Raw genomic sequence first — 72,089 nt, forward strand, 5'->3', positions numbered from 1 at the left:
TGTCTCAAGCTCAAAGGAGTTAAGCACTTGGCTCTCAAGCCACCAATCAAGCATTTTCATGCATGATGGCCAATGAACTAAGCTCATACAAGCTTAATGAATGCACAAATAAGACTCAAAGGGCCACCACCCTATCATGCATGATCAAGGGTGATGACGACCAAGAAACGTGACACGTTTCATCACTTTGAGTATGAAACGCCCCACATTTCTTGTGTTTGGATTAACGTCTGATCCAAACACATGCAATGCAAACATAACATGCTTACCTTGGTCATGTTTTACTTGTCCAATTTTATTTACACATTTTAGCATTACCAAGTCATTCTTTAACCGGTTAAGTCCAAGGTGATTGTCCTCTGATGAGAGAGGGGTCAACCGAAGGATGGTTTAAGACAAGAGAGAGATCTGCCTTTCAGTTAGGAGGAACCCTCAAAAGTGAGTTAAAGCCCTTGAGCAGAAGCTCTAGCTCAAGCTTAAACACAATCATAAGATAAGCCACCCTCAAAACAAATAGAAAAGTAAAGAAATGAGGGAGGTTGTAGACTTTTTTAGTGTTGAAATGGCATGCAAAATAGACACTAAAACATGCAAGCAACACATGCGCAACATGTTAAAAGCCCAAAGCATCAAAGCTAGTGAAGAACACTACCCTAGAGGCATGCAATACTAAGTTCAAATGACCAAACCAGATCAAAAAACAGCTAAATCATGCCAAAACAGTGGCTAAAACATGCTAAAATTTAGGCACAAAAGGTAAGAAAATCATGCGCACATGTTGACTCGCAAGCAAGACACAAAGCACAACTCTCAAAAGTAATGAAAGAGTGATAGAAGTGAGAGTGTGACAGAGATATATGCACTGAAATCACATGTCAAATGATGCTATATCATGCAAACAACTCATGCAAAACATGTTAGAGGCCTCAAAACGCAAAGCTAGTGAAGACCATTTGCACTATAGCTATACAAAGCATGAGTCCTATGATCAAGACCACCCAAAATAGATTTAAATCATGGAAAATCAGTAGCAAAAATATGTTCAGATAGAGTCACAAAAGGTAGAAAAGCATGCTCACATGTTAGGCCATCTGCACTTGCAAACATGACACAAGGAGAGGAGGCCACCCCCTCTTATTTTGGACCTCAAAACGCACTTTTTCCACTGAAATTCCCCTAGAATTCAATGGTTAAAAGGCCAAAAAAAGGTGCTTCAAAAGGCTTTGAAAAGTACCACAAAAGGCTTCACAAGCCAAAGAGAAAAAGAGGAGACAACCTCCCTAACTCAACAAGACTTAAACCACCATTTTAAAACCATAAAAATAGAGTTTTTTATGGTTGAAAAACCAGGTCAAAATAGTATAAAAAGGTGGCCAAGTAACCAATTAAAACAAGGCTTTGAAGAGGTAAGCCTTTACCTTTGAAGCACAGCACTAAAATAGCCAAGATTCTGAGCCAAAACTAAGCTTAAGACCTCAAACCAAGCCTCAAAGAACCTCAACTCCAAGGTGAAGGTATTTGGTTAAGGGTGTTAGTGCAAATGTGTAGTGAATATTCACTTTCAAGCACAATATAGGAAGAAAGAGAGGATTCTAGAGAGAGAGGGGAAATTTTGCTCTTAAAATTTCTAACCCCTCAAATGGGGGAGAGACCTCTCCTTATATAGAAATACAAGACAAAGGCTTGTATTCATTCCTCCATACACGTATATGGAGATGGCCTTTAGTGATCAACAACTGGCAGAGCTGGCAAAGAAAATATCTGAAAAAGGAGAAAAATGGCCATCGACCACTTTAGGTGGCCAACCGGCTAGCTCCCGTAACTGACCGACCACTTCAAGCGGCCGACAAGTGCCAAAAGTGGCCAACGAGGCCTTTCCCCCCTCCAGGCAAGAGGCACCAAGGTTTGGTACAAAAGCAAGCACAAAATAAAAAATGTTGAGAGGCCCAAAGACACGGTGTTCTGTCGAGGACTTTGGGCACTCAAAACGAGCACAAACATGCACAATCATCGAGTGCACAAACGATGACGTCTAAGTCTGGAGGTTGGTCAAAAATGGGGTGACTACAGAAGATAGGTAGCTTGCAGGCACAACCTTTTGTTTATGTCTTGATTGTTTGTCTAAGTCTTACGGCCTCATCAAAATGGGTCATTTCCGGGCTTTGACATGAACTCACGTCATTTCACGACCCCAAGCTCTATCAAAGAGGGCTAACTGTAGACACCCCCTTTTTGACGGCCCTTACGACTTGGACGTCATCGTATCTGTACCCAATGATGAGTCTATATGCTTGTCAAGTGGTTGAAGTCCTCAGCGGAATGCCACAGCTTTGAGCCTTTCAAACCCTGCACCCTATTGCCTTTGCTTTTGGACCAAACCCCTAGTTTTCCAAGTCTGCAGCTTTTGGTGGCCTGCCGGCAACCTTTTTGGCCTGCCAGACATCATTTTTTCGTTGCCGGCCACTAATGTGGTCTGCCGGCCACCAGCCTCTTTTGCAGATATTTTGTGACAGTTATGCCAGCTATTTACACAGATGCTTGCATTTGCTCGCACATGTAAGGCTGGATGCTCTTAAGGAGAATTCATGTTTTCTATATATAGGAGGCCTCCCTCTCATGTTTTAAGATTGGAAACATTTTAGAACAAATTTTTTCCTCTCTCTTTACAATTCTCTCTCCCTAGCAAATTCCTACATGTTTGCCTACAAATCCTTAACCTTTGCCTATACACCCTTAACCAAATCTCTCCATACTTGAGCTGAGGTATCCTAGAGCCTTGTTGGAGCTCTTGAGGGTGTTGTTTTCTTGGTTTTGTTACTTGGAATTGATTTCCTCTTCAAAAGGTATAAGGCTTTGTCTATTAGCTTGCTTTCTCTACTCTTTTTCTTGCAATTTTCCAACTGTTTTTGGGCTGTAAAACCTCTGTATTTTTTATCTGAAACTATGGTTTTAAGGCCATTAAAGGCTGAGGGGTGATCCACCCTTCTTTGTACCTTGTTTTGGAGGCCTTTGCCCTTGGGTTTCCCACCATTCTACTTTGTTTTTTAAGCTTTTAAACACTGATTTTCAGAACTTTTTCAGTGGCCAAAATCATGTTTTGAAGTCCAACTTTGAAGGGGTTAGCCTCCCCTCCTTGTGTCTTGCTTACATGCCTAGCTTGTGCCATGTTTTAGCTTATTAATTTAGCTATTGTTAGCTTAAATCCAGCATATTTCAGGACTATTTTTAGACTATTTTAGCACTATTTTTGATTAATAATTGCATTTGAGCTTTGTTTTGCATGCTCATAGTGTAATTGTCCTCATGAGTTTGGTGTTTTAGGCCTTAGACACCATCTCCTTTGAGTTGATTGCATTTATTTATGGCTCTCCATACTTGTGATCACACTTAATCATCTCTACAACCTTCCTCCTTTCTTGGCTTTTGTTTTTCTTTGAAAGTGGTTCAAATAACTTGTTTGTTTAAAGCATGAGATTGAGGTGTCATGCTTAATGGTTTAATCCCTTGGGGGGTTCATTACTAATAGTATGATGTCTCTTTCATGCCTAAAACAACTTTTGGTTTAAGCCCTCATTCCATTAGACGACTTAACTCACCCATTGAACTCAATTCATTAAAGAATGGTTGGTAATTAAAATGATGTAATAAAATTGAGGCAAAAAAGGTGTAAGATAATAAAAAGTGTTGTGTTCAATCGGACGTTAATTGAACACATGGAAGCTTGAGGCATTTCATACACATTAGTGATGAAATGGTTCAAATTTCCAAGGTCACTACTTCCCTTGATCTTTCTTGATAGGGAGGTAGTCTTTAGTCTCATTTCATTGTATTTATTGAACTTGCACACTTTGGTTCATATGCCATCATGCAATGAAATTGCTTGAGTTGATGGTTTATGAACCAAGCTTGCTACTCCTTTGATTTGTTCATGAAAATGAGGGGTGAGTTGTGCAAACAAACCCTTGAAAACACCCTGTGCATGCTCTATTTGTTCTCTGTTGCAGCAAGGTGAACTAGGAAGCAGTGGCCAGCAGGCCACCTTTGATGGCCAACTGGCCATCACTGGTGGCCACAGGCTATCACTGGTGGCCGGTTGGCCACCAATGCAAAATTCAGCAGTGTGTTCTTCAAATAGAGCAGAGTTATTCTGGAAGTGGGCAAAGGTGTTGGTGTTCTATTGTGCAACAGAGGCTCTCCGGAAGCAAAACAGTGGCTTTTTAGGTGAAAACCGAGAACGTGCATGAGCATTCCTCGCATACCGAGTCTGTTTTAGCGTAAATATATAGCTTAGATGTTTGTTGTAATTAATTAGTTGTAGCTAGTTGATCTTGCTATGTGATTGTAATTAATTAGTTAGTTAAACTAATTATTTGATTTCGTTATGTAATATTTTAGTTAGCTAGCATTGTTAGTTAATTCAAGTGTTTTAATTAGTAGTTAAGTAGTTTAGCTAATTTAATTTGTGTTGTAATAGTTAGCTTAGCTTAGCTAGTTAGCTAGTTTAATTCATTTGGTCTCCCCTTCATGAGAGCGCAAACTTGTAATAATGTATATGTCTTCTAACCCCACGTCTTTCTCCTTTTTATTTACTAGCTCATGATGGTTAGTTTAGGGACATCACATTTTGTTTAGCATACTCCATGCTTGCATCCATTTGTATTACATTCACTGAGGCTCGATTCATCATTCTAACTTGCATTGTTAGTTTAATACTTCTTTGAATACATGCTTAGACCGCATGTTATCAAATTGTTTCATATGCCATATTAGTAGCTAAGCCTAGTAAATGCATTATCGCATGTGTTGCATTAGTTATATCGCATAGTTAGGAATCATGCATTTTTCTAACTCATTTCTTTTTTAGCTTGGAGTATTAGGTGAGCCTTTACTCACTTTAGCACATCGCATGTGTGTGATTGTTACCATGTCTAGCATGCTTGCCATAAGGCTAATTGCTTAAATGATAACTACTTGAATGCCTGTGAATGAAGGCTTATTACTTGAATTGGAATAATTTGAGTGATGTTCATATGCGATCACTTTTCTAAGTGGTACATATTTCAAAACAATTTTCAAAACAAACATGACTCAAAGCATTCCAATTCTTGCAAGTTAGTATATACTTGTTTGTGCGCATCACATAGTAATTCTAGCCTAAAAAACCTAAGCAAGAGCATATAATGTACATAAGATTCATATCATGATTAGTAGAGGCCGATCTTTGATCGGGCGAGCAAGGGTGCTCAATTCATTCATAACCTTCCTCTCTCCTACCTAAGTTCCCAAACCGAGACAATCTTGGTAATGACAGATATGTGGCCTTTGGCACGAGTCATGGGCTTCCTAAATTTCCCCCAAACAAAATATTTAGGTGGCAACTCTGTATCTCGCAAAGCAGTCCATTTTTGGCAATTTAATTCAAAATCAATTTTTCAAAAATTTTACCAGATTTGCACTCTTTCGTGATTATCTATTTCACATTGCACTTGTGAAATCAGAATCAGAACCGCGAGAGTCTGAACTGTAGGGCTTATTCTCGCCTTCCGAAAGGAGGCATGGAAAAGTCGAGCCACATTAGGTCAGGATAATTGGGATTAAAGCTTGAATTTTGGCTTTCCTACTGAGAAGTTCAAAAGACTGCACATTATGACTTTCATCATCAGGTACTCAAAATAAAGTGCCCAAGTCTTAAGGCCGGTCAACATGGGGTGTATACACATACACATGAGTGTGTAGATGGTGTACTATCGTTGCGATGTATAAGCATACACACTATCACATGTCCCACATTTCCTTATTCAAAGGAGTATTCTATGTGAGTGTTTATTTAGGAGTGTGCGCGGTGCGGTTTGGGCAGTTTGAGAGTAAAATTACAAACTGATTGGCGGATTGGCAAATCGCGATTTAGATGGTTTTGGGCAGATTATTGGATTAATAATATTCTAACCAATTATCAAATATTTGCATAATATATAACACTAATTTGCATAATATTTTTCATATATATAACATAAACAAATTTTACATAATATGTTTCATTTACATAACTGAGAGGGAAATTTGTGCAAAACAAATGGACCCAGCTAACCCTCGCCTACAATGATGAATTGAATTAGATGATAAACTTGGATTATTGACCGAGATGTGCCAGTGCCTCGATAATGGGCTTGGGTGAAGATGAGATCAGGCATAAGTTTGGACCGAGCTATCTTTTAGGTTAGGCCATGCATTAGGTAGTGCCTGCACTTTAGTATTGGGTAGGGCTACTAAGCCAAGATGGGGCCACTACCTAGGACTAAGATGAAGATATTCATCAAGATGACATGTAGGAGGCTATTGGAATAGCTAGCAAAAGAGTGACTGAGCTATGAAGGAATAGTCATGGACCGGCCTGGGTACAGAGGGTCTGAAAGGGCTTTGCCAAGTAGTAAGGCGTCTACCGGAGCCAACTTGAGTTAGCTCAACGTCAGAGCATTTAGAGTTAGTGTTGTTGAGAATAGCTGAATTGGGATTTTGTTACAACTGGTAGCTCGGTCTAGGTGTCCCACGTGGCCCAATTGAAAGACTGCCCAAAGTAAGTGTCAATACCGCTTAGCAGTTAGGCCAATGTTGTTTGGTAGTATTGACGGATACATGTGTAAGGAGAAGAGAGGAAAGTACATCCACGCGTCCAACATAGGACAAAGGAAGTAATTCGTGCACAACCTTAGAAGATAAGGTAGTAACCTAGACAAAGTGCATGACTTCCCAGAGAAAAAAGTAAGCAAACACGAACTATTCATCCTTTCAATTCCCCTTTTCTCAAGAGCACTAACTTCACCGTCAGAGGGGCTTTTCAGCAAACCACCCATGTGGGTGACTCACATTCATTGTGTTTCAAGAAGCAAGACATCATTTGGAGCAATACGAGCTTGGACGCAAGAAGTCCGGATGCATAGAATATTTGCTTCCTGTACAACTGGCACTATCTACGGGAATCTTTGTAAAAAAAAAACCTTGTCATCCAAGCTTTTCTGATCTACTTTAATGGAAAACAGTGACGACCTTATTCGCCATCGACAAAATAGCACCCAAGTCCGTCAAGGGGCATGAAGACTTACCCATTATCCCGCCGATGGTAGGCTTGGAGACCTCTATGTAAGCGCTGCCTAGACAAGCACATAAGGAGCCCAGAGCATTGGCGGAGCCCTGAAGGGCACCGACGACAAAGAGGGTTGCATATCAACTCTTGGAGAGTAGATTAAGAAACTAGGACGTCATCATCTAAATGATAGCTGCGGATATGGAAGCTATGGCATGGCAGCTAAAGAGAAAGGGCATCGCTGAGAGGGAAAACCATAGTGAACGTCCCAATCCCATCACTCAGTTGACCAGAGAAAGTGAGAGACACCTACACTTTTAGAAAGTAAGAGCTACAAAATTGGTGATTCTGTGTTGAGGACGAAGAAGTCCTATGCCGAGGACAGTAGTTATTACCCCTCATGTCCATCAACGACATCCCAACACTCAAACTCTGCACGTTTAGAGGAGTTAAGGGTTATTTTTCAAGAAAGGGCATGTTAGCGGGAAGTGCAGAGAATGCCAACATTGCAGAGGTTGGTTCCTCGAGCCTATAGCAGTGAAAAGGTCGTAATGCTGCCACCATGTGTCATCATGCATGTTCTGGTAGATAGAGACCTAGCTAGGCTAAGTGCCACCTCTTTTTTCCCATAGATTAAGAACATGCCTTTTCCCGCCAGCTTCCACCTGCCAAAGTTCACATTTCAAGACGGGAAGACCAATTCGTACATGCATATCAACCACTATTGCCAAGTTATGGCTTGGCGTAAATGGAATGATGCCTTGATGTGCCTTATTTTTCTTTCAAGTCTGGGCGAGTTAGGCCTAAAATCATTCGAAAGGTTACCGGATGAAAATATTGAAAGGTGGTTGCAACTAGAGGAAACTTTTGTCACCAAATTTTAGACAAATACAAAAACACTGAAGGAAGTTGACCACCTGCTGGGAGTAAAGATGGAACAAGGAGATTTGCTAAAAGCATAAAATGCTTGTTATTAGGAAACGTTCAACAAGATCCATGAGTGCCCTATAAACTTGGCAATCACCTAATACAAGCAGGGTCTATCAGTTGAACATACACTGAGGAACTCACTTATGATGAACCAACCCACCACCATGGAATTATTGATGTAAATAATCAATGAACATATCAGAGTCGAGGACGATGCAGCCGCATTTTCCATGAAGGGAAATTCGGTAGTGGCGGAGAAAAGAGTGGCTGGGAATGTTCATACAGTAAGACAGGAGAACAACCGACCAGACAACCACGGAAGAGAACATAACCGTGGCTTGAATAGAAACAACCATAACAAGAATCAGAATAATGACAAGGCTAACAATCCCCGCAATGAGGAAGATGATACCAAAAGAAAATTGAAGGCACATATTGGCATCACCACAGTTTTCAAATACTGATTTACCACATTTTGAATGAGATCCACAAAGAGGTGTACGTTTAATTGCCTGCCAAGTTAGGGGATACTCAAAGGGGATTCAACCCGAGATACCACTGCACTTACCATGATGAAAGGGGCTTCAACCTGAGATACCACTGCACTTACCATGATGAAACGGGCATCGCACCGAGGATTTCATGCCTTTGAAACAATATTTAGTGGAATTAGTTGTAGCAAGCCATTTAGATCAGTTCATTGATGGCAGCGTAAGAGCAGTATCGCAAGGGCAAGAGGAGCCTAATGGCTTAGCTATCCTCGACCCTTCCCCCAAGGAATCATCAATGTGATCCATGGGATCATTGACCCAGTACGAATATAGGAGCTTAAGGGGATGATTAAAAAGGCAGAACACATGAGAGAGGTGTTGTCCGTCCAGCTAGCCTTCAAGAAAAGGAGAACCGAGGTAAAAGATATTATGACTATTTCGAGCAAAGACTTAGAGAGAATCTAGACCCCTCACAATGATACTTTAGTATTTACTCTGCACATCAAAGACTTCGACATCAAGAGGATTTTGATCGACCAAGGTAGTTTAGTTGAGATAATGTATTATTATGCATTCAAGCAACTGAAGTTAGAGGGAAAAGATTTAGCTCGAACAACTTCTCCTTTAGTCAACTTTAATTCGTAACCGAAATGGCCATTGGGCAAAATCATATTGCTGGTCAAAGCCGGCTTTGTCACCAAGCAAGTCAAGTTTTGGGTGCTAAAGGCGCTCTCCATTTAAAACCTCATCCTTGGGCGAGGATGGTTGCATGTCATACAAGTAGTGGCATCAACATACCATCAAGTGATGCACTTTCCTTTACCGACTGGAATGATTGAAGAAGTCTAGGGAGACCAAGCCATGTCGCAGCAATGTTTCATAGTGGTGAATAGCTATCGAGCTGCTAAAGGCTTCATCCAGATGATCGAGGAACCGGAGGATAAAGAAGTCTTGGATGACGTTGGCAGAAAAGCCAAAGAGAAGGCCATGGAAGACTTGGTGGAGGTCCGCATTGATGAAAATGATCCAAGCAAATTCTTTTATTAGGATCCCCCTTGTCTGGCCAAGAGCGGGAGAAAATTATAAGCTTTTTGATCTCTCATATGGAAGTGTTCGCTTGGACAGCTTACGATGTTCCTAACATTGATCCAAGTTTCATTTTCCATGTACTCATTGTAGTCCCAAGCTCCAGACCGATCATTCAATGAACTCGGCGGTCATCTCTCCATCACGCTGAGGTGGTTGTAGTGGAGGTCAAAAACTTGTTAGAAGCAGAGGCAATTCAAGAGGTACACTACACCAGATGGATTTCTAGCATGGTGGTGGTGCTGAAAAGGAATGGGAAGTGATGAGTTTGCATTGACAATAAGCCAGTCAGCAAAGCTTGCCCCAAAGACAGTTTTTCGCTTCCTAGAATCGATCAGTTGGTGGATTTAACAACTGGGCGTAAGAAGTTCAACTTCCTAGATACGTACTGCAACTGTCACCAGATAGCCATGTACGAGCCAGACTGAGAGGTCACTTCATTTACAATCTCAAGAGGGTTGTACTACTACAAGGTCATGCCTTTCGGCTTATAGAATATGGGGGCAACCTTTCAAAGAATGATCACCAAGATGTTTTCCCCTTTGCTCAGCAGAACAATGGAGGCTTATATTGATGACATAGTGGTCAAAAGCAAAGTTGAAGCTAGCCATCTAGGTGACTTGGCCGAGATGTTTGAAATCCTCAAGCGCCATAAGTTGTGCTTTAATACATCTAAGTGCAAGTTCGGCGTAGGGTCAGTGAAATATTTGGGCTTCTTGGTGACAAACTGAGGTATAGAAGCAAAACCCACCTGGATAAAAGAGATACAAGAACTAGAACGGCTGAATTCTATAGAGGACGTGCAATATCTTGCCGATATGGCAACTGTGTTTAATAGATTTATTAGTTGATCATCAGATCGTTGTAGACCTTTTGTCAATCTTCATAATCTAAGTTCTTTTGGGATGAAGAATGTGACCAAGCTCTGGCAAAGTTGAAGGCATACTTATCTTATGCCCCACTCTTGGTGACATCGAAGCCTGGTTTTCCTTTACTTAACTATTTCTTAGCAACGTGGTCAATGCAGTACTCGTCTGGGTGGAAGGCATACAACATCTGTCTAATTTTTATGTGAGAAAAACTTTGTTCCCTACAGAATTGAGGTACTTACCTCTAGAGAAACTCGCTTTAGCACTCATGATGGCATCCAAAAAGTTAGAGCATTATTTTCATGCTCATACAATAGTTTCATAAGGTGAATTTTTTGGGCCGTATCTTGAAATGGGTAGTCGAACTAGGAAAATATGACTTCAATTCTACCCTAAGACCATGATTAAGATGCAAGCCCTAGTAGACTTTGTGGCCAAGTTCACACCCAGCACTCATTCCGTTTGCCTGGTTGATCTTGTCGAATTAGCCTCGCAGGCGGAGGTAGGCGTTGCAGAAGTTGCATAACCTACTAAAGCTTTACCAGTTCAGCCGCAGTCATCCACACAAATGGGGTAGGTGTCATTAAAATTGCAACGCCTACCCCTGTTCTCTGAGTTGCAGATCAGCCATAGTCAAAAATTCTAGCAACGCTGACAGGTTTGGAAATTGTAGTTCAACCTACTAGACACAATGATGAGTCACTAGGGGAAGAAGGTGTCATGCAAGCTGTAGAGTCAAACAATGGTGTACCTGAAATGGAAATTTTAGGGCAACTGAGTAAAGAGATTGCCATACAACCAATAGCACCGAACAAAAAGGTTGTCTAAATCTCAAATCTCAAGAAGTCGTAAGTCCTTTCAGAATGCTAAAAGCTGTTCATTGGAGAAATGCGGAAACTCTTTGTGGATGGAGCTTCCAACAGACATAGTGTCAGACTAGGTGTTGTTTTGATTTCACCTGAAGGTTTGATTATGGAACATGCAATGACACTTGGGTTCCTAACATCGAACAATGAAGCCGAGAACAAAGCAATGTTAGCCAGGCTAAAAAGTGCCTTCCGAATGAAGGCAACCAAGATAATGGTCTACAATAACTCCAAATTTGTTGCCAATCAAATGTCTGGAGAGTATAAAGCAAAGGATGACATAATGGCTAACTAGCAGTTGCTAGTAAGAGAGGAAATGAAGAAGTACGAAGCTATAAGGATAGAACAAATTGGTCGCCAAGGAAATAACAAAGCAGATGAGCTAACCAAGCTTGCATCCATGGCAAAAAAATCATTGCCCAACCATTTATTGAAGGAGTTCTTACCAAGGCCCACCATTGAAGAGCCCAAATAAACTAAAGTACTCTGCGTCAGCCTAGGTCTATCCTGGATCGATCCTATTATAGTCTTTTTGAGGGATAGAATTTTGCATACCAAAAAGAAGGAAACGAACAAGATTAAGGTCAAATTAGAGCAGTTTTTGGCTTTCTCCATCTAGGGCATTGCATAAAAAGTCTTTCACAGGGCCATACTTAAAGTATGTCTATCTTAACAAGGTTGAAACATTTTTGTTTTGAGATTCATGGAGGTATGTGTGGAAAGATCGTCGGCACTATTTCATAAGGGTATTGGTGGCCATGCATGCAAGCTGATGCGTAGAAGTACATGCGAAAATGTGAGAATTGCTAGAAGTTTGCACACCAGATTCATCAACCAACCAAAGAGTTACTTCCCTTGATAAGTCCTTGGTTGTTTCCTCTTTAAGGGCTAGACATTGTCAGACCACTTCCAACCGCACCGGGCAACTGTAAGTTATTCATCGCAACAATTGATTACTTCACTAAATAGTGGAAGCTTAACCCTTGTCATTTATCAAGGAAAAGGATGTGAAGAAATTCGTTTGGCAAAATGTGATAACTCGGTTTGGGGTCCTGAAGGCTCTAATCTTTGACAATAGACGCAATTTGATGGGAAGCTCTTCAAGAGATTTTGTGAAGAGTTAAAAATAAAATTCTATAATTCCACACCAGCCTAGCCCCAGTCAAACGGACAAAAGAAGCTTAAAACAAGATGATCCTTGACGAGCTGAAAAAGAGGTTGGAGAAAGCCAAAGGGAGATTGGCCGAGGAACTCCCCAATGTGCTCAGGGCATAACAAACTACTCCAAGTCGGTTAATTGGGAAAATGCCTTTCGCCTTGGTTTATGGCATGGAGGCAATCATTCCGCTCAAAATTGGCATGTCAACCATCAAAACCAAAAATTTTGAACTACATTTGAATGGTGAAGCCATTGCCTTGGAGTTGGACATAGTTGAAGAAGAAAAGAGAGGGCATTGATTCATATGCAGCTTACAAACAAGAGCTGGCAAAGAAATATAACAAGACCGTGCACCCATGATTATTCAAAATTAAAGATTAGGTTTTGTGCGAAGTAATGGGCAATATTCTTATGCCGGGTGAAGGTGAACTAGGGGCCAATTAGGAAAGGCTGTACAAAATCACCGGTCTGGCTGGAAAGGGGGCATACCACCTAGAAGATCTGGACGACCGAGTTATTCCTAGACCATGGAACACAGGCAATCTGAAATTGTTCTACTTTTAAATGTAATCCTTCTTTCTTTTGTTTGAATTCCTCCTATTTAATATGTAATGGAAAAGTAGACTGGATTTTTGGAAATTTTTGTATTTTCACAACTTTCTTTTCGGTTTGCTGCACTTCCAAGTTCCACTAAGCTAGTTTGACATGGTCCGAAGGGCAACCAAATGTTGGTGATTTGTCCCAACTTTGAACTTCCCTGCTGAGTTGATTTTACTCAGGAAGATGAAAGTTGGTGTTTGGTCCAACTTCGAAATTCCTTGTTGAGATGATTTAGCTAGGCCAGGTGAAAGCTGGTGTTTTTCCCAGCTTCAAAATTTCTTACCTAGATGATTTTGCTCAGCTAGATGAAAATTGGTGTTTCGTCTAACTTACAAATTCCTTACCGAGCGAATTTTGCTCGACAAGGTGAAAGTTTGTGTTTTGTCGAACGTTGAAATTCTCAACTCGGCATAATGAAAGATGGTGTATTGTTCAAATTTGAGATTGCTTGTCGAGTTGTTTTTACCCGGCAAAGTGAAAGTTTGTGTTTTGCTAAGCTTCAAAACCCTTCACTGATTTGTTTTGCTTTCCATTAAGTATTGAAGTGATTACAAAAGGTGGGGCATGTAGCCTAGTTACAAAAAAATAAATAACTAAAAAAAAAATAAATAAAAGGTCACTAACTTCTTCCTCGGTCGTGGCATCTTCAGCGACGGTTAGATCGATGATACCCTATTTTGTAGTGATGTCGGGCTGAGAGGCACTTGCACTTTCGACCTGGGCAGTCATCGGTTACGTTGCCCTACTAAACTAGATTGGTACTTTCTGAACTACGTCATCTATCTGGGCCGCCAACGCCTACTCAACCACACTTTCTAAGTGGCCTCGATCAGTTTTTGCTACCCGACAGTAGCATATAGCTCCATGCAAGGTGGAGTGAAGTAAAGCAGAGGGTTTTTGAATAGTTCAGAATCTTTAGCCTAGACAAGTTTTTCAGTCGCCACCTTCCAGCCGCACTGAAAGAAAATATCATTGGTCGCTTCTACTTGATGTACATAAGCCTTCTTCTATTCCTCAAAGCCTTAGTCCTCTGCCTTGTCAATCTCATCCTTCAGCTCGTCTTTGTGTTGGTGCTTAAGCTTTTTTAGCTCGGCCATGTATCTCTTCTTTTTGGCTTCTACAGCCTTGGCCTTCGCCTCATCTTCGACGCTCAGTTTCTTGGCCATCTAATCATTCTCGGCAGTGGCATTCGCAAGGGTAGCCTTGAGAACTTTGAGCTCGGTCTTTTTCTCTTCATTGTCTTTGAGAGCAGAGTGAAGATTCTTTCTCAACTCTAGCATTCACTTAGGCATGATGAAGTTTTTCTATGCGGCCTACAAACAATGCAATCAATACAATAAAACCAAGCCAAAAGCTAGACATGAAAGTAAGAGAAACAGTTCTTACCAGCACCAAGAATTTGGAGGCCGACCTGATGGTTTTCAGGTCGGTTAGTTGTTATTACCTCTCCATATCTGTGGGAAGGAATAACGCCTTGGTCAGATTAAAACCCAGCATGTTGTCCTTGTCCACATAAATGGAATCCGTCGTGGCCACATCCCGACATTGATACTTCAGTTCGGGTGCCTATGACCGGGGTCGAGAGTGGGATCCGCCCACTCAGTCTCAATCTGCTTGGTCTGCCCTTTGTGATTGGCATCCTATAGCTCAGTGGAGTCTTCATCCACCACTTGTTGCTCTGGTGGAGTCTGCCTAGCCCTTTTGCTAGGCCGAGAGGTCGCTCACGCGGTGGCTAGGGCTAAAACCAGGCCGGTCTCCTACATGGTGGCTTGGATGGTTTGGTCCTCTACTGGCATAGTTATCTAGGAAAAGCTTGGCTCGGTGGTGATCATCGACTTGATTGCTCTCTGTTTGGTCATTTCTTCTTTAATGGTCAATGGAATCAAAATAACCTTCAGGAGAGTGGAATCTAGTTTTGGAGCTAGATCGCGCAAAAAATCAGACATCTTGCTTTTGTATGGTGCATTGTAGCAATAGGTCAGTTCGTAGACCAATAAGACATGGCAAAGGCGGTCTGGATGTCTCAGCACGACCCTAATAGCGTCCTGGTTAGTGTCAGAATAGTTGGCCGCCAAATGATTGTAATCTACAAACAAAGACAAGTGTTATCACGATAAGACACTTCATTACAAAACAAAAGGGTAAACCAAGCTACTCTGGTTACCAACACTTCCTTTATTTTTATTATTGTACTAGCTTTGTATAAGTGTGTCGGTATCCTCATAGTTACCAATGAACCACAGGAAGTCATCATCGTTCAAGTCCTTATTCGGTGTCCTATCTATGAGTTTTGCTAGGCCATTCTTTACTTTAAGGTTCCAGCAAAAGCTATTTCTATTTTTACTAAATGTGCATTGGTGAAATATTTCGGCTAACCATAAATTTAGGCCCAATAGGCAGTTCAGCACCGTTACGCTATTTATTATTTTGTATGTATTGGAAGAAAACTGTGTGGGGCATGACCTAGTCTGCTTAAGGAATTCACATATTAGGGGTTGAGCCGGAAAGCAAAGTCCTCCCTTTATTATTGACACTAAGGTGAAAGGGCAAGGGTCAAATCGGCCCCAAGGCACTATAACTTGCCCGGCCAACTCAAAATGAACGTCATTTGGAATTTTGAATTCTTCATGGCTGTTAGTAATTGCCCCTGGCAAGCTCACCCGGTAGCAGTATTTGACCATGGAGCTCAGTTTATTTGGCACCTACCTTGTTGAAAGTGTTTGCTTGACTACTTGGTCTTCAAGCATGACAAATGATAGTTTTGGGGGTGTGTATGGTCAGTTCTCGTCCAGTTTGCACGGTTACAAATGAAGTGTATTATGTTCAAGCTTTAGCATGACAATAAAGGTTTGATCGATCTCTAAAACAATGGGGAATTCAGTTTGCTGCTTGAGTTGGCTTTGCTCTGTCATCGAAGATAACCTTGATTTTTAGCTCAGCTACTGAACTTGGGATGTCATTTTAGATTACTGAGTTTGGAGTACGTGTAGAGGATCCTAGCCCGTGGACAGACCAAGACTAAGGTTAAAAACTAGTTTTTGCTCGGTCTTGATGGAGACTTCTTGAGGTTATAGACTGGTTTTGCCGAGACTTCTTGAGGTTATTATCGGAGTCGGGACAAGACAACCATGAGGTTTGGTTTTTGTGCTTAAAATGGATTTAAACACCCATTTGACTCCACTAATGGGAGCCATGGGGTCGTTAGTTGTGCATATAGGTAGAAAATCACCATTTATGTTGGGAAAAGTACATCAAAAATGTGAAGAACATGAAGAACATGGAAAAAATTAATGGAAAATGAAAAGGCAGAGTAGAATAACTTACAGTTGGGGCTCCAATTTGATGTCCAAATGAGTAGAAATGCTTCCTTTACAAGGACGACGGGATTAATGCAAGCAAAATCTTGATCCTCGCCTAAAAGACGTGCAAATGGCGATGAGAGACTTTAGAAGTTAGGGTTTTCTCTGAGAAGAAGATGACTAGTGAAGTGTCAGGGTATGTGTATCGTCTATATATAGGTGTGAGTGAAAAGTCGCCCATTTTAAAAATTTTGGGACCTGTGTGGACGTCAGGGTGGTCACATGGAACCAATGAGTGTGAGACATGTGTCCAGGATGGGACGAGGTGTCAGTGTGGTAGGTGAAAAGGTCAGACAGTTGAAGTCATAGGTTGACTGGACTCAGGAACCAGGCAAGAAGTTTAGCTCGATAAAGAGAAACAATTCTAGTCATGCTGAAGTAGATGGAATTAAGGGGCAATTGAGAGGGAAATTTGTGCCGAACAAATGGACCTACCTAACACTCATCCAGGATGATGAATCGAGGTAGATGATAAACTTGGATTATGGGCCGAGATGAGCCCGTTCCTCGATAATGTACCAGAGCAAAGCTACGATAAGGCACAAGTTCGGACTGAGCTATCTCTTGGATTGAGCCATGCATTGGGTTGTGCCCGCGCTTTGGTGTTGGGTTGGGCTAAACTAAGATTGCGCCACTACCTAGGACTGAGCTAAAGATATTCGCCAAGCTAACATGCAGGAGGCTTTTAGGATGACGAGCAAAAGAGTGAACGAGCAATGAAGGAACAGTCATCGATCAGCTAGAGCATAGAGGGTCTTGAATGGCTTCGCCGAGCTGTAAAGCTTCTAGAAAAGCTAACCTAAGTTGGCTCAGTGTAAGAGCATTCATAGTTAGTGCGGTTAAGGATAGCTGAATTAGGATTTTGTTACAACTGGTAGCTCAGTTTTGGTGTGCCACATGGCCCAATTGAATCAAGATATGGAAGACGGCTCAAAGTACGTGTTAATACAATTTGGTGGTTTGGCTAATGCAGTTTAGAAGTATTGATGGATACACGTGTAAGGAGAAGAGAGGAAAGTGCATCCACGCATCCAGCGTAGGACAAAGGAAGTAATGCGCTCATAACCTTGGAAGACAAGGCAATAGCCTATATAAGGCGCACAATTTCCTGAGAAAAAAGTAAGCAAAACCTGAACTATTCATGCACTCAATTCTCCTTCTCTCACGAGCACTAACTTCATCGTTGGAGGGGTTTTCCGACAAACCACCCGCTGAGTAGCTCACCTTCATTATGTTTTAGGAAGGAAGACGCCATTCGGACCAATACGAGCTTAGACGCAAGAAGTATGAACGTGAAAAATATTTGCTTCCTGTACAATAACTACTAATATGTAACAAATTTCACATCTCAAATATCTTTCACACTTATTTTCATTTTGATATTTCGTTAGAGATTAAAAAATATATATGTATTGACTATAGCGGAGCGGAACTATTTGAAAAGTGGATTATGAATTTCACAGTTTAATCCACGGTTAGCGGATAGAGCGCTGGGGATTGATGCGGATCAGTGCAGTTTTAGCGGATTGGGTTGTATTTTGCACAGCCATATATTTATCAACTCATCTTTTTTCTCTCATGTTTTTTATGTAGGACATGCCACAAAGCTAGAGAGCTTTCTAAGAAAACAATGAAGGCATTTAAAAACAATAAAAAAAACCAAACCCATTACAGTTTAGAAGATCCACAACAGTAAATCCTTCCCACACCCACCTTCACCTTTTTTATTCTTGCCTCTAGTTCCCTCTATTTATTTCTCTTTATTCTTCATATATTTAAGTTGCGTCATTGAGGCCAAGTTAACATTAGAGATGATCAAAATGTTAGAGAGAGCATTTAATGTTGGGAAATTTTCAAAATGGTTTTCAAAACTTGTAGTTTAGTTTTTGGGTATTTTCAAAACCTTCGTTGTTTTCCTTTGGAAAGCTTGAAATAAGCCTGGGGACTTTGTCCCACAATGGAAAGAGAGGAAAATATAGAGCACTTAATAAAGTGCTACATGGAATATTCCTATGGATATGAAATTGTGGAATGGATGCTAGTGTGCATGCACTTACACCACAAGGATGGTGCTTTGCACGCACCATCTGCACACGCACACATGCGGACAGTGTGGGTAGTGGGCACTGTGGCGCTTGATGGCGTACTTTGCACAAACCCATCGGTTTAAGATGCCATCATGGCGCTTTTCTATTTGCATCGGACAGGTTGAAGCAATGACATGGATCCGACGTGGCATGAGTGACATGGAATACAATTAGTTCCGCGTGTTAGTGATGTGGCATCTGTAAGGGATGAGTTAACCAACCGATTGAATGACTGCATGTCCCATTTGAAGTGGTTTGTTCATAGCCATTAATTGGAGATGTGCACAATCGTGCGGTTGAGATGACACCCGATCGCAATCTGGTGTGATTAGGCAAGGCATCTATTCGGTGTGAGATTGATCTGTAGCATAGATCGTCGATCCAATGGTCATATCTGATCGGATGTGATCAAGGAACACCATTCGATCAGATGCATCAAGGCCTATAAATAGGTTATGAAATCCGCCATTTCAATCCATTCAAAATCCTAAAAGCAATCCTGCAATTCTCTCTCTCTCTCTCTCTCTCTCTCCCTCTCTCTTCCTCTTGATTTAGCATTTTTTATCAAGAGTTTCTTAAGCAAATTTTTTCTTTTCTTACTGGTAATCAAATTTTGCAGACTTGATGTGATGACCCCGTCACGTATAATATTTTATATTTGGTTAATTAAGGAGATTTGAGATTTTAATTAGTCGTTATTCTAATCTAATTCGTATATGATTTTATTAAAGATTTATTTTAAGGTCCAAATGGCTTAAGGAAGCGAAATTAAGAATTTGAATCAATTTAATTTTAATTACGGACCCATTTGGGAGTTAATTAAATATTCAATTCAGTTTAGTAAAATTAAGATTCAATTAATTAGGTCCAAATTGGAGTTAATTAAGTTAGTTAAATTATGCGGGTTGAGAATTGTGATTACTACGAATTAAATTTATTTATGACGGAAATTTGGAGTCTGATTAGAAATTGAAGGCCTAAATGGTTTGGAAAATCGAAATTGATGATGACAATAAGTTTAATTTAATAGTTGGAGCTTTTGGGAGTTTGATTAAAAAAAAAACTAATTCAGATTGATAATTTTAAATATAATTAATTGGGCTCTAAAAGAAGTCAAATTAGATAAATTAAATCATGTGAAATTTATGATTAGTAGTAATTAATTTAATTGTGTTAATCAAGATTTATTAAGAATAAGTGTTATTTAATTAAATTAATCTTAACCATAAATTAAATTGTAGAATGATTTAGATTTTGAGAATATATGTGGGTGTATGTGCTGAGAACTGTGTGCGTGTGTGCAGAGAAGTCTGAGAGTGTGTGTATTATTGTTGTGATGGAAGCTTAAAGTGTGTGCACATGTGCTTGTGCAATGTTAAGAAGTGAACATGTATGTGTAAGTGTTGATAACCTTCAAGTTTTTTATGTGTGCATGAGGAGAGAGAATAGGCAAATCTATTTATTATTTGGTGAGAGCATTCTTGTGCTTCATATTATTTTGATAGAACCGTGAGAGAGAGTTCAATTCCTTAGATCCTTGCTGGGAATTTTTAAGAAGATTAAGGAAGCTAGAGAAGAAGAAGATTTAAAGGGAAAATCAAATCTAATTGCTGAAATTAAAATTTGGGGTATGAAATTCAAGCTTGATTTATGTGGGATCTTCTTTTTATGCTTGAGATTGAGAAGGGTTTGGAATCATGTTCATGAAATTAGAAAGAAATTTGGGTTTGAGCAAGAAATGAATTAGTTACATAATTATGGAAAATTATGTTAAGTTTCATCATTTTAATTTAATTTTGGAAATTGCTTGCATAAGAAACTCATCAATCAAGAGCTCTAGATGAGGAATCAAAGCTCAAATCTTTTAGATAAATTATCTAGAAGTTGAAATTAAGAAGTAAGTAGATTCAATTCCATGCAATTAAAAAGAAATTAGCAAGATGATGAAGAAATAGAGTTAGGTTCAAATTTATGGGAGTTAAATTGGGAATTAGTTATTTTGGGTTTGATTTTGGAATATCTTGCATGAGTTTGAGTCTTATTTCTACATGCATCGATAAATTCTACAAGTTTTAATACTCTAATTGTACATGCATCATGGATTTGTAATAATTGATTTCATATTTTGATGAAATGAGAACTAAGCTTTGGAAAATTATGAGTTGATGAACAAATGAGTTCAATTTTAAATTAAAGGAGTTTTGATGTAAATGATCTAAAATTGATCATATTTTCTTGATTAATTAAGAGTTTGTATATTTCTAGACAAGTCATGTATGAACCCAAGTTTTGAGATTATATTTTAAAAGTTTAATTCATATTTTAGAATTTGTGAGTTTGAAATTGGGTTTGATATGAAGAACATAAATTGAGTTGAATTTGATGAACTTAAAGTTTGTATGTACATGCATGTGAAGGATTGTCTTTCCATATTTGAGTACAAACATGCATTTTATAATGAATTGAAGGCTATTTGGCACATGTAGGCATGATAGTGTTGAATTTCATAAAGTTGATCATCAATTGTACTATTTAAGTTGAAAGTGAAGCCTATATTTCACATGCATATATATTTCAAAATGATATGGAAATTAATTTGCATGAGTTTTGAAGATATGAAGTTGGTATGGGTTTTCAAGAAAAATGTGAAAATAATTTGGGAATTGAATTGTGATTTTGGACAAGTTAGACTCAATTTTCCTATGGCCTGATATTGTATGAAGATTTCCATGATTTTGTATCAAGAACATGAGTTTTAGACCCTTTGAATGCTAAGTTTGAGCTTCAAATGCAATTCTGGAAATTCCAGAATTCGGCATGTCCACTCGAGCGGCGAAAACGCCGCTTGAGCTCGAAATGTTGGCTTCTAGAACTTTGGAAGACATTGACGTCGGCTCGAGCGGAAAGAGTCACGCTCAAGCGTAGAAATGTAGTAACCAGTACTTTTGCAGACTAAAGGGGCCTGCTCAAGTGGCCAAATCCGCGCTCAAGCGGAGAGACCTGTTCCTGAAATTATGAAAAATGGTTTTGTGTTTTGTTTTTCGTTTGCTTTCATTTCTAATACATTGAGCGTTGTAAATGACCTAAACGATAAAGAAAGAAGCTCGAGAGAAATAAATAGATTAAAGAACGGACTGAATTGTTTGTGACCCAATATGTGTTATGAATTGTGTAGGGTCAAGCATAAGGACGAATCCACCGACAAAACACTGTGAGTAATATCTTAGTAAAAATATGTTCAAGTATGTTGTTTTCTCAAACGTTACTTCTGTACATGCTTTATGGATTTGTAGGTTTGAATTAAGAATGAGTATTCTAAATGTCAGTCTTTTGCTTAAGACTAAGTGAATACAAATACGATCATGATCATGAGTATGAAACATACATAAATACATCTGACATGAATAATTGGGCCAAAGGCCGTCTGACATGAATGATTGGGCCAAAGGCCGTTTGACATGAATGATTGGGCCAAAGGCCGTCTGACATGAATGATTGGGCCAAAGGCCATTTCACATGAATAATTGGGCCAAAGGCCGTCTGACATGAATGATTGGGCCAAAGGCCGTTTGACATGAATGATTGGGCCAAAGGCCGTCTGACATGAATGATTGGGCCAAAGGCCGTCTGACATGAATGATTGGGCCAAAGGCCATTTCACATGAATAATTGGGCCAAAGGCCGTCTGACATGAATGATTGGGCCGAAGGCCGTTTGACATGAATAATTGAGCCAAAGGCTGTCTGACATGAATGATAGACTGACATGAATGATTGATGAATGATTGGACCAAAGGCCGTTTGACATGAACGATTGGGCCAAAGGCTGTCTGACATGAATGATTGGGCCAAAGGCCATTTGTTTTTTAGGTAAATAAGTCATAAAATAAAGACAATAAAATGTACAAGTTTACAAGGGGCATACCCCAGGCACGCCCTATAACAAATAATAAACAACTACAAATAGTAACATAAAATTACCACTGGAATGCCCTACCACATAAAACCACCCCCACAAAAGCAAGCACAACAGAAAAAAAAAAAAAACAGGATAACCCAACTTTGCCCATATATCCTTTTTCTCCAAGTAACCCCTACCATCAAAGATAATAGATGAAAACTTGGGATGGATATATGGGCAATAAAAAATGCACACCACAAGCTCATAAAACAAAACAAACATACACACAATACAAAAGAAACTAAACTAAACACTCAGCAAGGCCAATCGAAAAATGATAACCGCCTCCGCTAGCTCCCAGTCTCTAGCTCAGATGAAAACATGGAATCCAATAAACATCTCGCTCCTCATAGCTGTGACATCCTAGCCACTCAACCAAAGCCATGACGAAGGGAAATATCTATCCCATGAAAAGATCCTGGCAGAGTCACATGAAGCCTACACAGTCAGTCACAATAATCAATGGTCTTGAGGAGTTTTGTGAAAACCAATAACCACCACATCAACAGGCAAAGTTGACAACAATCCCATAATGAGAATAACCACCACATCCCCCAGTCCCTTCTTAAGCTGACCACAAGCCTCAATCTCCACGGCAGTGTCCCCTTCACTCCATGTCAAGAGGTAACGGGAAAAAGCAGTAGGCCACTCATCTCCCAGTCCCTAACTCAGCTAGCCATCGAACCACAATTCTCGATAGCAGCGACCCCTCAATCGCTCTTGGCGGAGATGGCTCAATACCAACGTCATATAGAGTCACATGAAGATCACGTAATCAATCACCATAAATAAACCGCAATAAACCATATACAGTTGAGCCATGGTTGAACAAAAGAGTACCATATTAACTAAGACCCACCAACCTCACCAAAATAAATCCACACACCCATGTGAATTTATTTGCAGTATAGTCCATCAAAAGTCCACCTGATTGTGAAATTTAAGGCCCACGAAATATATAAGCGTTGAATTCCATCATGGGCCTAATATCATCAGCACACTAAAAAAGAAACCGTGGCCCACTTAACAAAATAACTCGGCCAATTGAATCCAACATAAGTTGGCTGCCATATAAAAAGTAAACCTGGCCCACTAAATTACAAGTATATATAATATATTTATATACAAAAATTCCCACGTATGGAGAGAACCGTGGCCACACTCCAACCCATGAAATCCACTGGGATATTTTCCTTAAGACCCTTTTCACAAAAAATTGACTTTTCCCCCCAAAACAAACCCACACGATGATAGTTCTGAAGCAACATAGAATGCACATCAACTTTACGTCTGATCACTCTGAGTAAGGATCCTCTAGAGTGATTTTTTCCTAAAGTTTCCTAGAGTGTTACATTGTGTGGTTGAGATTTACTGACAAGTCACATCAATTTTTCTGATGTGACTTGCCAGTAAATCTCAACCACACAATGTAGCACTCTAGGAAACTTTAGGAAAATTTTACTCTAGAGGATCCTTGGTGGATCACTCTACCCAACGTGGGTGAAGCACCCAAGGCCCGAAACACGCGCTCTTGCTGCCTGTGGACACACTTCATCCTCACCAAACATTTCCACAGTAGTATCTCCCTATAACAACGACAATACCAGAATCCCGTGCCGGAAAAACCAGACCAACAACCTTTGAATGATCACCACCGACCAGCTCACGGACTGAGCAAACCACACCGGTAGACAAAAACGCCGGCTAACAAAAACCACCGGCTCCTTATAACACAGCACACCATCGACCATGAATGACGAGGCTGACAAAACAAAATCCAGCACCACGGTGTGAAACCGAGGAACCAGAACCACCACCGGTGCCTGAGTTAGAACACACAGCGACGGTAGAAACCACCAACAGTCTCACGCCGGGGACGACCAGTGAGCTCCGAGAACAGAATCTACCACCTTCTGCTCTGAAACCGGACCAATCATCACCGGAGAGAGAGGAAACAAAATACCCATGGGCAAAAGACCATGACAAAGTAAGAAACCAGCACGCCGTGGAGCACGATAGCAAACACAGAGATCACACAGTAAAACAAACTAGGTATAACTCTACTGCGATGAAAATCATGCACACCGTCTGTGAAGGACACAAAGATTGAACGTCGGCGCCGGAGCAAACCGAGACCAACACGACCTAACCACCGTCGACATCAAGCCTGGTCACCCGAGCTTAATATCCAACCTTCAAGCAGCGTTTCCAAACTAGCCATGGGAAAGTCGGACTGGAAACGCTGATACTTCCATGAAACAACTCATTGATACAAAAGATGGAGGGCACAAAACACTCCACCTCTACACCGACGCTACCATAAAATGAGACTCATGCTCACTAACACTCAGATTGAGTATAACAGCTAAAACAACTGGCCGAAAAAGTACCAGAACACCACCACCGGTGGGAGCTTTCTCTCTCTAGATTCTAGAGAGAGAGGCTCTACTTTCTTCTCCTTTTTTTAAATGATTGAACCAAAAACGGTTTGACATAAACAAATTGGGCCCGAGGCCGTTTGATAAGAGTGAATTAGGTCTGAGTCTGTTTGATATGTTGGCTTAAGGTCGTTTGATATATTAGATTAAAACGTGAATAGGTCTGAGGCCGTTAGATATGTCTGTTACGAATTTCATTCATGTAACTTCTTGATTTTGATATTATTCATTGGGCTTCTCATTTATGTGTGTAAGTGAGCAAAGGAATGTCCAAACCCAACCTCAATGAAAGATATGAGAGGAAGCTAAGTTTTGTGGAGTCAGTCCGCACGTCTCACGCATGATAGTTTATTTTTGTTCATATGTTTATACTTTTGCTTTATCGGTGAATACGTTGGATCATCTATGCATATAAGTTTGTTTTGTTTGGCTGACTGCATGTCTTGAAGTTCCTGGATGTATGAGATATTAACTTTGTTTTTATGTGTGAGTTATGATGAACTGTTTATGAAATGTTTCACTTTATCATGTAAGCACAGTTCATTGGACAAAATTTTTAAATCGACGGCCGCTTTTGGCCCCATATGATTATTTTAAAATCTGTTTTCTGTCTGAGGCCGTAGGTAATCTAACGATTACTAGCCGGTTATGATCCTAATCTATAGGTGCGGGTTTGGGACCATGACTGTAACGACCCCAAAATCCGTATCCGAAATTACTTTTATGTCCTTGTGGGTTAATGCATTTTAATTTAGTGATATGTGTTCGAATTGAGGAATTATCTGTTGAGCTACGGCTTTAGAATTGAAATTACCGACCTTTACGGGTTCAGAAATCAAAATTGAGTACTTGGGTATGTTAATGAGAATTTTTTAGAACTATTTGGGAAAATTAATTGGAAGTCTAATTTGTCTGATTCATTAATGCACGTTTGGGTGGTTAATTTTGTACTGCAAATTGAAGGGCTTGGAGGCTTCAGAAACCAGAACAGAGGACATATTTATGATCAGCACAATTTTTAGAGTCATTTGGGAAGTTTAATTGAAATTTGATTTCGTGCGATTCGTAAGGCCGCATTTGGCTCTCACTATTGTGTTAAACTTATGTGTGTGTATATTTAAATGTATATATGTATGTGAGAGGAGGAGTTGAACTCATCTCTTAGAGCACAAAAATATCTAGAGGAGGAGAGAGGATGATACGTGAGAGAGAGAAGGGGAGAGAGAACTCAAAGAGAAGAAATGGAAGAAGACATCAAAGACTTGGCTTGAATTCATCATAGGTATGCAAAAATAAGTGATGGAAAAGGTTTAAGGTAAGATTCTCCCTTTTAACACTTGAAGATCATAAGCTAAAGAGTGAGTTCTTGGGTTATCTATGATTGTGTGTATGGGTTATGGTGCTTCAAGAGGCTACAGAAGAATTCCACCATGAAAGTGAACTTTGGACCCCAAACCATGTCCACTCTATATTTTTGTGTTTAGTTTTTAATCTTGTTTTTGTGCTTGGAAATTTGATTAGTATTTTGGGGTTATGATCTTTGATGGAAGCTAATAATGTGAAATTTATCATGTATTAAAGAGTTTTAGGCTTTGATTTACATGAAATTGAGGTTTGATTTTGAAAATGAGAGGTTCCAAATTATACAACCAATTTCGGACTATCTGATTTTTCCCAGGCCGCACGAGCAGCCATGGGCACCACACGAGCGGAACATGAATAAAAAAAGAGGTTTTCATTCTGCTGTTTAGGTGCTCGAGCGGATTTGGGCCGCACGAGCGGTCAAATTTGGTGCACGTGCGGCCAACCCTGTTTCAACTTATACCTGGTAACTTCAAATAGGTATGTCTCCCTCATCCGGACTCCATTTTAGACGATTCTTGAGCCTAAAATCAAGCCCCTGAAGTCTCGTTTCCAACGGTGGTGGTCTCACTCCCAAATTCTAAGTACAAAAATAGTTATCCCCAAATTAGTGACGACTGTTCACTTTCTGTTTACCGGTTTCTGCCGTTTCTTCGCTTAAACCATTTTCCATCGATTCCTCCTATTTTCTGAGACATGGATTATAACTTATTAAGGCATAATGAGCTTGGTACCACTATGACTAATTGATTAAATGATCAAAGAGAATAAGTAAAGGATTGATTATGATCTCATATTATGTGTTGTGCACTGTGCTTGTAAGTCGAGACAAGGACATCGTCCCATTACTACTGGGAGCCGATCACTGTGAGTAATAGTAGTGTAACTATATGTTTCACTTACTTCCTATGATTATAATTTATGTATCGTTATTTGTGATGGCCTATTGCATTGATGTTGTGCTTTAATTAAATTAATGGATATGAGTGAATAATGGCACTGATATGGACCTAAGGTCGTTCTGTCCCTAGTAATAGACATGGGCCCGAGGTCGTTATGATGTAAATTGTTCTGTCCCTATTAATGTAATGATACATTTGCCTTCTGTTAATAATTATTATTAATGTTCTGTTATTCGCAAGATAACTATGTCGACTTGTAATAAACCATGGGAAAATCTATGTGCACTATTGAGTAATGGTATTCTTATGAATCTGGGATTATTTTGTCTTGCTAATATGTGGGTTTGAGGCCATTCTGTATAATCTGTTAGGCCTGAGGCCATTCTGTATAATCTGTTAGGCCTAAGGCCACTCTGTATAATCTGTTAGGCCCGAGGCCGCTCTGTATAATTTGTTAGGACTGAGGTCATTCTGTATAATCTGTTAGGTCTGAGGCCGCTCTGTATAATCTGTTAGGCCTGAGGCCGCTTTGTATAATCTATTAGGCTTGAGGCCGCTCTGTATAATCTGTTGGGCCTGAGGCCGCTCTGCATAATATGATTGGGCCTAAGGCCGTTTTGTATTCTGCATGGGCCTGAGGCCGGTCTGTATTACATATGGACTTGAAGCCAGTCTACATTACATGTGAGCCTGAGACCGTATTAAAATATAGTTATGGATAAGACTTGTGTATAGTTTGGTATCTGTCTATTTAATTTATCCAAGGTTTTGTTTATTTAATTAACCTCTTTACACTGTTATTATTCACTGAGCCTTGCTCACCCCATTATTATGTATATTTATGTAGGTGAGCCATCGGGGATTGACACTAGAATGGTATTGAGGTTCGCCTGTCTGCCAAGTCACCTAGCGTATGTCTTCATGTGGAGGCCTTAATTTGTGTTGGGAGTCATATAAATTATTAGGTCTTATGTAAGTGTGTGTGAAATCTATATAAATTCTGTGATTGTATATGTAACTCTGGGAATGTATTTAAATGCTTAAATCGAATTAAACCATCATGTATGCACAAGCTCAATGGATGTTGTCTTTTATTGATATTGCTTCCGCTTAAGGCCCTGTATGTGGTTAAATATTATTCTAAAATTCTGTGTTGAGGCCTATGTACAGGCCGGTCATGGACCAAACTTTTAGGGGCGAGTTTGGGTCGTGACAATGACACTTGATTATAAATGTCTTGGTTTTCTTGATTATATAAGAGTATTCTATTCTACTGTTGTCAGTGCGGATGCCAGTACACTTGATCCTTAAATCACGCTTCATTTATCTTAAAGGCAAAGTTGTTGTAACTTCCTGCACACCTTTTGGTTGGTGCAAATATTGTCTTTAGGAAAGCGCCTAAGTAACGTGACTTGAGGCACCAATTTTTTGTTCTACATACATAATAAGATTATCGTCAAGTTATGAAAACCTAAAGACCATCAACTAAAGAATTCAAGATGAATTGATCCAACATTTAAATTGCTATTGAATTATGCTTCTTTCATATGGTATTGGAAGGTAAGGAGTTTTACTTTTCTTGGATTTCTAGAACATTAAATGTGTGTTAAAAGGAAGAGGGCTTTAGGGTTACAAGCGTTTATCTACATCATTGACATTTGGTACATTCAAAGAAGTTCCTAAAAAAAAGTATTGTTAGTTGCTATGTAGAAAAATTTTGGAGAAGTTATTGTGTATATAGTATTAAAAAAAAGAGTAATGTCAGATTTCATAAAAGAAATATCATGAAAAATATAATGAAATTTTAAGAAATAATCTAATGTGGCAGATAACAAAATAAGAAAAAGCAGCTTACTTTAATGTAAGTATGTTTTAATTTTGAGATCTTAGTTTGCAAATTGTATAAATTTAGTTTTGTCTTATAGTGCTCTATGATTGATAGGTTGTAACTTATTGTATGAGAATGCATAACATACAATAAAACACTACAAACTAATTATATGATGGAAAATCTTTATGAAACTTTTTCTCATATTTCTTTCATGAAGCATAGCATTACTCTTCATATAAATGGCCTGCGAATTAATTTTTGAAGAAGCTTCATCATGAAGTAGGTCAACTACTATTCCACTGTGAATTTCAACTTCCATATGTTCAACAATTTTAATTGAATTTTTATCAAAAATTGACTGTCCCTCATCAAATATTTACAGTTTACTCTAATCTATAATTGAAACTGGAATGGTAAAATTGATGTGAATGATCACTCAATTGTATCATCCTCTTCAGTAAACTCTTTTGGTGTCCATCCTCTTTACAACTTAAGGAAGTTGATTTTCAAACCAGAATCTCAACATTGAGAATTATAGTTATTAGCCATGACTCCCGTACTCCTTCACATAGCCTTGTGAAAGGATTAATGGTAAGAGCATCTCCACTCAAACCTTTAAAAAGTAGTATATCAAAAAAAATTTGAAAGTTTGGGTGACAAATTGACATATGTTAATTTGACATGAAAGCTCTCCAATAGATATGTCAATTATATTATTCTATTATTTTTAAAATTTGAACTCTTTTGTGCACCATTAATCTTCTCTTATTTGAAATAAAATAAAATAAAATAAAATAAATATTAAAAAAAAACACGTGAAATAGTCTTTATGTCAAAATTGACATGAAGGGTTGATGGCAAAAGCCATGTCAGCTTTTGGCATATCGGGTGGCTTTCAGTTAATATTCCAAAATAAAATTATTGGTGTAAATAGAGTATAATGCAGCGGATAAAAATTTCAGATCATGCCTTAGGTGATAGAACCTGAAGCGAAGAATATCGTGGGTAAATCACGTGCTTCAAAATGCGAACAACGAACACCCAGCAGTAGAGTGATATCACAATATGAGTGTCACCCACACAAGTCACAGTGCAAAAAGCTTGATCACTGTTTTAATGGGAGAGAGTCAGTATGGGAAAAAACATACGTGGTTTTATTATTCCATATCCCATATATCATATCAGATATATAGGCTAAGTATCTCAACTATCCATATCAGTTGATATGATAGATATAGATATCATGAGTGGGTTATCCAAATAAGTTTTGAATTTGAATTCAAAACTTACATGGATAAGGTTCAAAAGGGTCATGGGTCATGCCACATGGGCGCCCAATTTCTAACATCTCCCACTCGCACATGAGTTGGCATGACACTGTCACATCTCTATCTCAATCTCTCCAAAAAATGAACAATCTCATACTAGCCAAAGCACCGTGCGATCGCTGAGAACACCTGCATGTGAGAGCTCTATACTAGAAACTCAATATGAGTCAGCAAAGGGACATCAACCGAAAATGAACAAAAACTCAATATGTCTCATGTACCTAGACCCATCTAGCTATATCTGTCCAAAAAACATCTCTAATCCCTTAAAGAGCATGTTTGACTCTCCTAGGTCCCGCGTTATATTCACACCCAATCAGCATCCCATAGAGAGCGATGTAAGTTGTCGACAGTGAATATAGAGTAGAGATGTAGAACTAGATGATCTTCCCTTCACCCTCATATCATTTAATTTGAAATTGACCGCTTTCCCAGGAATGTCCCTTAAAGCCAAATCATACATGACCGCAAGCAACATACCAAAGTAGCTAAACATCAACTCCTCATCTCATGACATAGTCAAAGGTCACAAAAAGCATAAAGTGAAGTCATTTAGGAAAAAATGACTTTTAGAACTCACACAGTGAAGAAGTAGGGATCCATTCTTTCACCTCGCTAACGGGTCGATAAGCACATGCAGTACAAATGCATGTTATAGTGGAGTAACTCTTTCAAAAAGAGTGATGTTAAACTCACACACCATACAGATCTTAGTCTTGTCGCTCTGCACCGCACAAGTCACTTCTTAACGTCTAACTCGAATTCTCTATTTGCTCGCCTCTTAGGCATCAAATGAGATCTCGCATCTGGCTATCCATAACAAGCACATCATGGAAAAGTGGGTACTCTCATATCCATGCTCAGTCTCTAACAAGACCTCATCTTGGCTCTAACCAAGGCGACATAGCTAGTGGATAATTTTAGCTTCTCTATTTGCTCCAAATATAATAAGCCACTAGTCTCATCCTTGCTCGCTACCTAGCACTAAGGCCGATTGCTTGTGTGAGTGAGCCAATCTTGCCTGCTAATATCAATTTATTTATTCTGTGTACACTAATTCACAAACCATTGCAAAATGTAGTAAACATAAATGTGTAATAGAAACAAATATGAATACTAATGGCATAAATATCCCAAAAAAATATTAGTTCAACTTAATACACATATATATATATATCACCACCTATGTAGTCCTAAAGTCCTAACATGAGTAAGATAAACATCTCTAGCAATGGGCTTAGTCAAAGGGTCCGCAACCATGTGACTCGTAGGGATGTGCTCCAGGATCACTTCTTTCTACGCCACAATGTCTCTGATAAAGTTGAACCTCACATCAATGTGTTTGGTTCTCCCGTGGTATTTAGGATCCTTAGCATAAGCGAGTGTAGCCATGCTGTCACAATGGATAGTCACAGGGTCTGAAATGTGTGTGACAATATCCAAATGCTAAAGGAATCTCCTCAACCAAATGGCTTCCTGAACGGCAGATGAACAAGCCACAAACTCAGCCTCTATAGTCGATAAGGCGATACAGGATTGCTTCTTACTACTCCAAGAAATAGCACCGTCGCTAAGCATGAAAGCATATCCTGAAGTAAACTTACGCTCATCTAAGTCTCCTCCCTAATCAACATCACAATAGCCAACTAGATGTAGATCTAAACTTTGGTAGCAAAGTGTGTAATCTGTAGTCCCTCTAAGATATCGTAATATCCTCTTAACTGCTTTCCAATGAGTTGGTTTTGGGTTGGATTGGTAACGACTCACCAATCCGACTACATAACAAATGTCAGGACGTGTACACATCATAGCATACATCAAGCTTCCAACAGGATTTGCATAGGGAACATGAACCATCTTTTCATTCTCTTCTAGAGTCTTAGGACCCATATCAAGGCTTAGGCTCTCGCCTTTCGCAATAGGAGTGTCAATGGGTTTGCAGCTCTGCATCTGGAATCGCTCTACGATAGTCTTAATGTAAGTCTCTTGAGACAAACCAAGAAGTCTCCTAGAGCGATCCCTAATGATCTTAACACCGAGCACATAGCTTGCTTCACCCATGTCTTTCATTTCAAATGTAGAGTACAACCACTTTTTAGTGGCGACAATCATCTCCTTGTCATTTCCAGCCAATAATATGTCATCTACATCTAATGACAGTATCAGAAAAATGTCCTTGGACCGCTTAACGTACACACAATGATCTTCATCGAACATCGTAAACCCATTAGAAACAATGGCTCGATGAAATCTCAAATTCCAATGTCTGGATGATTGCTTTAAGCCATAAATAGATCGTTGAAGCTTGCAAACTTTGCACTTCTGACCTACTACCATAAAGCCTTCTAGTTGATCCATATAGATCTCTCCATCCAATTTTTCATTGAGAAATGCAGTCTTAACGTCCATCTAATATAGCTCTAAGTCCAACTGAGCTACTATGGCCAGAATTAGACGAATAGAGGCAAACCTCACAACTAGTGAAAAAGTTTCCTCATAATCCACACCCTCTTGTCGGGTGTAACCTTCCGCCACTAGGCGAGCCTTATACCTTTCTATGAAACCATCTGCCTTGCGCTTGATTTTGAGAACCCATTTGATCCCAATAGTCTTGCGCCCTGGCGGCAAATCAACCAAGTCCCAGACATGATTTTTCTTCATAGACTTTAATTCTTCATTCATTGCTGTACTCCATTCTTTACTAGCAGGGGATAAGAGAGCCTCTTTGAAATTCTTAGGCTCCATCTCATCACTCGGAGCAATCATGAATGCTTCTCCTTCAATCTCAAAATGACGAGGGGGAATGGCTCCACGTTTGCTTCTACGCAGTTGAGAATCCTGAGAATCCTCATCCATTGGATCTAACCCATGGGCAGGTAGATCGCTCCCATTGTCCCTAGGAGCTTGAGGGATGATCTCCTCATTCTCTACTAGGCTACTAGGTGCGCCTTCAAGTAGATCCTCCATCTCATGGAGTTCTACATCTCTAGTTACCTCACCTCTGCTAGGGAAATCCTCCTCTAGGAAATCCATATCTCGTGACCCAATTTCAGTCACTCTTCCATCCGGATGCTCCCCAATAAACACATAGCCCTTAGAATGCTCACTACAGCGAACGAAGATACATTTCTTTTCTCTAGGGCCTAACTTCCCAAACTTATGAGAAGCGTTGTGTATGTAAGCTGCCGAACCCCAAGGCCACAAATTGCCCAAACCAGTATTTTTGCCAGTCCACATCTCATATGAGATGGAAGGAACTGATTTAGAGGGCACACGGTTAAGGATGTAGGCAGCAATCAACAAAGCATCTCCCTAGTAATAAATGGGAAGATTAGCTTGCGCCATCATAGATCTAACCATGTCAAGCAATGTGTGATTCCTTCTCTCCGCTACACCATTTTGTTGCGGAGTCCTAGGAATTGTCAATTGCCTGATAACTCTTTTTTCCTCACAGAGCACTTTAAATTGCTCAGATAGATACTCGCATCCCCGGTCAGTCCTTAGAGACTTACTACTCTGGTCTAATTGATTCTCAACCTCATTAACATACTGTCCAAAGTAATCCAATGCTTCTGATTTGTGAGAAATCAAATAGACATGGCCAAAACACGTGCAATCATCTATAAATGTGATGAAATAAGGGGCTCCATGCCTTGCCCTCACATTCATTGGTCCACATAACCAAAACCATAAAAAGTTGTTCCCAAATAAATGTTAACACTATTATTCTCAAAACAAAAGCTAAAACCAAGGCTCATCATGCTAATAACTGAAACTAAGTTTCGCCAAATATCCGGAGCATAAAGAACATCATGAAGATACAAGGTGCGCCCTCATTGCATTTCCAACTTGTATGTGCCAATGCCAAGCACCTCCACACTGGACTTGTTCCCCATGTAAACTTTTCTGCTCCCAGCAGGTACTCGGTGATACTCAACGAACCCTACTCTGTCCCTCGCGATGTGGTCTGTTGCTCCGAAGTCTACAACCAAAAAATGTGGAGAATGAGCAATTAATGCTTGACTAGAAACAAAGCATTGAGTGCGAAAAATTAAGTAAGGGAGTACCTTCTTCTGCTCAGGGCAATCCCGAGTGAAGTGTCCTTCTTTGTTACAGTTAAAGCATGTCAATTTAGCTTTTACCTTCTTGCTAGCTCTCTTGCCCCTACGCTTGAAATTTCTAGCGCCATTGGGTTTTTGCGCAGCTGTTGTTTGCTTCTTAGGGGCACCTTTTGCTTTTCCACGCTTGAACTAAGAAGTCTTACGTGAGCTCGACTCAACCACCATAGTAGAACCATCAGACTTAGCCGCCTCAAGGCACTCAGCCTCTAGCTCCAAATGGCGCGATATGTCTTCGAATGTTTTTACACTCTCGTTATGCATCATGTTCTGCTTCATCGGCTCCTAAGAATTTGGCAGAGAGCGAATCACAGCTTGTACTTGCTACTTTTGAGTCAAATTGTGCCTAGCAGCCGCAAGCTCACGTATCATGGCTGACAGGACCCTCAAATGCTGCTTCATCGAGTGATGCGCCCTTTCCTGATAGGAGTCAAACTTCATAGTTAGCCCACGCAGCTTTGCAAAGAGATAATACCAAACTTTTGCTTGAGAGCTTCCCACATCTCAAATGCAGTCGGGCTATGCTAAAACTCACTAATCAAGTCGTTGTACATGTTGCTCAACATGGTAAAGCGCACACATCGATATTTGTTACGCCAAGTCTGAAAGACTTCAAGATCACGACGTTGTTGAGCTGTATTGCCCTGCTCTAGCTCAACCATCACTTGTTCAAGTGTGGTCAACACTTCTTGCTCATTGAGGAGGTATTGGATCTTACGGCGCCATATGTCATAATTGTCGCCATCCAATTTCTCTCCCTTAGTTAAGTTTGCTACCACTGTCTTAGTAGCCGTTTCTATATACAGAGTAAACAAATACTCAGAGGATATTAATAATAGCATCACAAAAATTATTTTGCAGCAAAAGAATCTAAATTAAATAATGATAATATTACACATGTCTCAAGATCAAAAATTTGCTATGCTCGTAATCATCTCTGGAGCCTCTAGTGACAATTGTCAAAATTTAATTTAATTCCATGTGAAGAAAAAAAAAAAATCAATCTCCCACTACTTATGGCATATACAAAGCATGACAAATTCCATACAATAGCATCTTAATGTAAATTTGCACATGCTATATTCATTTAATAATGGAATTTAAATAAATAAAAAAAAACTAAGCATGCTTCTCTGATCACAACATATTACAAACCCTAAAAAAAAAAAATATGATGCATTTAATATTCAGATTATGCCATAATAGAATGTACATCATTCTGAAATTTTCTAGAATTTTTCAAAAAATTTTTGGAATTTTAAATAACTAATAAACACACATAAAATTAGAAATAAATATTTCATAATTTGGTAAGCTGGAAAACATATACCAGCCTATAGTAAACCTTTGCAGTAGTCAACAATAAAAATTTCAACCCAGAAAATTAGTCATACAACACCAGAAACATTTTAAAGCATAAATAATGAATTATTTGTTAGGAAAAATATTTTTTATTTTCATAAAATTTTGAAAATTTTACGAAAGATAAAAAAATTCAATTCTAAGTCTAACAGTACCAACCATGCTCAAAACAAAGCTATAACAAATTATTTATGACTATTTAACGTGATTCAAAATTTTAAAAAAACAAACAGTGCCTTAGCACTCAGCAGCCAAGGCAGCCAAGCCAGCGCAGAAAATGATGCGGCTCGGCTCGGCTCGGCGCTACGAGCGTGACAGCGCGGATGACGCGCGTGGACAGCAAGGCTGACGCGTGCGTGATGGCACGGATAGCCCGCGTGTGGTAGCACCCCTAGCGCGTAGAGGCGCGTGGCCGCCACTGACGGTGTCACCTGGCACGTGCGGTTCACGTTCCACCTTTTGGGGTGCTTTCTGGTCTAATTTTGGTACTGCCAGACTTCATTTTCCAAAACAAAAACATTTGTGGTCTAAAAAATAACGTTTAATGAACATAAATTATGAGGTGTATTACACTCTCTCTCCAATGAGAGTAGAAGTGCAGAAACCTGCACTTCTTCTTCCTCCTTAAGCCATCAAGAAATCAAAAACGAACCCAAATTAGGGTTTGATGTATCTCATCAAACTGTGGAGAAGTGGTTTGAAAATACTCTTCAAATCCTGGGAGACACTAGTGATCCTCAGCTAGTGACCTGAAAAGATACAAACACTCCAGTCGGGGGTACGGAATTAGCACTCCGACGGACAAGTCAGTTCAGATGCTCAGGATAGCTTCTTTACTAAGTTAAGTGAAGTTATTCTTACATACCTTTCTCAATCCATTGTTCCTGTATTTATACCTGTTCCTTTTCATCCTCGGGGCCAGGGCCTACTTTTTAATCATTATTCTTTCTCTTATCCGGCTCTAAGGATCTACACTTATTCGGCACATATATTATATTCAGCTTCCCATTCCCGTAGGATACAGCCGATCAATATCAGTTTCCTCAGGTACGCACCTTCTGATTCTGCCATTATTCGGCTCCCACAATTGCCCTCCGAACTCCCCATTGACGGTGGCTAATCGGCATGTTTGGTCTTGAATTGGAAAAGTCAAAATAGGTCAGACAGCTTCGCGTACCCCAATACAGATGTCAGAACGCACACACCTTTTCGGTCATCATTACACTTTCCCGCCTCATTCGTGCGTCTCACATTTATTGCGATTTGAAATTTCAGTCCTTTCGAGTATACATTTCATCGAGTATTCGAGACTCTTGGACCGCCAGCGGGTATCCCTTCTCTGACTCACATTTTCTGCAATTCTTCTCCGTCTATCCTTGTAAGTCTTCTTCTCACTTCTTTGCAATCCTATTTTCTGTTTATCATTTTGATTTCGGCGGAACCTTGAATCCCCGCGAAAATGGCTAAACACTTGAAAGACCTCCTCTCTGAGGGTCGTATTTCCAGATTCCAGCGACACTTTTCCATTCCCGCCGATGTTCACTTATCTCTTGTAATGGGCAATACTCTTGATATGGAGAGGGAGGATCAAAACACGATCGTCTTCCTTCTCTTATCCATAGCGGAGGGCAGAGTCCGTTTTCCCCTACATCCATTACTTAGGGCCGTCCTTCGCTATTGGAGTCTGATTCCTTCTCAACCCAACGTAAATTTCTTCCGAATCATCATGGGGGTGATAGAGTTGAACCGACGCCTTAGGATCAACCTTGGCATTCTGGCAATTCGGCACTGCTACGCTTTGGCCAAATCTTCTGGTCGGCTGGGGCGATATTTTCTCAGGGCCAAGGACACTGACCATCACTTGATAACCATGCTTGCCAGTTCTGGTAAGAGAGTTGACGATGTAATGGTCAATGTCCGAGGTAATTGGGAGTTCGGTGAAGGCGAAGACCGCCTAGACCCTATTCCCAGACGGAAGGGTGATCCAGGTTGCCATGTAACGCCTCGTGTTTGTTGATCTGCCTTTTATTCGGCTTTTTTCCTTTAATCACCCCTTGTTCTTTGCAGGTAACAGATTGAAGAAGACTCTTCCCTCAACCGTCGATGCAGTCCTTGAGGAAATTAAGTCTGCACTCAGATACTTCGGCCGTCCAAACGTACAAAAGCAAGGGAGAGCTGCTCACATACTCCTCCGATACGAACCTACTTATACTACATTTTTGGCCGCAGACGGCATTCCAATTCCATCCGGCGATCAACACCTTTTGGCTCTTCTCTTTCCAGCTTCAAGAGCCTTAGGCAAATTAGCCTCGAAGATTCAGATTCGGGGGAAGACGCGGAGCCGGTGGTAGAGGTAATTGCCAAACCAACCAGAGAGGTTGCTGAGGAGGCCGAAGAGGTCGACGAGGCGATACGCTCGGCGTTCAAGGCTGCCGGACTTAACCAGCCTTTACCGTCCATTTCTGGTTGGGCAGAGTTTTCTTCTGGAGATATTTTTGCGAATTTTGGAGACCTACCTGGTGATTTTTCCGAAGGTATGGATGGGGAAAGCCTTACGCAGATGGCGCGAAAGAAAAATGCCGAGCGAATGGATGCTCGAAAGAAGGCCGAGGCCGCCCATTCTGAGCCCACCTTGATTAAAACTTTTGTACCCGTTATTGAAGAGACGGCTTAGGTTGCTGTGGCTGAAGTGGGGAAAGAGGTTGAACAATAGGTCATTGACGAACGGCTGATTCCGGAGAAGCGGGGTAAAAAGCGTAATGCTGAGGTAGAGGCTGGGTCGGAGATTAGCCCTGCTTCCAAACGGCCTCGTTTAGAAGAGTCGAACGTGGTTGCTCCTTTTATTGTTCGGCCAAAGATCAAAGAACGCCGATCTCTTCTGACGCTTCAGCCATTGAGGATCCAGCCGTGGCGTTGAGCCTAGCGGCTTCAATTTCCTTGCCAGCTGACAACGCAGCCTTTCGCGCCGTGCCGGATGTTATGGTCGTAGCCCTATCTGCGCAGTCGGCGCTCCTGGTAAGTGACCATCTCAAATTCTCTTGAATTTGTTTTCATTAAGGTATTTGACAATCCCAACTTGTTTTGCAGACGGTTGGTAGGATTGCGGACCTAGGCCGCCGCCTATATGATGCCCTTGGCAGGATTGATCATTTGCAAATGGAGGCGGACGGTCAAAAGAGTAGGGCCGAGTTTGAAGTGATGAGAGCCGCAATGGAGAGTGCGCGAGCTGAAGCAGAGGAGGAGAGGGCTCATTTAGCTGAACAGCTCCGCTCTGATGTTGAGAGTAGGGCAGATGCGAGCGAAGAATCGCTCAAGTTAGCCAAGGAGGCGCTTGTCGAGGCGGAGGTTCAGTTAGAGAAGCTCAAGGTGGCCAAGGAAAAAGCCGATTCTGAGGCTTGTGCGGCATTTGAGGCAGGAAAAAGTGCTGCCTACACGGAATATGTAGATGAAGTCCCCAAATTCGAGAATCGGGGGTTCAAACATGGGTGGCTTAAAGCCCTTGCTGCCGCTGGAGTTACATTGGCCTTGCCAATTCCCTACGAGTAAGTGGACGTTGAGCCACTTGAATCTGACCCCGAGGATTGATCTGGGAGACATTTCAATTTTATTAAGTATTTTTAATTCCAATGTAAGTTTTTGTTTAGTAGACTTTTGTTGGTTCAGGGTAGTTTTCATGTATAAATTGGTTACTTTTTGCGCTCAATTCATTAATGAAAATTTCCTTGTTATTTCACCACCACTTGTACACAGTTTGTGAAGTTATGTTAATGAAGAATGTTTTGCCTTTAACTACTTTGGATAAAATCATTGTTGTGTTTGAGCTTTCAGAGATTGAATATCTTATGACAATATTGATTTATCACTCATATGCCGAGTATTGTGGGCATTCAAGCCGAATGGGTTGGTGGAATTGCCTTGGCCCCAGGTGGTTCATGATCATTCAGATGCCGGATGAGACGACCTTAAGAATTTTGAAGAATCGATTCATGAGCCGTCTGGGGCACCTGAGCCGAATATGTTGATAAATCTTAAGTATTTTGAATAATCGATTCATAAGCCGGCTGGGGTACTTGAGTCGAATAGATTGATGAATCTGCCCTTGCCCCAGGCAGTGCATGACCATTCGGGAGCCGGATGAGACGACCTTAAGAATTTTGAAGTCGATTCATGAGCCGTCTGAGGCACTTAAGCCGAATAGATTGATGAATCTGCCCTAGCCCCAGGCGGTGCATGACCATTCGGGAGCCGGATGAGACGACTTTAAGAATTTTGAAGTCGATTCATGAGCCGTCTAGGGCGCTTGAGCCGAATAGATTAATGAATCTGCCCTTGTCCCAGGCAGTGCATGACCATTCGGGAGCTAGATGAGACAACCTTAAAAAGTTTGAAGAGTCGATTCATGAGCCGTTTGGGGCACTTGAGCCGAATAGATTGATGAATCTGCCCTTGCCCCAAGCGGTGCATGACCATTCAGGAGCCCGATGAGACGACCTTAAGAATTTTGAAGTCGATTCATGAGCCGTCTGAGGCACTTGAGCCGAATAGATTGATGAATCTGCCCTAGCCCAGGCGGAGCATGACCATTCGGGAGTCGGATGAGACGACCTTAAGAATCTTGAAGTCGATTCATGAGCCATCTGGGGCAGCCAAATAGATTAATGAATCTGCCCTTGTCCCAGGCAGTGCATGACCATTCAGGAGCCAGATGAGACAACCTTAAAAAGTTTGAAGAGTCGATTCATGAGCCGTCTGGGGCACTTTAGCCGAATAGATTGATGAATCTGCCCTTGCCCCAAGCGGTGCATGACCATTCAGGAGCCAGATGAGACGACCTTAAGAATTTTGAAGTCGATTCATGAGCCGTCTGGGGCACTTGAGCCGAATAGATTGATGAATCTGCCCTTGCCCCAGGCGGTGCATGACCATTCGGGAGCCGGATGAGACGACCTTAAGAATTTTGAAGTCGATTCATGAGTTGTCCGGGGCACTTGAGCCAAATAGATTCATGAATCTGCCCTTACCCCAGGCAGTGCATTATTATTCGGGCGCCGGACGATTGAGGTTTTCTCAATTAATGAGATTGCCTCGAGGGCGCTGCCTCTGTAAAGGATAAATGAACAAAGGTACAACCTTTATGAGCTTAGTAAACAGCTGACTCCAGCTCTTGGAGGAAGATGTTTCATGTGAATGTCAAACAGACTCTTCTTTAACAGTAGAGGAGAAGCGAGGACGCTAGCTGAGCTGGATGGAGACATGAATCGAGGTGGTGAACCTTCGCGCATAGGAAGTAGGAGTTATAGGGATCGAGAGAGGTGTCAGTCTCCTCGACGTCGAAGCAAGTCACCCAGGGGGGACAAGTAGTCACAGGGCAGATCTCCGCAACTCCGAGTCGAGAGAGGATCTGACGCGAATCCGTGCCCATTAAGCTTTGCGGTATTTGTGGGGAATAGACCCATGACAGAGGCGGACTCGATCGGTCGAGACCAAATGTAGCGGTCGAGTTTGCTCGACAAATTTTTCCTCCTAATGTTCAGCAATCAATGGTAGGTCACCAGGACTATGACGTATTTCGCGAAGGCATTCACGGGGCGGTGAAGGGGCGTTACACTGCCTATGAAATTGGCATACGGCTACGCGCTGCCCATCGAGAATTGGAGAAGAAGGAGGAACGAATTCGAAGTTTGGAGGCTCGCACGGAGGCGGCTGAGTGTGAGTTAAGGAAGACCAGGGCGGCTCAGGCACAACCCACCGGGCAGGGAAACCCAATTGTGGAGGAAAGGGTTACCAGTCAGCTCATCAGTACCGCACTCGCCGATCGTGAGACGGCCAGTATGTTTGCAATGGAGTCTGCGAAGGGGAGGGCCTATGAAAAAGGTTTTCATGAAGGCCAAAAAGTTGGAATCGAAAAGACCAAGGAGAAGCTTGCTGAAGAGGTGTGCCGATGTGAGAATCGTGGATTTAGGCACGGTTGAATCAAGGCATCTCAAGCCGGGGAAGCTCTTCGAGCGTCGGGCATTGATTCGGTATCGCCACTCTACCACAGTAAACATTTTCCGTTTTTCGCTTTTGAAGTTGAGAAAAGTTAGGATGAGGGTGACGATGTATAAGAATACGCATTGTAAGGTTGAATCACAATAAAAACTATGTAATTTATTGTTGGATTGAATAGAAATGTTCTATTATAAATATTCCGTCGTAGTTCGTATTCGGTATATACGTGTTTCGTTTTATTACATGGATGTTTAAATGAATGTACCAACATTGATCGTATAGTTGATACGCCGGCTTATAGGCAAGGTCGGCCCAATCGTGATGGCCGTTTATTCTTGAATGTGGCCACTGTAATTTCAAGAGGCCAAAAGCCAGTACGTGGAGTGGCTGGGGCAAATTCCAGTCGGCGCGGGGTCAAAATGCTTGGCCAGTTGGATTGATAGCGCTGCCCCTGTTCCAGTCAGTGCATGTGTTCCAAAAAGCCGTTAGGGTACCTAGGTCGTGGTGAATGTCAATCGACGTTCGTCTTTTGGGGTTTTGGCGTTAATGAAATTGCCTCAGGGTCACTACCAGCATTTAAAAATAAATGGAATGGACTCTTCGTGCCAGTGACCTCATTAATATAACGCCATTTGTTGCGTGGGGTTATATAATATTGTGGATGTAAAACAGAGTTTCTTTAATCAGCCAAACTCGAACTTTGGCCGAGCTTGATGTCGCAATGGATTGCAGCGGAGAATTCTCCGGTGTGGGAGGTAGGTCGTTAAAAAAGAAATGGGAGGCGCGTCAGCCTCTAAGTCATCGAAGCAGATCGCCCCGAAAGGAGACACAACAACCGTTGCCCTTAACCTTCCTTGTCTTGGATCTTGGCCTTGACATTGTCGATGGTGTTAGAGGGAGGTCCAGAGATACGCTAATTCGGGCACGGTTGGATCAACGCATTTTAAGCCGCAGAGGCCTTCCCAACGACGTACATTGATTCGGGGCCTCCCGCTGTATCAACGTGATTATTTCCCCTTTTCGCCGTAGAAGTTAAAGATAGATATTGTAATGTTCGAACGCAGATTGAGTCTATGTAACAATTGTTTGATCAAATAAAAAGTTTTATTTCGAACATTTGCGTCTTACTCTGGATTTTTTATATGCTTAGCTAAGCACCTTATTTGGAATGTGAATTTTGGCTTGACCATGTTATGTTTTTGGGGCATGTTGTTAGCAAAGATGGAATTTCTGTTGATCCGCATAAAATTGAAGCTGTAGTGAACTGGCCTAGACCAACAAACGTAACTGAAGTCCGAAGGTTTTTGGGATTGGCTGGATATTACAGAAGATTTGTCAAAGATTTCTCCAAAATTGCCTTGCCGTTAACTCAACTGACACAGAAGGGGATATCATTTGACTGGACTGACCCAAGGGAATCAGCATTCCAAGAGTTGAAAACTCGACTTGTGACTGCACCGGTTTTGACCTTACCTTCAGGTACGGATGGTTATACTGTATTTAGTGATGCTTCTCATAAGGGTTTGGGGTGTGTTTTAATGCAGAATGGGAGAGTTATTGCTTATGCTTCCCGACAGTTGAGACCACATGAAAAGAACTACCCGACCCATGACCTGGAACTTGCTGCAGTAGTATTTGCACTGAAAATCTGGCGTCACTATCTGTACGGGGTGACATGTGAAGTATATACCAACCACAAGAGTTTGAAATATTTCTTCACACAGAAAGAACTGAACATGAGACAGCGGAGATGGCTAGAACTGATTAAAGACTATGACCTGCAGATTTTGTACCATCCGGGAAAAGCCAATACCGTTGCCGATGCATTGAGTCAGAAATCAATTGGAAACTTAGCCTGTTTACTCACTAGACAGAAAGAGCTGCTTTGTGACCTTGAAAAATCTGAAATTGAAATTGTTTTGTGAGAACAAGGCGGAACCTTAGCTGCTATTTCTGCTCAACCAGCCTTGATAGAAGAAATTAAAGAGAAACAACAACTGGATGACTTATTGAAAAAGATCATCGAAGAAAGAGAATCTAAACCGAGACTGGGATTCAAATTTGAGAATAATGTACTAAAATTTCAAGAAAGACTGTGTGTACTGAACGATACTGAATTGAGAAAAAGAGTTCTGCTAGAGGGCCACAATTCAAAACTGTCTATCCATCCAGGGAACACGAAAATGTACCAAGACCTGAAATTGAATTTCTGGTGGCCGGGAATGAAGAAAGAAATCGCAGAATTTGTATCGAAATGTCTTCATTGCCAACAAGTTAAAGCCGAACATCAACAACCCGCAGGCTTATTGTAGCCCTTACCGATACCGGAGTGGAAATGGGAACATATCACTATGGATTTTATTGTGGGATTGCCTCGCTCCAGTAAAGGTATGGACTCGATTTGGGTTATTGTTGATAGACTGACTAAATCTGCTCACTTCTTACCTGTTACGACAATTTATAATGCGGACAAATTGGCTATACTCTATATTGACGAAATTGTTAGACTGCATGGAGTGCCTGTGTCCATTGTTTCTGACAGGGATTCGAAGTTTACATCGAGATTTTGGCAAAGCCTACAGACTGCACTGGGTACTGAACTGAGACTAAGTAGTGCCTACCATCCTCAGACAGATGGCCAGTCAGAAAGGACCATCCAGACTCTGGAGGATTTACTGAGAATGTGTGTCCTTGATTTTCAGGGAAACTGGGAAAGCCATTTACCATTGGCTGAATTCGCCTACAACAACAGCTACCATTCGAGTATTGGTGTGGCGCCTTTCGAGGCATTGTATGGCAGAAAATGTAGATCTCCGATTTGCTGGGCAGAAGTTGGAGATGGGCCTTTGCTTGGGCCCGAGATTGTATATGAAACAACTGAAAAAGTGAAACTGATACAACAGAGATTGAAAACTACACAGAGGAGACAGAAGAGTTATGCTGACGTCAGAAGATGAGACAGAGAGTATGAAGTGGGTGATCACGTATTTGTGAAAGTGACACCGATGAAAGGGCAGACTCGTTTTGGAGTCAAAGGCAAATTAGCACCGAGATACGTCGGACCATATGAGATTATTGAGAAAATCAATCCGGTGGCGTATCAAGTTGCGCTTCCTCTTGAAATGGAACATATGCATAACGTCTTCCACATTTCCATGTTGAGAGACTACCTCCGGGATCCTTTCCATCTAATAGAGCCTACTCATGTAGTGCTAAGTGATGACTACACTTATGAGGAACGGCCTATACAGATTGTAAACAGACGGATCAAGAAACTGAGAAACAAGGAGATCCCGCTAGTGAAAGTTGACTGGCAGAACCATGGTGGTGTGTATGCCACTTGGGAAAGGGAAGATGACATGGCTAAAAGATATCCTGAACTGTTTCCACTGAACCCTGTTTTCTTCCAGAATGAAGGTAACTCGAGTTTAGAGGACTAAACTCTTTATAAGGAGGGGAGACTGTAACAACCCTCATACTGTTTACCGATTAATGACTGATTGAGTATTGATAAACAGTGATTACCGTTAAACTGAACTAATTATGACTGATAATTGGACTGGTTAAAGTACTGAACCGACTGACTGAAAACTGGAACTGAATTGACTGAGTATGTGTGTTAATTGGTATTCTATCTGTTTGATTGTTTCTTTGATCTGTTCACGTGTTCTGTTTAAACTGCTAATTGAAGGCCTTATCGGCGGCCGAAGCCGGAACTGATTGATGTTTTATGATCATCATAATTAATGTGATTTTATGGTATATTTATCTGAAAACTGATTAGGTGTGATTAAATTAGATTAAATCTTGATCAATTGCTTAAGTTGGCCTTATTTACCAAACTAGCCTTAAGTGCCCACTACCTCATACACCTTTGAACTCATTACACTTGAATCAAAAACCATCTCCTCAGCCATTTCCCTTCTCATTGCCGACTAGAGAGAGAGAGTAAGAGGAAAAGAGTGATCCAACTTTATTCATCTTTAGAATTGCTTGGAATTGGAGGAATTGAAAGCTTAAGTGCATAATTGAACCTCTAGACTTGCATTCAAGGAACCTAGGTAAGGATTTCATCTTCTCATTCTTGTGTTTGAACTAATTCTTGCATGGTCCATGTTAAATTGTAGAGCTAAGTCATGTTTTAGTTCATGCATGTTGATATAGAGCATAATTCATGCTTGCATGTTTGAATTGTTAAGTTGAGAGTTGGTTTCATGGTAAAAGGGTGCATGCATGTCCATAACTTTGTATTGGTCCATGTTTTCAACTTGTTTTTGGATAAATTGGCTCACTAGAGCATGTTTTGAAGCTTTGAAATGATTTGAATTCATGCATGTTTGCATGTTCATCGTATTCTCGATATTGGTTTGAAATTGGGTTTGAATTAAACACCCTTGGGCTTTGGTTTCTCAAATCGAGCTTTGAACCATGTTATTCTATGTGTTTACAAGTGTTTTTCCAGAAATTAGCCCAAGAGGATCGGTTTTGATGCTTTTGAACTTGAGTTTGAGCTTGGAGGTGCAATCTGGGATTTCCAGATTTCGCACTCCCGCTCGAGCGGAGATAAAGACGCTCGAGCGTGGAATCCGAGCATCCAGCATCTCTCTGCACTGTTTTACAGTCCGCTCGAGCGGAGGATTGGGCGCTCGAGCGGAATCACGTGTCTCAAGCTCGAGCGGGCGTCGAGCGTCCGTCGAGCGGAGATTTCACCCATCCAGCACTTTTGACTGTTTTGCAGAATGCTCGAGCGGGTAATTCTACGCTCGAGCGGGTGCCTTTGTCTGCATGTCCGCTCGAGCGGAGTTACCTACGCTCGAGCGGGACTCTGTTTTCTGAAAAATCTGAAACTGCTTTTAAAAGTGCATCTTTGCATCCTCATCTCATTCTAGGCATTCTTAGACCTAGTTTAAGACATCTTGTTGAGGATATAGATGTAGAACACACCGAGGCAATTAGGGATTAAATTATGATATTTCCCAACTGTGTAGCTTAGTGTGTGTTCAACCTGTGAACTGTGTAGGGTTGGCGACTGGGGAGACACGCTCTAGCATACCGTAGCCCGAACTCTGTGAGTAACAATTGTGTAAAGATATGTTCAACTGATTATCTTTGAATACTGAACTGAACTGTTTACTGAACTGGTATTACTGAATGAATGTATGTCCTTTATTTCTGAACTGTACTGTGGCATCCTTAGCACCTACTGTTTACTGTTTACTGTTACAGAGATCTCTGTCGGTTCCCTCGTGGAGCCACTACTGTTTACTGACTGATGGCCATCATTATTGTTCGGTCTTTTAAGACCTACTGTTACTGATATGCTAATGGATGTACCACATATGACTGTTTACTGTACTGAGCAACTGAAATACTGATTGAAATGAACTGTTTTCATTACTGTAAGGACATTCATTCTAAACCCCTTTACGCTTTATGTTATTCACTGGGCTTTAGCTCACTGCTCATATATATATGTAGGTGTACAGGCACCGGACCAAAGCTAGAGGCGTCAGGGTTTTCCAGTTTTGTCAAGCCAACCACCGTGCCTTATTGCGAGGTTCCGAGTTCGCCATGCTATGGCTTGGGGTGTCTTTTCCCCCGCTAGTCCCTGTTACTGTTTGTATTACTGTACTGCACTGCTGTACTGTACTGTTATCAAGGGATTAGATCCCTGTACTGAATGTCTGTAAATGCTTGTATAGCCTGTACTGTTGTGATTATATGAATGCATGAAAAATCTTTTTGGCATACAGACTGTCACAGCTCATTGGGCATTGTTTATTTACTGTATTGGCTTCCGCCAGGCCCTGTATTCTGTTTTACTGGATTACTGTTCTGCAGGCCTTCGGTAATCTCGGATTACTGGCCGGTTACGGTGCTAAACCCATAGGGCCGGGTTTGGGTCGTGACAGATCTGCCCTAGGTTGTTACGCGTCAGAGGCGCTGCGAATTCGGAGTCTTAATCGGCCCAAAGACATCTTGCGCCGATGGGGCTCCGTAACCGACGTTTCGATGCGGAGACTTTAATCGGAATGTGTCATGCACCAAAAGGGGGCTCCGAATTCAGAGACTTAGTTTGGCCAATCGTGATATCCACGAAGGGCGCTCCGAATCAGAAGTCTTAATCGGCCCTAAGGTGTCATGCACCAAAGGGGGCTCCGAATCCGGAGACTTCAATCGACCCTAAGGTGTCATGCACCAAAGGGGGCTCTGAATCTGGAGACTTTGTTTGGCCAATAGTGATATCCACGAAGGGAGCTCCGAATCCGGAGACTTAGTTTGTCCAATCGTGATATCCATGAAGGGCGCTCTAAATCCGGAGACTGAGTTTGGCCAATCGTGATATCCACGAAGGGCGCTCCGAATCCGGAGTCTTAGTCGGCCCTAAGGTGTCATGCACCAAAAGGGGCTCCGAATTCGGAGACTTTAATCGGCCCTAAGGTGTCATGCACCAAAGGGGGCTCCGAATCCGGAGACTTTAATCGGCCCTAAGGTGTCATGCACCAAAGGGGGCTCCGAATCTGGAGACTTTGTTTGGCCAATCGTGATATCCATGAAGGGCGCTCCGAATCCGGAGTCTTAGTCGGCCCTAAGGTGTCATACACCAATGGGGGCTCCGAATCCGGAGACTTTAATCGGCCCTAAGGTGTCATGTACCAAAGGGGGCTCCGAATCAGGAGACTTTGTTTGGCCAATCAGGATATCCACGAAAGGCGCTCCGAATCCGGAGACTTAGTCAGCCCTAAGGTGTCATGCACCAAAGGGGGGGCTTTGAGAAATGAATTGAGCGACGAAGAAAAATGGTTTGCATTGCAGAAGTGATATATATACAAGTATCAAAGCCCACAGGTCGGGTCAGTGATAGGGTTTTCATAAAATCTCTGCTTGTGCCGATTGCGGGGAGCCATGGATTTCTTTAATGCCATGGGCTGTCGGGAAGCGCACAAGCTGATGATAAGTGCTTGGAACGGCCTTCATAATATGTAACCAGGTTCGCCCCATGATGACATTATACGGCGAATGGAGCTTTACGACCAGGAATTCTACTTCGGCCATTCTGGAGCCCGCTCGAACAGGTAGTATGATCTTCCCTAACGGGTACTCAGGATTCGTATTAACGCCGAACAATGGGTGAGGCGCCGGAGACAGATCTGACTCGTTGAAGCCGAGTTTGATGAAAGTTTTGTAATACATAATCTCTGAAGTACTCCCTGGGTCTATGAGAATGCGTTCAATGGTGAACCAATTTACGCGTAATTTGATGAACAACGGATCGATGTGGGAGGCTGTTGTGCCGCTAAGATCGGAGTCATTGAAAGTAATTGTCGGAGCTTCTCTAGGCCATTCAGTCAGAATACGTTGCTTTTGGTGGATTAGATGCGATTGAATTGTGTGCACGGTTGGGGATGCAGGCAGGCTGTAGATTATATGGATCAGGCCAAGTGGAAGTGAGTCCTGCCTCAAGGCTAATGCCTTGATTGGCTTTCCCTTTCTCACGTACTGTTGCAGTCAGCCGTCTTGCACCAGTTCTTCCAGGTGATCCTTTAATGTGTAACAACTCTCGGTTTCGTGGTCGTGATCTTTGTGATACTCACACCGCCTATCCCTTATTCGCGTGTCGGGTGGCCCTACCATCTTTGAGGGCCATTTGAAGAATGGAAGGTGTTGGACTTTGGTCATTATTGCAGTGATTGGTTTTGACAACTCTGTGTACTTCTTGTCGGTACGTCTCGAGCGCCTGCTGTCGACTTATAGTTGTTCATTCGTCCGGTGAGAGCATTGATCGCTTGATTGGCGAGAGTCCCGCCTTTTGTCTCGTTTAGCTCATTACTGTGGCTCAGGGCTCGGAGGTGGCACGGAACTTATTGATTGAGCAATTTCAAGGGGGGCCGTTTTGTTGGACATTTGTCCAGCTTTTATTCTCAAGACATCATCTTCCACTTTGCAATACTCTTCAACTTTCTTCATCAACGCCCAGACTGTTTTGGGGGGTCTTCTGGTCAGGGAACTGCGAAGAGCACTGTCAGGATGTAGTCCCATTTTGAAGGCGGTGATGGCCATGGAGTCGTTGCAACCGTCGTCGACGAGGTTGAAGCACTCCCAATAGCGCCGAATACGTTCTGAGCGTTTCTCCTGACTGGATCTGCATAGCCTAGAGAGAGTCGGCCTGTTTTGGCTGTACCTCGTTGGTGATGAACCTGGCCCTGAAGGATTTCTGTAATTGATGGAAGCTTTTGGTCGAAGCTGGCTCCAGCTTGTAATACCACCTGACAGCTAATGGCCCCAAGCTGCTGGGAAGTATTCGGCACATGAGGGCTTCGTTATCTGCATGCAATGTCATGGCCTGCTTATAGTGACGAATATGATCAGTGGGGTCTGATTTTCCGTCGTAAAGAGTGAATGACGGAGCTTTGAACTTCTTGGGCAGGGCCGCCCTTGCAATCCGTCGGACAAAAGGATCGTGCTGGTCCTCTTCGTCTGAACTGCTTTTTCTGCACTTATTCCTTGTATGTAGACTCTTTTCAGAGGAGCTGGAAGTTTTGGATCATCCCTTCTTGTTGAGCTCTGTGGGTAATGAATCGGAGTCCCTATCGGTATCCTTTGGTCGAGCTTGAGGTCGTTGTCCACCTGCCCTCGGAGGTCATTCGGGATCTTGGCGCACGGCTTCTCTGGATTTTGGTACTTTCAGGGCCAAATCTTGACAGAGACGTTCATTTTCAGCGATCATGTTCTCCAGCCTTTGTTCATTCTGCTTTGCTTGTTCCATGATCGCTTGCATTGTCTCCTGCGCTGAAGTCGTTGGTGAGTCGAAGTTCAAGGCGCGTCTTGCAGCGATGGTTTCCTTTCCGAGCATATTTGCTGGAGTGAGGTCATCTCCCTGTGCGGTCTCGTCAGTGGCTATCGGAGGATCTTCAGTCACGCCTGCCATGGATGTATTTGAGTATTCCCACAGACGGCGCCAATTGTGGCGAAGTGGTTTGGAAATACTCTTTAGATCCTGGAAGACGCTAGTGATCCTCAGCTAGTCACCTGAAAAGATACAAACACTCCGGTCGGGGGTGCCGGAATTAGCACTCCGACGGACAAGTCAGTTCAGACGCTCAAGATAGCTTCTTTACTAAGTTAAGTGAAGTGATTCTTACATACCTTTCTCAATCCATTGTTCCTATATTTATACCTGTTCCTTTTCATCCTCGGGGCCAGGGCCTACTTTTTAATCATTGTCCTTTCTCTTATCTGGCTCTAAGGATCTACACTTATTCGGCACATATATTATATTCGGCTTCCCATTCCCGTAGAACACAGCCGATTAATATCAGTCTTCTAAGGTACGCACCTTCTGATTCTGCCATTATTCGGCTCCCACAAAACGTAAATCCAAATCTAACAAATAATATATGGTTTCGAAGGTCTCGAAATAAGGATTCTAAATATGTAAGATTTGCAGACTGAAATTAAAGCATGTAAAACCATTATGCATGTAAAGTTTTGAAAAAAATATTAATTTTCATGCATATATCGTGTATATATTTATATAAAATTGTACACATATTTTAATGCATAAAATAAGCACGAAAATACCCATTAATGCTCTGATACCAATGCAAATAGAGTATAATGCAACGGGTAAAAATTTCAGATCATACCTTAGGTGATACAACCTGAAGCGAAGAATATCGTGGGTAAATCATTTGCTTCCAAATGCGAACAATGAACACCCAACAGTGGAGTGACACCACAATATGAGCATCACCCACACAAGTCACAGTGCAAAAAGCTTGATCGTTGTTTTAATGTGAGAAAGTCAGTATGGGAAAAAACATACGTTGTTTTATTATTCCATATCCCATATATCGTATAAGATATATAGGCTAAGTATCTCATCTATCCATATCAGTTAATATGATAGATATAAATATCATGAGTAACCCATCCAAATAAGTTTTGAATTTAAATTCAAAACTTACATGGATAAAATTCAAAAGGGTCATGGGTCATGTCACATGGACGCCCAATTTCTAACAATTGGACTGCCACATTAGATTTGACATATTGAATAGAGATGCTCTAATGTCATCCAAAGCCTCATCCTCCACCTAAGTGTGAATGCTTAAAGGATGTTGGCAAAGTCGACTCACAACAGTCAGGCCACCACTTGGTTGGCCAATGTTCTGACTGCATCTTCAATATGTTCAAATCTATTTTTCGATTGAACATCTCATACAAAAGTGGCATAGTGATCACATGATGCTCCTCTTGGCACCATGGTTAGGACTCGAAAGTTTTCATACTAACTGATATGGTGAGTGTGTATGGCAATAGTGCTATAACCACACAATTTTCTTTTCCTATAATCCCCACAAATGAGATGGCAATCAAAATTTCAAAAGTTGACCTACATTTTAATTGGTATAAAACTTGCAAGTTGACTTGCACTCTAATTGGTATAAAACTTGTGTTATGTCTTGCCACCTCATTGGTGGGATTGTAGGGAACAAAATTGTGTAGATGAAGGATTTTTCAACTAAATAAATAGAAAAAAAAAATAATTAAAAGTTAATAAAATAGAAATAACTACATAATCTCAAATTTGGAAATTAAATAATTCTAAACTATTTTATATCAAACTCGAATATTCCTAAGAAAATGTTAATTTAGAAATAATATAATTAAAATAAAGATTTTTTAAAACTCCATCTGCATCAACTCAACTCCCTTATCATTCATTATGGATATTTAATTATGAATTTTTACTATTTCTCTTAAAAATATAATAAGAAGAAGCCAGGTTATCCGTCCACAGTCCTTAGCACTAATAAAATTGTCATTATCGTGGAATTACTTTAGTTGAGAATCTTTAAGTTGATCATTTGGATCTCCAACACACCACCAATGAATAGAATCTTCAAAAATATAAAATAAAAATAAAGGGTTGACATTGCCATAATTGAAAGAACGCATTACACAAAAGAGAGAGCCTATTGCTTACAGAAGAAGCAGAAACTAGAATGTTAAACATAGAGTTATGGATCACTAGCTGCCAGACTATCTCTTGTTCATGTATGGAGTCAGATGGCAACATGCTTATTGCTCCTTTCAGATGGTATTAGTGCTTGAACATCATTCACCAAAATGATGCTTCATCCCAACGATGTTGAATAGAACTCAATGAAAAAAATTAGTTATTGAGGTGATGTGCCTTCACGCTTATATATTGTATATTATATTTATATGGCAATGTGAGATTTTGCTTAATAAGTGATTTAAAATCCTCAGAATTTATGATGTTTTTGGTGGATGGTTATCAATTTTCTAGTTCACAAACCTATAAAGAGATAAGTAATCTGTCTTGTACGATTGGATATGTTTCCATTTAATTGTGGGTAAAATAGTAACAATGTGTTAGTGCTCTATGTAATTGTTTTCCTTTCAACATAAACCATGCTTCTGCTGGGCCCTTGCAACCCACGAACACGTACTTATTTTTTATTTTTTATTTTTTTGGGGTGGCGGTGGTTGGTGTTTTGTTTAGTGGCCCCTCTTCCCATATTCCTCCAGGCACATACTCTCAAGTCTAGTCTCAGAAGAAACTGATTGTCACGCCTTAAAATTTGAACAATTAAATATTAAATTAGGACTAATCTCAATCAATATTCCATTATCCAAATCCTAGGAATGAAACAAAAAAAACTAAAACGCCAACCAAACCATCCACCATAAATTCATAACTAACAAATACCTCAACATTAAGGTAGCAACAACTAGTCAAAACAACTTAAATAAAGTAAGGTTACAAACTATGCCAAATTATTCCAATACTAAAGTCATAAAATAATAATAATAATAATAAATACATAAACTACTAACAAGTCTAAACTAAAAAAAAACAAAAGAAATCCAAGAGATATGCCCAAAAACTTTAGTTATTTCTCGTCACCACCGTAGCCTCAACTAATCCTGCAAAGGAAGCTCAGCTGCGCTCAAACAGAGCGCACCCGAGTTGCCAAGAGACAAAACGGGTCAGTATACAGGTATACTGGTATGAGTACAAGAATTGACACCTACGTGTCCACCAGACAAACAAAAAGTACATTATTTCTTATCACGGGACAAGACAAGTAGTTCCAACCGCACCGAGACGAATGGGTAGTTTCCCGAGATACGATGGCATTTAGTTTCTTGTCCGTATACAACGAAATATAAATTGATTATAGAGTAGACAATATAGAAATAAAAATATGGTAGGTCAGCCCTGCATAAAAAGTTAGTAAGACCCACCATCCTGCAAAACAAATAAAGTTAGTATAATTTAATCATAAGTAACTTGTTGAAACAAATATAAAATTACACTGTTTCATACTTAAATAATTCGAATTGATCAAAACTCAAAGAACGAAAGTTGTACAGAATCAAATTTCCTAAAAGGCAACGTGAACGAATTTAACAGAAACTGAACAGGTTAAGAGAAAAACTTGATCTAAAAATCTAGACGAAATTCAATCGAAAAATATGAAGCTGAAAACGAACAAAAACTGCCATAAGATGATTTTTTTCTGAAAAAGTTCAAAACATGAAAAGTGTGCAGAATAATGTTTTACTTCAGTTTACACGAAATCAATAAAAATGAACTCGTTTCGTGGTTAAAACAGCCTATAAAAATCTGCATTACCAGAGTGAATCAAACCGACAATAGCCAAGGTCATCCGATTATAAGTTCTAATCGATCTTTTTAATAAAAAGGTACAACACAAAAGTTGTCCAAAATCACGAATACATGCTTCCGCTCAAATTTCATAATTTATCAAAATCGTTTACTATTTTTTTATCATGTACATAACAATACCATACACACTATACTAATAAATTCATAATTAAATTCTTTATTCCTTAACTCCACCACTTCGGCCTTCCCCTTCCGGCCTACACATATATCCCATGTGCCTCCCGTATACCTAACACCGCTCCGAAGCCAAACTTGCACGGGGATATCGTCCCGAGTTTGACTCACACTCCCCGGATGGTTAGCATATACGTATGCGCGTAAATCAAAGCACTCGTCTACTCATGAGAACGAGGCAACAATATATATATACACAACATCTCACACATGAGAATAAACATAACAATGTCGAGCCTAAGGCATTTAAATAAATCTCATAATCCTCACTTTTTTTTTATACGCTCTTTCTCCCCATCACTCAAATAAAACAACAATCCATGGAGTCATGGTGGAGTATAAGGAATTTATTTATAGGCTTCATAATTAATTTTAATTTCATATGACCATGAGTGTCATAAAATAAATCCATATAAAAATCATAAACATGGCATACACAACTAATCCAAATAAGTAAAATCAATCCTTCATTTACATGCAAATACAAAATCAATCCAACATCAAATAAAAATAAATAAATAAAAACAACGAATCAATCCATCCTCTAACCAATATCTATGGATTCTAAGTTTATTTTAATTTTATATAATCATGAGTATGATTACAATCATAAAATCAATCCATATAAAAAAAACCCTAAACCTTGCATATACAACTAATCAAAACAATTAAAATCAATCAATCATCTAAAAACCCTAAACCTTACATAAACAACTAATCAAAATAATTAAAATCAATCAATCATCTATAAACCCTAAACCTTACATACACAACTAAACAAAATAATTAAAATTAATCAATCATCTAAAAACCTTAAACTTTACTTACACAACTAATCAAAGTAATTAAAATCAATCAATTATCTAAGAACCCTAAACTTTACATAGACCACTAGTCAAAATAATTAAAATCAATCTATCATCTTTGTGTGAATACAAAATCAAACTAACATCAAATAAATAAATAAAAACAAAGAATTAAATATAAATCAAGGGAAGTGGATTTTGTACTTACAATTATTTTTGAAGATCAAAGAATCACTCAAAGAATTAATAAAGTCACCCAAAATAAAACCCTAAACCTTGCATACCCAACTAATGCAAATAATTAAAATCAATCAATTATCCAAAAACTCTAAACCTTACATACACGTCTAATCAAAATAATTAAAAATTAGTCAATCATTTAAAAATTCTAAACCTTACATATCCAACTAATTAAAATAATTACAATCAATTAATTATCTAAAATCTTAAACCTTACATATAAATCTAATCAACATAATTAAAATTAATCAATCATCTAAAAATCCTAAACCTTACATATACATCTAATCAACATAATTAAAATTAGTCAATCATCTAAAAATCCTAAACCTTACATATTCAATTAATTAAAATTATTACAATCAATTAATCATCTAAAACCTTAAACCTTACATATACATCTAATCAACATAATTAAAATTAATCAATCATCTAAAAAAAAATCTCAAACCTTATTTACCCAACTAATTAAAATTATTACAATCAATTAATCATCTAAAAATCCTAAACCTTACATATACGTCTAATCAACATAATTAAAATTAATCAATCATCTAAAAAATCCCAAACCTTACATACCCAACTAATTAAAATTATTACAATGAATTAATCATCTAAAAATCCTAAACCTTACATATACGTCTAATCAACATAATTAAAATTAATCAATCATCTAAAAATCTCAAACCTTACATACCCAACTAATTGAAATTATCACAATGAATTAATCATCTAAAAATCTTAAACCTTACATATATGTCTAATCAACATAATTAAAATTAATCAATCATCTAAAAAAAATCATAAACCTTACAGACCCAATTAATCAAAATAATTAAAATCAATCTGTCATCTTCATATCAATACAAAAATCAAATCAATATTAAATAAATACAAATAAATATAACGAATCAAATATAAACAAAGAAAAATGAATTTTGTACTCACAATATTATTTTGAAGATCAATAAAATATTTAGAGAACTAAAGGAGCCACCAAAACAAAACCCTAATCCTTTTTATTTCTCCTCACTGCCGCTGCCCTCGGCTCTCTCTCAATTTTCTTTGATTAATCTCTCTCTCTCTCTTTCTCTCTCTCTCTCCGTCCCTCTGCTCTCTCTCAATTTTCTTTGATTAATCTCTCTCTCTCTCTCTCTCTTCCCCACCTATGGCTGGTGATGGAAATCTTTTCACCAAAAAAAAAAAAATTAAAACCTAGTTGACTACTTATATAACATATATATATATATATATGTATACTAGCATTCACCCATGCTATGCACGGGATAAATATTTTTTGTTCATATATATTATACTCATTTTTTTTTTTAATCATTTTGTTTCTCTTATATAAAACTTTTGATTTAACTCACTTTTTAGAAAATTAAGTTTTTATTTTTTAGTAATTTTTTTAATATTTTACAAAGTTTTTTAAAAAAAATTTAGATATACCTAATCTTGATACACTAAAAAAGTATAATATTTATATAATTTTTTAAAAAAAATTCACCAAAAAATAAATAAATAAAAAATAAGAAAATTCAATACATTTTCGTATTTTGTTGTATTCAATAAATCTTTTAAAGATTTTTGTACAAATTTTATACCTTTTAAGTATATCAAGATTAAGTGGATCTAAAAATATAAAAAAACGAATTGAAAACTGAAAAAGTTGTTTTTGAAAATTCCAAACCAAATAGAGTATTATTTGTAAATTTAAAAGTTGTGTAAAATTATTAAAAAAAATTAAAAAATTATGAGTTTAATGCAAAAATAACTTAATACTTGTTATGATTTTATAATGTACATAAAATTAATTAATTTCCCCTTACTCCACCCAAAATAAATTTAGTTGTATTATGTGTAAAATTATTGATTTTATTTTTCATAACATAAAATAAAAATAAAACTAACATGTATCATTAATATAGTATTAAATTTAATAGATTCTTGCAATCTAAGAAATTAAAGAAGTAATGAAAATAATTAAATTTTAATCTTAAATTAAAAACTATAAAGAAAAACAAAAGAATTGAAATCATGTTTAATATGATAGAATTTTCATTTCAAAACATAATATTTCCGATTTTCAAGCCAAGTATATACATATATATTTTGGATTTTGTAAAACAAAATAAAACATAAAAGATTAAATTTGGAGATTACAATTTTCTGCAATCTCTGTAGTCAAAATACAAAATCTCAAATGCTTGGAACAAAAAATAAATTATTAAAGAAAAAGAAAAAGAAAAAGAAAAACCGAGACTTGCATTTGATGGTGGATTGCGGACTGCTGGCATTCACTGCTGATGAAGGAAGTTGATGAAGTATATGTATTTGCAGTAGTGGATTGTTAGAAGTAATGGTTTAAGGGGATACGGATGGATGGGTTGTTTTTTTTTATATATATCAATCTGTTGTAGGATAGTGAGAGAGTGAGATTGAAAGTGTTTGAGGGAAGGAGAGATTTGTTTGAGGTAGGAGAGTAACAGATTTGTTTGGATATGTTTTGTTTTTTTTTTTTTTTTTTTTTTTGAGTTTGGATAGTTTTTTTTTTTTTTTTTGACAACTTTTTATGGATAAGAGTTGTGGATAGGGGAAGAGTGGGAGTGAAAATCTTTGAGGGTGAGGGACAAACGTAGGGTAGGAGAGAAAGGTGGAAGGATATGAGTTTTTATTGTTATGAAAGTCTTTGGGAGGGAAAGAAAAGAGCTATAAACTCAAAAGAGAGGTGCCACGTATTTTTCAAATTTATGAGAATTTTAGAATGGCATTTTGAAGCCTTTTAAAACAACACTACATTCTATAGTATAAATTACCTTCTTATTTTAAAAATCATTTGACTCGTAATATTTTTTTTATTTAATTTTTTTAATTGTTCATATATAAATAGTTAACTTTTTATTTTTATAATTAATTGACTCGCAATATTTTTTATTTAGTTATTTTTTTCATCTTTTATTTGACTCTTTATATTGTTTTGGAGTTGAAATTTGAATAGTTATCATTTTATTTTATTTATTTTATATTTTTATTTCTACCTCTTTGTTGTTCATATTTAAATATTTATCATTTTATTTAAATATATATAATCCTTTTAGCTTTTGGGATTTAAATAATTGACAAATGATTAAAAATTAGGAAAAGTGAGAGGGGAGACTTGAGAAGTGATACGTAGGAGAGAGAATCTATAAGAATTTAGTATTAAGAGTTTGGAGATTTTTGTTCATATATAAATAGTTAACTTTTTATTTTTATAATTAATTGACTCGTAATATTTTTTATATAGTTAATTTTTTTATCTTTTATTTGACTCTTTATATTATTTTGTAGTTGAAATTTGAATAGTTATCTTTTTATTTTATATATTTTATATTTTTATCTCTACCTCTTTATTGTTCATATTTAAATATTTATCATTTTATTTAAATATATATAATCCTTTTAGCTTTTGAGATTTAGATAATTGACAAATGATTAAAAATTAGGAAAAGTGGGAGGAGAGACTTGAGAAGTAACACATAGGAGAGAGAATCTATAAGAATTTAGTATTAAGAGTTTGGAGAATTCTCATACTCCACTACATTTGTTTATATATATAGTATAGATATAATAATCAAGTTTTCTATTCTAATCTAATATGACTATTATAATATATTATATTATATAATATACATAATTATAATATATAAATATAAGATTAAATATATATATATATATATATATAAAACACCTCTCTTTTCTCTTTTCTCTTTTATTTTATAAAAAAAAATATATAAATATATTAATTAATTAAATAACACATTAAATTTATTAATTACAACATTAAATTCATTCACTAAACAACACATTAAATTCTCATATAAACCACATAATTAATAAAGCTAAAAAATAAAATAAGATAATAATAATCATAATAATAATAAATAATGACTTAACAAAATTAGGATCGCTACACTGATGATGGCTTCTAGCCATGATGATGACATCTAACCAATCTTTGGAATAATGCTCATCATGCAGGTCATCTGAACCAAAAATTATTTGTGTAGACAACACATGGCCATGCCACCTACCAATCAGCAAATGCCAGGACTTCCACGGTATTTCCAACTACCAACACAAATTCTTAAGCCACACATTTGTACCAATCACAGTGGATTTCGACATGACCAGGCCTTTTGAGCATAGAATAATTTCTCCATTTGAACAGTTTCAAAAAACAAAATTTTGATGATGACTTCTAACACATGTTTAGGACATTTGAGATTTGTGGTTATCTAGTACTTTGTGGACTGGGAATTTTTGTTCATCTATGCCTCTCAAGACTTTTGGTTACCTAAGTGCTTTCTGAACAACCATTGTTTCTTTTGTTAGTGGAATCTGAAATGTATACGCAACTGTGCATTGTAAGGTGATGACTACAGGGCTCACATAGCTTTTTGGAATCGAGTTCACTTATAGCTAACATACGGGTAATCATATTATTTGAAGTGGAAACGGTTTGAATCGGATATTTGAATTACGAGTCTCATTCGGAAATCTTTCGTCGTCAATTTAGATGCTATTATAGTTTCTCAATGTTGTATCTACACTCCAAATCCCTAGGTTCTATAATGATAACCTAAGAGGGAATAACAACAAGAGAAATTTTGTAGATTTTTCAGGTAAACTCTCACCACAATAACACGTATATTTTCTCTATATCAGATATATGATATATATTTCTGCAAATAGAAGTGGAGTTGTAGACTCCCACAACAACTCAAACACTTCATTAGATAATTCTTTAATTATCTTATTTATTAAATAGTGTGAATTATCTACAACCCATGTGGATGTTCCATGGGTTATGGGTCGGGTCAAATCCGATCCAATTTCCAATATCTCCCACTTGTCCACATCATTGGTTACATTCACAACCGTCATTTCTCAATCTCAGTCCACTCTTCATACGAAAAAAATGGAGCTTGCGACTTGACAAGAAGGTATAAAGGTAGGAGTGTTGTATTAAGCCACCATAAACTAACATAGCACGTCACTCGAAATATCTTGTCTACACACCAGATTCGTTGGATCGCACCAGATCAAACATTTTAAAACCCCTTGCGAGTCATAGCTTATAAACATGCTTGACCTCAACATTGTCTTTGTATTCATGATTATATCGTGATCTCAAATTCGACACAATCGCCCGGACAATGAGCTACAACACAAGGGTGTGATTTCCAACAATCTTTCCTAGCCACTCATATCAATTCACTTAAACTTGACCGCTTTCCTAATGGTCCTCTGGATCGTATTCATCGTGACCCTTAGATGACATGCTAAAGTAGCGAAATCAAATCATTACTTAATGACATAGTTCTAGGTTCAAGGGCATAGCGTAGGCCCATTACTGGCCTAACAGGGCTTACACAGTGCTAAAGCAGGGATCCATCTAGCTACTCTCTTAAGTGGTCGATGGTCGTGCATACAGTATGATATGTATGTTACGACGATGCTCCCGCTAGATTCGGTCTGTCACTCTCTAATGCCATATGAATCTTAGTCTAGTCACTATATCGGCACGTAACTTGAGTTTCTTAGCATATTCGCTCATCAAGCGCCTGTCTAAGACCTCACATTCAGCTATATTCAGGCTTTATGAAGCTGTGGATAACTTCATGTTTGACTTTTTAAAGTCTCATGCTTGCTAATGCTAAGGCGACATATCATAATGAATTAGTTTTGTTCACTTCTCAAGTTAAAAAATGTAAGGTCCCGGTGTCCCATATCAAGAATGGAGGGGGAGTTCCTAGGCTATAAAAATAAAAACCTGGACCCTTATATAGCATCGAGGCATTTTCCCGAGTGGTGAAATCTCTAGCAGAACTCCCTAGTTAAGCGTGCTTAGGCTGGAGTAGTTCTGGGATAGGTGACCCACTAGGGATAACAAATCTGTGTGGGTGTGGCCCAAAGCGGACAATATCGATGACATGTGAAGGGTTAGGGTGTTACTAATGGTATTAGAGTCGACTCTCCGGAGTACCGAGTGTGGGCCCCTGGCGTTTCTTGATGCATATGGGCGGGCTTGTGAGTTTGCAGGCTACTGTACGAGGATGTGCAATTCTAAGGGGGGTGGATTGTAAGGTCCCAGTATTCCACATCGAAAATGAAGGGGGGGATCCTGGGCTATAAAATTAAAAACTTAGACCCTTATATAGCATCGAGGCCTTTTCTCGAGGGGTGAAATCCCTAGCAAAACTCCCCAGTTAATTGTGCTTAGGCTGGAGTAGTTCTAGGATGGGCGACTCATTGGGAAGAACAAATCTGTGCAAGTGTGGCCCAAAGTTGATAGTATCAATGGCATGTGAAGGGTTAGGGCATTACAAAAAACATTTACCTCGCTTGCTCTCTAATCGCCAAGATAACTAATGTCTTATCCCACTCACTCTATAAAGCACTCGGGTGATCGCCAGTGTGAGAAAGCCGATCTAAGCCTAGTGACATCATATGCAATGTATGCTAATATTATCCATTACGTCATAAAACCACATGAATTAATTATTATGCATAAGATACTCATAAAAATATCCAACATAGTCAATGAGGTATCCAAGATATATCAAATCCTCTGAAGTCCTAAACTCCTAACATGAGTTTGGAAAGTATCTCTAGTGGTGGATTAGCCACTATCTTGCTAGTGGAGATATGCTGTAGGACTACCTGGGGTGCAATCACACCTTAAATAAAGTAAAAACGAATGTCGATGTATTTGGTCCTACCAAGACACTTAGGATCTGCAGAATATGCCAAAGTTGCCATACTATCAATATGGATCATAACGATTTCAACTGCAAGAGTTGTGATCTCTAGGCGCTATAGGAATCTCCCCAACCAAATAGCCTCAAGTACTATTGTTGAATACGAAACGTACTATAACTCCATAGTGGACAAAGGTGGTGAAAAAATCCTCTTCGCTGCTTGCTAGTGAACATGTCTTATGTTACTCAAGTAATAGTTAACCATACCCACTACAAAGCATATGTCAGGTCAAGTACATACCGTAGTGTACATTAGACTACTAGTTGCACTCGTGTAGGGAACTGTTTCCATTTGTTTCTTTTCCTCATCTGTTTTTATGGCAAGAGTCAATGCTCAGATTACGTCATTTCTCAATCGGATTGTCAGTGGCTTTGGAATAGTGCATCTGAAACCATTCTAAGAACGTGTTTTCTAAGTCACTTGAGATAAATAGAGAAATCTCTCAGGATCTTAACTCCAAGCATACAATTTGCCTCTCGCATGTCCGTTATTTCAAAAGTAGAGGACAACCATTTTTGAGTGGCGACAATCATTTTCATATCATTTCCAGCTAACAACATGTCGTCAACATACAACGATACAATGGTCTTCCTCTATCATCTCAATCCCAGTCAAAACGATGGTTTTTATGGAATCAAAAATACCATTATCTAGACGATTGCTTTAGGCCATAAATGGAAAGTTTAAGTCGGCATGCTTTGCGCTCTTGTCCATTACTCTCAAGGCCTTCTTGTTGATCCCTATAGATCTCCTCATCCAATTCTCCATTGAGAAATACAATCATAACATCTATTTGGAAAAGTTCCAAATCCAAATATGCGACAATAGCTAGAATTTAGGCGAATGAGGGCCAATCTCACCACTAGGGAGAATGTTTATACCCTCTCTTTGGGTATAACCATTTTCCATGAGACGGACTTTTGACCCATCCGCCTTGCGCTTAACTTTTAAGACCCCCTTGTTGCCAATTGTCTTGCGCCCAGGTGTAAAGTCAACCAACTCCCAAACTTGGTTCCGAGCCATAAAACTCATTTCATTCTTCATTGCAGCCATCCACTCAGTAGTATTCAGGCAAACTAACGCTTCCTCATAGGAAGTAGGCTCATCAAGATCCAACAGAGAATACATGAAAGATTTCCTCTCAATCTCATAAGGCGACGAGGAATAATTCCACGTTCACCTCTACATAACTGGGATCCTTATTGAGTCATTTTCTAGTCAAACACTCCTACTAGAAAGTAAATCACTCCCACTATCTTTGGCAATTTCAAGATACGCCTCTAATTATTTGCCTTTACCAAAAGATAGTCTGACTTCCTCAGATTTCTATAACTCAAATAACGCAAGATCTTTCTTTATTTCACCAATACTAGAAAATTCATTCTCAATGAAATTGACATCTTGCGACTTACTTTCAGTCATTCCACTATCAGGATGGTCACTATACTTTACATAACCCTTTGAGCATTCTAAGCACCTAATTTTCCATGCTTACGAGAAGTTCTACAAACAAAACAAGCACAACTCCAAGGGCGCAAATGCTCCAAATCAGGTTTTCCACCTTTCCATAATTCATGTGGAATCGCTGGAACTAACTTTAAAGGCACATGGTTAAGGATGTAGACAACAACCATAAGAGTATCCCCCAAAAACGATATAGGGAGGTTGACTTGCACCGTCATCGATTTAACCATTTCAAGCAAAGTGCGATTTTGTCTTTCCGCCACGCCATTTTTTTGCGAAGTGCCTAGAATCGTTAATTGCCTACGTATCCCATTTTCCTTACACCGTCCCTAGAACTAATGTGATAAATAGTCATGCCCTCGATCTGTTCAAAGGATGCTCAATTTCTTGTCTGTCTGATTTTCAACCAATACAATAAAGCGCTTGAAGCAATCCAATACCTCAAAGCGATGTGAGATCAAATAGACATAATTGATATATGAATAGTCATTAACAAATGTAAAGAAATAAGAAGCGCCATGGCATGCATTATAGGTTCACAAATATCAGAGTGGACTAACTCTAGAGAATATAATGCCCTAGCTGCCTTTCCAGAAGCCTTCTTATAGGCCTTCTTGCCAAACAAGGCTCACACATAGGAAGACTTAGCAAGATGTCCCAACAGGCCTTCTTTAGCTAGTCTAGTCATTCTATCTTATCCTATATGACCAAGTCTAGCATACCAATTAACAGAATTGAAATGTATCATTATCATAAGACACATAAGACTATGAGGACATATCCAAATTTAGCATAATAAATCATTGGAAAGAAAAACTTATCCATACAAGCCCTTATTTGAATGGGAATCCAACCGACTTCCACTAAAACCAAAACTTAGCAAATTAATAATTGATAAAAATTACATTAGACATCAAGAGCATAGAGCACATCATGGAGGGGTAAAGTGCATCCCAGACGCATTTTGAGTTGATAAGAACCAACTCCAAGGACATCCTCTCGAGTTCCATTACCCAAAGTAACGTACTGCTTGCCCACGGGTATCTTTTTTAAATCCAGAAACTCAACTCTTTCTTTAACTATGTGGTGGATTGCTTCTGAGTTGTACAATCCAACCATGGAGAGAATTAGCACCACGTATATGTGAACAAACACAAGTATTTAAAGTGTTAATTGAGAGGTCAACCTTCTTTGCATCAAGGCAGTCCTAGGAAAAGTGACCTCGCTTCCCATAGTTATAGCACTTGACTTTGGCCTTACTTTTATTTCCAGCACACTTGCCTCGACGACGCTTTCCCATATTACCTCTCTTAGGACCAAGATTACCAGCTGCACCACCATGTTTTCCATGTCTGTTGCGCTTAGGCCTGAATGCCTAACGCTGCCATGCTTGGGAGACAAGGACAATGCTACGGTTTGACCCCAGGCGCTTTGCTTTAACCCCAAATTGCTCAAATTTCAAAATAAGAGCATGCAGGTCGGTTTTAGGTGTGGGGTTTGTCTCAAACTCCCCTGTGAGATGATTATGCATGCTGCTAAGCATAGTATAGCGCTGACATCGATCTTCCTTGACCCAATTTTGATGGGTCTCTGTGTCACGACAATGTTGGGCAGTAGTCCTTTCTTCAGATCGGATCTTAAAAGTGGTCAATTTTTTTATGACTTCTTGTTCATTAAGCGAATAGTGAATTTCGTCTTTGGTGAGCTCAGTAACAACATTCTTAGGGGCCATTTAACTACATTTGTTGCACAGGGTTTGACATTAGCACGCCTTTTTTAAAAAAATTTGTTCCAAAATCACAATCAGCATACAATGTTTTCACTTACATTGGGAGATCGAAAATTTTGTTAAGCTCATAATCATCTCCCTCTATGTGAGCCAAAATATGGTACCCGATTAATTTTGAAAAAAATTATTTAAGAGGCAAAACCATCTCGTAATTCTGCAACATCAAATCATGCATAATATATATGAGTCCAAAAAAAAATGCGCCATACGATTTTGCACGTGGGCTTCACTTGAAGCCTTGTTTGTAATATAGTGCAACATGTTAAGGCAATCTTGAAATATATTGGTGATAGTGAAACACATCCCCTCACATGGCTATGGAAAAATACATCCGAAAATAAATAAATAATTACAACCCAAAGAATCCTAATATGTTGATTCTAATAAATAAATAAAAAACATGGAGAATGCCATGCCACTTCACCAATATATTTGTGGGGTCTACCTCTAACAACACAAAATAAATAATCAAACATGTGCACAGAAATTACCAACATTACCTCCATCCATCCAAACAGACATCAACAATAACTAAATGGCCAAAGGATGGAAGTCAAACTACAATTCCTACTAAGGAAAAGCGTATGCTCATGACAATCTAGGACTCAAAATATATATATATATATATATATATATTTTAGTTCTCAACTAATATATATTAAACAATTAACAAATTAATTGCATAATTTAATAGCACAAAAATAAATGCTAACACAGCCAACAGGAACTAATAAATTATGTAAGATAATTAGTAAAATAGAAAAATAATTTTTTAAAATTTTCTTAATTTTTTATGTAATTTTCAGACTTACAGTTTTAATTTTCTATAATTTTTAGAATTAAAATATTATGTGGGAATATCTAAAGAAAATTTAAAATAAATTAATTCTGAAAACTAGTGGCCAAACAGATTACATAGAAAAATAATACAAGCTTCTAAGAACACACACATGCCGCGCGTGTCAGCCACGCGCCTTGGGATATACGCCACGTACTTTGACGCGCCGTGACTGCAGGCCTGCGTGTGTAGAGACTCGTTCATGTACACCAAGTGCACACCGTCCCATGTGCGTGCCTTGCACGCTCATGACGTCAGTCGGACGTAATGGGCTGACGTCATCCATGCTAACATCATTGTGCTAAGCCGCATTGTGTTGCCACCAATCGCACCGATTGTGTCATGCTAACGTCACTCTAACTTCCAGAATCTCTGTTCCTTCCCAGAATTTTCCAAAAACAGCGTTTTTGACCCAAAAAACTTTGAAAAGCCAGAACTTTTTCAATTTAGCTCTGATTAAAACACATTTTATATGGATGGAAAGCTCACGAAGAGTACTTTCAAAATATTTCAATTTTAGTTACTGAAAACAAAATGTTTTATACTAATTTTTGAGATAAAAATCTGCTTTAATTGAGCTTTATGAAATTGAGGTTTTCAAAAATCCTTTTCAACAAGCCATAATATACAACAATATTTAAATATGTAATATCCAATTAAGCATGAATAAATCTAATTTATGGCATGCAAATCATGAGGCAAAAACAAGCAATCATGGCTCTGATACCATTGAAGGAAAATATGCGGGTTATCATATTACCTGAAGCGGAAACGGTTTAGATTAGATGCTTGGATTACGAGCCCTATCCACACTCCAAATCCCTAGGTTCTATAATGGTGACCTAAGAGGGAAGAATAGAGAGAGAAATTCTACAGAGATTTTTCTAGTAAACTTCCACAACAATAATAGTATAATTTCTCTATATCACGTATATGATATATATCTCTGCCAAAAGAAGTATAGTTGTAGACTCGCACAACAACTCAAACACTTCGTTAGATATTTCCTTAATTATCTTATTTATTAAATAGTGTGAATTATCTACAACCCATGTAGACGTTCCATGGGTATAGGTTGGGTCAAATTCGACCCAATTTCCAATAGTAAGGTGTTCCATCTTATAATGTAAAATATAATTAAAACCTACTATCATGAATACTTTAATGTCATGTTGTGACAGTAACTCTATGTAATGTAATAAGATCATGTCTCCTCCACGGTGGTTTAAGAGAGGGGAATAGAGTGTCTTCTGTTTTCTTTTAATTCAAATGTCATGACTTTTGGTTCTTTACAAGTACAAAAATTTTAGAATTTTAAAAGTAAAAGAATCAGACAATTTAAAAAAAAAAAAGCAAAAAAACAAAACAAAAAGGGAAGGAAAAGAAAAAGAAAAAAGCTTACTACACAAATTCGTTGGGAAAAAATGTTATTTTTGTGCATTTGCAAAACAGGGGTAATGATTCATATGCTATTCTAGTCTCTCTTTCCCTCTCTCTCTCTCTCTCTATATATATATATATATGTGTGTATCCCTCCCTCGTAGCTGAGACGAGTATAGTTGGAAAACTTATATGATAGACACCTCTTAAAATCTGTGTACTTTTACCTCAATTATGTTGATTTATTATCTGTTGAAGATTGGCTCTAATTCACCAAACTCAACAATAGCTACTGATTGAACACAAATAAAGGAGCGGCGCATGCGAAGTAGAGAGTCAAAGAAGATGGCACCGAATTCGGCGCATGCAGGGTGTCGGATTTGGTCCAGCAAATCTAGAGTGATTTGTGAGGTGTCAAACAATTTCCTTTTCTCTAATTGTGTATAAATTGGGAAGCTAAGGAGTAAGCTCAGTGTGGCAATCAGAAGAAGAGAGTGCAATCAAAGTGTAAGCAACAGAGTGAGTGTGAGTGTGAATAGAGTGAGAGTGTTGTCTACTCTTCTTCCATTTTTGTAATCTTTGTGTTTCTCTCCACACAGTGAAATTTCTTGTTCGTGGATGTAGGCGCATTGTCGAATCACGTAAATATTTTTTTGTTCTTGTTTAGGTGCTTATTTGTGATTGTTTTCTGACTCCTAGGCACAACAATTGGTATCAGAGCGTAGCTATGCCAAATTAGAGTTTCCGCAACTCTATTTTCTGTAAACTAAAAAATTCAAAGTTGTCAAAATTGAGTTTTCAGCATGCCAGGACATACGTCTCGATGAGAGGAGTCCAACCTAGAAAGAATAGCCAAAACGGAGGTCGTGGTGGCCTACATGCGCTGGTCAAAGGTTGACGTATAAAGTCAACTCTAAACCAGAAGACCCAAGCGCAGCGAGAGAAAGAAGTCATCTGGCGTCAAACCATATACTTCAAATATATATTTGAAGGAAAACCAACACCAAATGAAGTTGTGTCCAAGTGGTTAAGGCTAAGCATTTCTCACCCTTGGCCAAGGTTCGAATCCTTAGGACAACAATCTTGAAAATTATTTTTGCAGCACTGCCACATCATCTCCACATCAGTGCCACATGCCAGCCCAATCACTACCACGTCTGAACCACATGGTTGCCAACTCATTTCCATGTGTTGAACCACGTCATTGACAACTCAACCATCATAGCATCACCATATCAGCATATCTACCACGACATCGTCCCAGTCAGTCGAAATTCCTGAAATTGTAGGGAGTTCCCTAAAAGTCTAGAAAATTATGTTTCAATCCCTAATCTAATTGAAATTGCAATTTAGCCCCTAAGACTTATAAATTGCAGTAATTTCCCAATAGTTTTAAGAAATCATAATTTTGCCCCTGGATCTAGAGACATTTCTTTGAGGTCCCTCAAGATGTGGAGAAAGTGCTTTCTTAGCTAAATCAACCATTACGGACGTAACTGCAGATTTTGTATTTTGAGATTGAGAATCGAAGTTTGAGTGAAGTCTTTGGGAGCTTAGAATTTGCCATGTTTCGGGCATTTCAAGCGTCCATTATTGTTTGTAGTGGAGATTATTGAGAAATCTCAATGGCAAAATCTATATAGACGAGATCAATTGAGTCAACAAGTAACCCCTTGGCTGCAACCAGCTTTAGGCATTGGACCCCAGTGTCCCATGCTAAAGTTTGATGCATGCAGTAACTTCGGCATGTGGAAATGCGAAGTTAAAGACATGCTTGTCCATATGAACCTGCATTTCACTCTGGGAGACAAACCATAGAGCTTGGACAAGTTTTAGTGAGAGAAAGGTGTTCTCCTAGCCTGTAGTTCCATCTAACTTTGTCTTGCAAAGGAGGAGAAATACGCCTTCACAGAATATGATAATGTGAAGGAGCTTTTGAAGGCGCTGGAAGACAAGTTCATGACAAAGAGCATTGACTCTACTTTAACAAGAGGTTGTTTCGTTTTAACTACAAGAAAGGTACTTCAATGAACGAGCACCTGAACAATTTCAACAAAATTCTTGTCGTTTTGAAAAACCTAGATGTTCAAATTGATGATGACCACATACGATCATCTCACCACCACTTTACTGTATGGTAAAGAAAAGATCAAGTATGTTTATGTTTCAAACGCCTTAGTAAATAATGAGTTCAAAATGAAAGATAAGTCTGCAAACAGAGGCATTGACAGTCAGGGACAAGATGAATAATAGAAAATATACAGGGCGAGGAAAGTCTCACTTAAAATACAGAGGGACACCATCAGAAAAAAGACGTCCTGTAAACGATGAGTGTGCTACCTGTCGCCAAAAGGGACATTGGGCAAAAGATTGTCGCAATAAAGACAAGAAAGAGGAAAAGGTGAACATTGCACGAGATAAAGATAATGGTGAAGGATTAGCCTTCAAATTTTCATCACTTAGCTATTCTGATGAATGGATTCTAGATTCTAGATATTCCTGCCGCATGTGTCCTAACAAGCTGTAGTTCTTGAGCTTACGAGAGTTCGATGAAGGAGTTAAGTTGATGGGAAATAACCAAGCTTGCCAGACAAAGGGGATTGGAACAATTCAACTGAAGATGCATGATGGAACAATCAGAAGTCTCGAACATGTTCAGTATGTACCAAATTTGATGAAGAACCTCATCTCAATGGGAGTTTTAGACTCCAAAGGTTACAGAGTAACTGTGGAAGGTGGAGTCCTCAAAGTTGTACAAGAAGCATTTGTTGCAGTGAAGGGTACTCAGAAAGGATATTTATATTTCCTAGACGGCTCTATAGTCACAGGGAGAGTGGCTGTCTCTACCAGCTTAGAAGATGATGCAATAGACAGTTCCAAACTTCAGCATATGTACCTAGGTCATGTTGGTGAGAAGGCTTTACAAGGGTTGGTAAAGCAAGGCCTGTTGAAAGGCACCAAAACAGGGAAGCTTGAGTTCTGCAAGCATTGTGTACTGGACAAGCAAACAATAATCATGTTTGGTAGTGCTATTCATCATACCAAAAGGATTCCAGATTACATTCACATTCATGTATGGGGTCCATCCAATAACGCTTCTTTGGGAGGTAAACACAATTTTGTGTCATTCATTGATGATTTCCCAAGGAGAGTCCTGGGTTTACACAATGAAGCACAAACATGAAGTATTAAACATCTTCCTTATACAAAAAAAAATAAAAAATAAAAAATAAAAAATCGATTGAAACCCAGACATGCAAGAAAATTAAGAGGCTCAGATCCGACAATGGCAGCGAATACACATCTGATCCTTTCTTTAAGGTTTGCCAAAGCGAAGGGACAGTGAGACATTTCACAATCCCTGTAACACCGCAGCAAAATGGAGTTGCAGAATGCATGAATTGCACTTTGGTGGAGAAAGCTCGATGTATGCTGTCACATTTAGGATTGAGCAAGGCATTTTGAGGCAAGGCATTGAACTATGCTCGTCATCTTGTCAACAGACTACTTGCTACAACACTAGATGGAAAGACTCCTATGGACGTATGGTTAGGAGCACCAGCTACTGATTATAATTAGTTACATATGGATGTCCAGCTTATTTTCATGTTACAGAATCTAAGTTGGATCCCAGAACCAAGAAAGCAGTTTTCTTGGGCTTTGTTGATAGTGTCAAGGGATACAGACTTTAGTGCCTTGAATCAAAGAAAGTTGTCACTATCCTATATAAGAGTAAGAGAGAATGGAATTAACTACAATTTATGCACCCACATGCTAACCCACACGTCACTCTCGAATAGTCACAACCTTTTCCATATATTCATCAAATATAAAGCAATAGAGCACATATGGATCATCCCCCTAAGATACCGACTCGTTCTACGACACTCAAGGACTTCCAAGTGGAAAAAAAATTGATCAAGTGCCTTTCCATAGGGACTTCGATAAGTGTAATGGACGCAAATCGTATCTCAGAAACTTGATCCCATACACACATAGTCATATAAGCACATAACCATATAAAGTACTAACGTCCCATCCCGTGGC

The 72,089-nt window shown here is 39.2% G+C and overlaps 1 protein-coding gene across 1 annotated transcript; it reads left to right on the forward strand.

Annotated features, from left to right (window-relative positions):
• Nucleotides 1-70,608: 70,608 nt before the first annotated feature.
• LOC145813041 (putative mitochondrial protein AtMg00300) lies at nucleotides 70,609-71,226 on the forward strand. Its single transcript, XM_082908302.1, has one exon. It carries the CDS (start codon nucleotides 70,609-70,611, stop codon nucleotides 71,224-71,226), a length of 618 nt encoding a protein of 205 aa, XP_082764428.1.
• Nucleotides 71,227-72,089: the final 863 nt, after the last annotated feature.

The sequence above is a fragment of the Camellia sinensis genome, chromosome 15, assembly GCF_055761805.1.
Source record: "Camellia sinensis isolate YWXY chromosome 15, ASM5576180v1, whole genome shotgun sequence".
In the NCBI taxonomy this organism is placed as follows: Eukaryota; Viridiplantae; Streptophyta; class Magnoliopsida; order Ericales; family Theaceae; genus Camellia; species Camellia sinensis.

Excerpts from the sequence above, each read along its gene's own strand:
- LOC145813041 (XM_082908302.1), top strand. The coding sequence starts at position 70,609 with ATGGGAAATAACCAAGCTTGCCAGACAAAGGGGATTGGAACAATTCAA.